Source organism: Chelmon rostratus, chromosome 10 (assembly GCF_017976325.1).
Source record: "Chelmon rostratus isolate fCheRos1 chromosome 10, fCheRos1.pri, whole genome shotgun sequence".
In the NCBI taxonomy this organism is placed as follows: domain Eukaryota; kingdom Metazoa; phylum Chordata; class Actinopteri; order Chaetodontiformes; family Chaetodontidae; genus Chelmon; species Chelmon rostratus.
In genome coordinates, this window is record NC_055667.1 from 7,576,688 (window position 1) to 7,648,776 (window position 72,089).

Consider the following 72,089-nt stretch of genomic DNA (forward strand, 5'->3'; position numbering starts at 1 on the left):
TCTGACACCCAGATAAAGATGTTACTGTGGAGCTTGCCTTTCAGGTCCCGGAGGCCTGTTCACACCAAAAGCTTTAGGTTGCAATGCAACTTAAAGTTGCAATGCAACACACTTCATCAGTCCCTGTGCTTATTCTCAATAACAGAATACCTTCTCCCCGTAGTCTCTCCCAAATGAGAGGAGCCCAGCGGTGAACAGTGTTTGCACTCAGTCATTCGGAAAATACAATTATTCTCCTTCCCCTCGGCTGTGAAATTGCTGTACAACCGCTGTTAAACACGCCGCAGTCATAATCACTGATAAGAGATGCATGGGGCTGGGCCTCCTCTGCCAATACAATATGCAAACGACGCCCTGCCGGTCTACCCATCTTGTTACTAAGCGACATTAGAGTTCGTAAAGATACTGAGGAAAGGCAACAGATGTGACAGCTGTCAGTGAGCTGCCCCTCGTTCCCTCCCTGCTGCTTCCTGCCAGGATTGTGGTCAAGGATCCAGAGAGGGCGTGGTACTCTAAATGAGTGATTAATAATACAGAAGTGTACTAAATACACTGATACGATACACTGTGTATATACACACATACATAAGAGACACTGATATGTAAATACTAGGAACTAAATTTACATGAGATTTTGAAGCTCAATCTCGCTTGGCTTGAAATTGGCACACACTCAAAATATAGTGTGGGAATGTTTTGGGGGGTTTTTTTGGCTCCTCAGCATAAACATAGCACAGGTACAGTGAAGTATGATTCACAGGACGGGGAGAATAATACAGTAGGTTTGTGTATACAGCTCTACCATAATACTCCTCCACACTGACGTGTGAACAGCGTCACAAAGAACAACAGCAGTGGGCTGAGAGCTCCGGGAGCTGCTGAGATCCAGCAGTGGGTGGGTTCAGACAAGTAAAGCAGAAGCAGGTCTGCCTGTCTGTGAGGACTCTGTCTCTCTGCAAAGGAAGCTGCAGATACTGGTTTGCTGTCTCCATCTGTGCCTATGTGCATCAGTGACCGTGTGCAGGCAGACAGTTACGTGCCAGTCTCACTCACTAAACAATGACATTAATCAAACAAACCAAACATGGATTTTATTACCAAATGTTTTATTAGAAAATATTTTACACGTAAATCCTAAACAAACAAACCAGGTAAAGTGGGAGAGACATTAAGTTTGCAGAGAAGTCTGTCCAGAACTATCCCGCAGTGTTCAACCCCACAGTACAGAGACTGAGCAGCAGCTCAGACTACATCCCATGGTGTGTTTCATTCGCGCCACAATACTTCTCTCCAAACTGTGGAAAACTACAGTGAGCGGGTTTACATGTGCAGCAATTATTGCATTTTCACCAGTCCTCTGGTCCATCAAGACTGCGTTAATTACACAAATTAAGATTCGTCAAAAATACAAACTCTGAATGAGTACTTCTAGTAACTTGAGTGTGTTTTTCCTCACATTGGATGTCAACGATGTACGTGAGGTAAAGGTTCAAATGGCCAGTTAACCAGGTTGTTTGAAGAATTTCTTTGAACCGTGAAAATACATGTAATGCACACGTAAACACACCCAATGACGTTAGTTACAGCATGTTAGAGAAAGACACACCACTGCCTTCGAGAGAGAGAGAGATTAGAAGTTGTCTACAAGGTCCATGATCCTCTTCCGCTCAGCCTCCTTGAACTCGTCACTCTTCCCATCTCCGATGCTCTCAGCGTACTCTGCAAAAGACAAAGACAAGTCAGAGGATTAGTTGACTTGACAGCACAGGCGTGGCGACTGTTTGACCGCTGAGGTTACAGAGAACATGTTTTGAGCCAGAGATTCACAAGATCAACCCAAAGCAGTGAATGGACGATAGAAAATAACACACCAGACTTCGACGGCAGAATGGGTTTATAGTTATGTGATGGCCAACAATAAGAAGTGAAAGGTGAGGGCCCTAGTGTGTTAGATTATGGTGAAACAGGGAAGAATCTGAACAACAGCTGAACAAGACCAACACTCCTAAAATACAAATACATTTTACACTGCTATAAAACACAGAAAGGCAGCAAATCCTGACAGATGAGAAGCTTAAACCATCGAATATTTGGCATTTTTGCTTGAAAACTGACTCAAAACATTTCTAATCAAAATAGCTGTCGATTCATTGTCCTGCCAATCACACAATCACTGCTGTCTCATTATGTTTAGTACAAAGACCTACAAACCAAACAGCTTTTCAACACATAGCGTCAAGCGGTATCAGTTTGTAGTTGTTGTATCTGTTGTTTCCGTCTGCAGGCGGTGTATATACAGAACGTGATGGGAGGAGGCCCAGATGAATGTGAAGTTGGTCTGAAGTGTCTCTGAAGAAAACTGAGAAAGAAAAAAGGAGACTACGCAGGAGATGTGAGAAGGTCCGGTAGAAAACAAAGAAAAGAAGAAAGAAAGAGGCAAAAATCTGAAAATCTTGGCCCATTTGCATGCACTTTTGAGACACTCCCTAACTTATCTCTGCTACTGTCATGTCTGTCAGGTGCTTCAATATCTGATCGTGCAGAAAAATAATGCCTGTGGAACATCCGGGTTCAATTTTTTATATGATTTTTACATGAATTTACAGACATCTATCCCTGATGGACATTTAACATCCAGATACCAACATCATAGCAGGGTACAGTTTGTTTGATTCGACTGAATAATGACTGAGAACAAGCTGTGTTACATTTGCGGTAAATCTGGGAGAAAGTATCTGTTCATGTTCATATGAACAAACAAATTTACTATTAAATTACCACTAAGTGCCACACAGTGAACCTGAGTGCAGCTGCCTGATTTATCCGGTTGGTAATCCAGCCTTATTCCTCCGTGAGAACACTGAGCAATGGTCGCTCCTTGCCCCATTTGAAATACTGAATAATTAGAAAGAAGAGGAAGGAGATGCCGTAACGTCAGGGAAGAGAGAACCCTTTCCAGTCCATCTCACTGTACTGTGCTTCTGAATAACAGAGAAGTAAAACTGCTCTTCGTATTTCTGAGGACAAAGCAGAGAGATACCGTGCATTAAAGAGCTACCATTATTCTACAGCCTTTCACTCTAGACAGTGTCCAATCTGTCAATCACTTTGTGACACAAAATCCAATTAGAAGATCTTTCTTTGAAAAGATGCTCACGTATCTTGAGAGGATCCATAACACTGACTGTGCTGAAATCCACCACGTGTCCTCTGCTGTGAACAGTAAGCGGTCCAGGTGTGCTCCTACTACACTGTGTGCTCCTCAGTGTTTGACTGTTCTCTACATTTCTCGCGTCCGCCTCCGACACAAGGCCTTCGAGACCGTCAGACGGTCGATTTGTGAGTCTAATGTGCAGAAAGAGAAAGTTGCAGCTGCCGCAGCCCCGGTGGAGCCTGCGCTTTCGCTCTGTCTCTCAGCCAGCCTCTGAGGCAGGGATTACACATTAAACCCAGGGATGTCGAGACAGAGAGATGAAAAAGACCAGTTTTCTCTGCGAGACAATGCCGACAGGAGAGAATGAAGGGGGTTTTCCTGACAAGAGCCCACAGGGTTTAGAAGGACAAAACGTGGCTGTCAAACACACAAAGGAGATATTGGCTTTTGAGGGGGGAGGAATATTTTTATGTTATTAGATATTACATGAAGGATAGTGACAAATGTAATGGGGCTATGGAGGGATCTCAGAGATGCTGTGGAAGAACATCGCTTGTCTTTATGAGTGCTGGAAGAACACACAAACATACTGTATCATAGAATTATCTATGATACAGTATAACTGGGGACTGGGGACTTATTTTTGTGGTTTTGGCCATCATTTGTCTGACATGATTACATTGTACATATAATTGCTGGGGCACAGAGACTAAAATAAAGTATGGCTGGGCTACAAACGTTCAGATGATTGATCAAACAGGCTGTAACCAAGCCACCAGTTTAACTTTGTTATCCAAACCACTTTGTTTGGAGGTAAAACTGAAAGTGAGGGCAACTGAATTGTCTGCACAGAAAAATGGTGAGTGGGCACAACTATAGCAAGTACAGCCAGCAGAGAGCAGAGGAGCTGAAACTACCATTACAGTTTGCTGGAGGTTTGTTTAAAACATGTCTGATCATCTGACTGCTCTTAACATCATCATCCCATTTACTGATGGCAACAAGAGACTTGTTGAACCAGAATTATCCTCTACAGTAGTGACATCAAGATCAACTTCTGAAGCCAACATTTCTTCCAGCGGTCAACATGACAACAAGCTAACATCTTGTAGAGGTCAATATTGGGAAGTGAAAACATTGATAACATAATGCTGACAGCGGTGGTGAAAAAAGATCCTTTCCTTCAGTAAAAGCACCAACAATGAAAAACAATCCATAACAAATACAAGTAAAATTATTATCACCAAAGTCTGCTTTAAGTATCAAAAGTAAAAGTACTGACTAAAACACTCATATATTAATATACATATATAACATGAAGGCCTAAGAAGCATTTTCCAGGTGTAGCTGTCAGAGTGTAGCTAGCTTGGAGCACTTAAATATAGTTTGGTAGTTCATGTCAATGGTTCTTCGATACAATATTTCCCCCTCTCTCTGACTTTAGTGTAAATTATACACTTGATTAAATATACTTAGTTACTTTCCACCACTGCATAACAGAGAATAAATCAAGGAGGTTTGTATTTCAGACAACAGCAGAGTCAGAAGGGAGAACAGACCAGAACAGTACGTGAACAGTTTCTTGAGACACAAGTTTTCAGACACACAGTCACACACAGTGTGACAGTAGTCCGGCTCTGGAGTCCAGAGGTCACTCCATCATTGGGTATTCTGAGGAGAGTTGGGCTAAGAAAGACAATGAAGCTGGAGGAAAGTTATAACAGTGCAAGGTTGGACCACTGTTTGGAGGGATGCAGGTGTAGGTTTGCAGATATTCAGCTTCCACAGCAGCCATGAATGGCAGCCGTGGGGATCTGACATTGATCCAGAGCAGTGTGTGACGTTACTGGACTAGAAAATGGCAGAATTTTGAGGTTGACTGGGAAAAAGCAGGTATGGGGACATGTAGAGAGCGACTCAACAAAAACATGAAAACCTAAGCCTTTTTCATTGCCAGCCAGCACTGTGTCTGTGTGTCTGTGTGTGTGTGTGTGTGTGTGTGTGTGTGTGTGTGTGTGTGTGTGTGTGTGTGTGTGTGTCTCAATTTCTATAAATGGAGGCGCAGTCAGCCACACACACAGAAAGGTCAGAGATTCTGTGACTCTTCAACTCTCTGCAGAACCTTTTCTTTGACATGCTACTACTTTCTCCTTCTGTCACCACGGCAACGCGGCAGAGGACAATACAGTACTGAGCATTGCCATTACTCAGGTCAGTGACTGGGACTGATCCGCCATGAGTACAAGGAGAATCATTTCCAGGAGCAGTCTCTGCAGCAGCAGCCAAGGATAGGGACACACTGTAGGACTTATAGTGTGATTACAGCTGCAGCTGGGACACTCATTCGCTCATTTAAAACTCTTAAACCGGACTGAAACTGGTCTGATCTAGCAGCACAAAGCACAGCTGGCACAGATGATCCTGTAGTGTATTAATCTATCCCCCCCCCCTAATGTTTAAAAATGAAGCAGAGGTCGTCACTGACGCAAACTAGTTGATTAACAGAAAACAAACCAAAGCCATTTTTATATTTGGTATATTACATTAAATCGTATTATGCATCTCTAGCATGAAGATACACTGAGAGTACAGGAAACTACAGAAGTGAAAGGTCTCACATAAATAACAAGGCCGTACTGATGCAATGCAGTACTTCATTACTATAACAGTATTTTGTCAGACAATCTGTTTTTTTTCCAAAATTGTCAGACAAACACAGTGTATAAACTAGTTCTGCTTGAGCGTGACCCTGAGACAAAAGGAGAAAACTAGCTTGTCACTTGTCGCAGATCCCTAAACCTATTCTTGTGGTGTTTGCCAGAGCTGTGGACTGCAACAAGTCCACCAGAAAGTACATTTTTACATCACCTGAATGTCCTCTAGCCCTACATTTATCCCACACAGCGGTTTCCCAGAGCTCCATTAGCATTATCTAAAAGGCTAGACATAGTGTTGTCATTTACACTCAGTCTGAGTCCTTAATGATTATGTCAAAGTCTAACTACCTGTGACAAAACCTACCTAAAGTTTCTGGAGTGGAAAACCTCACAGCAGGTTTTCACAACATTAGTGAAATCAATGTTCTCCCTTCCAGCATGCTAAGCCTTCCTTCCTGCAGAGCTGCTTCTCATTCAGTGAGCTAGAGCCGTTAAGGTCAAGGCGGCAGAGCAGGCGTCACACTCTGCATGTGCTTAACCTTTTTCTGCAGTTTCACATTGACCGGGCGGGGCACTTGAAATGGGAGAGGGCTCCACTGTGCGGCCTAATGGAAGAGTGAGGCCACACACACACACACACACACACAGCCCATCAAAAACACACATACATAAACACAAACACAAACAACTGACAAATAAAAAAGTCACATGAAGATCATGCAAGGAGAAGTACACACAAAATGCAAATTAGTACATACTGTATGTATATGTTTCATTTGAATATACACATACAAGGGCTCACATGAATACAATATGCAAACTCAACATGTACAGCCCTGCATAGACTTTGTCTCAAAGACATGTTGAAATGTAAAAAACATGCATACGAAAGCAAGCATGGACATGTATGCACACATAAATATGTAGACAGGCTAAAGGCAAGCATTATCTGCACACACAAACAAAAAAAAACATGTTAGTAAGCAAAAAAAAAGTACTGTGGAAACTACCGGGACAAGCAAGGCACACATGTATGCAAATGCAAAGATGAGGGGAACACATTGCCACACACTCACATGCATGCACGCACAGACACAGGCTTGCGCACACACACACACACACACACACACACACACACACACAGCGAGGACTGGAGAATTGCCACGCTTGCTGGCACCGCCGTGTGTGACGGATGGCTCTATCTCCAGTGCTACATGCCACCGAGAGTCAGAGGGTGTATGTACGGAGGCTCGTCCTTGAGCTTTACCCGACAATGATACAGGAAGGATGTCACACCGGAAAGAAAATAACGCACCTGCCAGGTCTTTGAAAACCCAACAGAAAACAAATACAACAGGACAGGAAATCTTTGGGACGGGGGCGAAAATAACTGAGAATGACAGACAAACAGTCTCTGCTCCTCTCACAATGACAATATGATTTAATTATAACACATATTTGCACAACAGGATGCGTTTCTGCATATTGTTTTACCAGCTGTACACAAGCCATTTGAATAAAAAGTAATAAGCACTTGTATATACACTTCTATCTGGTTGTTCCAGATGCTGGATTTTACTTTGTGTTTATTTATTAGTGCCATAACTTTAAAAAGAAGTAGTTTCCCACCTGAATTTTATATCTAATGGCCTACATCAAGCAATATCAAAAAACAGCAAGTAAGAGATTCATTTTAACACCACAGTTTGAAAGTTTATCCAAGCCCTTTTTCATTTGTTCAATAGGAGAAGGAAGAATGACACTATTCATAGTATTTTATTATATTCCAACAAAAGCACTTTGGCAGGCAGACAGCAATGGCTTGCTATCAAACGATAACCATAGCCAAAGAGCAGTGATTATACCAACATTTCCTCCAGAAATGTTGCTTCCGTGCCAGGACGAAAAACACTCGGAAACAGGATTTTAAAAACTGTATCAATAAAATGCTTCTCTAAAAGTAATTGTTGCAGTATTGTTTTACACGTAGAAGCAGCTACTGTAGCAATTATGTGTATTTTGCCCTGCCTAAATAGACATTGTTTTCCTCATTTTTATCCGATTTCACTCACATTGTGAGGGACAATGCTATTCATTCAACTTAAATGGAAAAAGTGCAGTAAAAAATTGTGTTTAAGATGTTTTTGACAGTAACTACATATAAGGTAATTGCTTAAATTTATATTATGTGCCTTCAATAAAAAAAGGCCCTTATTTGAGACAGGCTACTACCCGAGACATTGTGTTATATCTAATTCACCCATTATACAAGTATATATTATTACAGTTTAGTAAGTAATTGTGTTAATTTGTTCACAATTCCTCCATATGTTTCATATTAAAAGCCTCCAGCAGTGTGTGTGGGGGGGGCATAAGCCCTTGTTGTGAAACATCTGTTAAAAAGAGACACTCAGAGCAACGACAGTGCAGAGTTTGTCCTGACTGTGTGGTTGTACTGAATTAATGCTGTCAAAGACATTACACAAATTATTAGGATGAATTTACAGATGGTGTCATTACAGGACATGTACTGGCACCCCCCCATTTTTTTTTACATTGTCTTTAGTTGTTTGTCACTGAAACTGTTAGAACACGCTGGATTTTCTTTGAGAAGAAGAAAAAAGAAGAAAACAAAGTTACTTACCTCTCATGATGTGTCGCACTACTTTGACAGATCCTCCTCTTAGGTTGAGAATTTGATGGACCCTCTGCTGGAGCTAAATGTAGAGGAAAAAAGGATCAGGAACAAACCAAAGTCATACTCAAATTAAAACTCATTTTTGCTAAGAAATAAGTATATATGTATATCCCTGGCGTTTGTTTTGACAGAAGGTCTTGTATCAATGTTCATAGGTGATACAAGCCTGTGATGTCTTTCAGTCAGTAGCACACCACAGACAATGACAGCCTGTCTTTCAGCTCTTCTTGAAACATCCACCTGGAGACCTAAAGCTTAGACACTTTCATGAGTATGTCCAAAAAGTGTTGTTTTTTTCCCCTGTTTGTAAAAAATGGAAAAATCTGCACAACAGATCAAAGATTTCAATTGTTAGTTCACTATAAGGATATTTAAAAGAGCCACTAATTTATGATTCCATGAAGTGACATCAAGGACCTACAGCAGGTACAGGCTGCGGTGTCAGAGACACCAAAAGTAGAACTGCAAGAGTCCAAGTAAACGAGCCACTTGGCTGCAGCGCTCATAAAAGCCGTCTGACTCCTGTCTGCTTTTACAGCTCGTCTGATCAGAAGCCTTAACAATGATTAATCGGAGAGAAAACCCATTTGGCAAGCCAGAGTCAGTGTGTGTGTGTGTGTGTGTGCGTGCGTACCTGTGATATCCCCGAGTTGCTGATCTCCACCATAATGTAGCAGATCAACTGAAGGACGAATAGTCCGGCGTCCAGGCGCCGAAGGTAGAACTCATCCTCCATGCTGTCATCTAGGATCTCCCCCCGACGAACCATCTCCTACACACACACACACAAAAACAAAAGTAAACATAATCAAAAAGAAAAAAGTTCTTTGTGCATTATGAAGTGAATAAATCATAATTGAGTGTTTTTGGGAGGCTTTTTTTTGTTCTCTACCCAACTGAAAAAGATTCAACAAACACAGAAAATCAGAGACTAAGTTTAATTTAGGTGTTGTTTTTCAGCTTTTTCCACAAATCCATTTTCTCCATTGACCAGACAAACAAATCAATTGATTTCACTGCTAAGCTGGGGGAAGAAAAAAGAGTGTGTGTGGGGGGGTGTAGGGTGGGGCGGGGTTGCTGCTCACACACACACACACACACACACACACTTACACACTTGCATAGTTATCCATCTTAACAACCCTGTCAGTATGCCAATAACACTGTGCTGCCAATACGCACACAGCCCACATTAATCATCATTAGAGATTAAGAAGCAGACCTGAGGGAGAGGGGAGTCTGGAGTGTAAGCCACTGGAGTGGCACAGAATTACAGTCAGTGTGTCAAGTGTTTTGCTGTTGTACAGTTTTGCCTCTACGCATGTATAGTGGGAGGATAGTTAAGGCCATACGAGGAAAACAAAGCTTATCACATCGGACTCTACATTCAAATCTTCCTTTTTCTTTTGGATCCTTACAATTTACACTCCATACTATTTTGCTATATTAAAGATGCAGGCTTAAATACATGTAGTATGAGTAGTGCTGTAGCTCTCAGCCATACAGTAGTACATTTTGATTGGTAATTTTGACTACAATCAAATGAAGCAACATGCTGCTATCTAACATTTAGATGCAACTTTTCCTGAAATATCTTCGCTCCCACTTAAAAATCATTTCATACATTTATTTAAAGAATTTCAGAGCACGTTCCATACATAAGCTAACATTTACTAACATAATTCTGCCAGTTTAGTTCATAAAGACTGGACGTGATGACACATTAAACCTAAACACTGCAAATCTACCCTGACCGACATTTTATATAATTGCCTCATGCATGCATCATGTATCTGTTTCAGTCTAAGATAGGACTAAAAAAAAGAGCATAACATGTTATAATATGTGACAGTAAATCAAGAAAAAGGGCAACTTTTCAAAGCGTTGCTAATGAAAACAAATAGCTTTCAGTGTCGAGCTAAAGGGTACCACACATGACATTTACATCCCAATGATTTAATCTGAGAGAAAATTAAAACTTCCAAAAGGCCTTGTCCTTAAAGATCAATTACACTGTAAACCCAATTATAGCTGAAGTTCAGCTCATTACCAGGCCTCAATCAAAGGGCAACTCCTGAAGACTACAGTACAGGACTATTCTGGGAAAACAATCTGAGCTGCAGGTTGTAGAGCTGGGATGCAAAACAACATATCCATTTTTGTTCTGAAAGCAGGATGTCATCCGCTTTTAAAGATTTTATCCTGATATAGGGCAAGCAGCTACAACTTCAGAACAAAGCCCTATAGTACAGTGTCGACTGTAGCTTGTTAAAGATGCAAAACAAAGCAGATAATTAACACAAGAACCTTTAATAAAGCCATTGAATGTAGGGCATTTGTCTCCTCTGTGTCCTCTGGGTAAAACACTGGCCCGGAATTTTGTTTTATTACAAAGCGGAGAGTTATCACATTGTAAAATAGTCCCAAAGCTTGGCCTTGCTGCTGTCAACTAGCGCCCATTAAAGATGCAAAACACTTGAAACAGAGCTATTTGAATGTAAACTGTGCTTCCTCTCTTTCCTGTAGGAGAAAAGATTATCTCAGTTTCCAGGACAACTCTGCTCATTATTCTGAGCCGAGCTGTAGCTTGCGGCAAAGTTACACAAATCTCACGATCCAACTTCAGCAAAGATACAATACACAGGATGTAGGCCTCAATGGCAAACATGTATGACACCATACATGCACATAGCACATGAGGGAGTGAAAAACAGCATGCGAATGCACAATTGTGCAACACATACACTGCGTTTGCATATTCTCCCACTGTTTCACCAGGAAGCTATTTCCCATCATCCCCATTACTGTTCATGGCCACCACTGCAAAGCAGACCTGGAGGCACTTTCTGAGAACTCAATGACTGTATATCCATAAGATCCCTTAACAGCCAATCAGCTGCAGAGTGATCACATGAACCAATGTGACAATAGTTTGGTCTATAATGCATGTACTAGCAAAAATAATAGAAATATACTTATACTTCACTGTAAAACAAACAATAACAAACAAATAACTTAAATAAAAATTAATAAAACAATAAGAAACAGCTTCAACTTGGATTCACCTGGCTAACCTTCAGTAATTCAGGAAAAAAACCTCATGTTCCTGATGTTCCTAAATCTGTCAGTAAATCCTGCTGCTGTTAGCTTAAACCACTGAATTCGAATAGCACACTAATGCAAAATGGTTTTATGTGACAAGATTTGGATGTAAGCACCAAATTGGCATCATTTTTTTCCCACGTGACCCTGCAGTCAGAGGCTCTGTCTACTTTATTTACCGCACAAAGAATCTGCCTTGGAGGAAGATGTGGTTGTCAAAATGACAGAGGAGGAATAGGAGAAAGCTCAGGATGGGGACGCTCCTCTTAAGTATTAACTTGGCACAGACTGATATGGCTTTAAGTGCTTCTTGAGCCCCGCCTCTGAAGGAGACAGGATCTACCCTAACAAAGACCCGTAACATAATATAAAATGCATAATTGAGGGTGTGAGCGTGGCTTGTCAAGAAGGAAAGGCAAAAGAAGTCATATGACATCAGCAATGCGCGATGAAAGAAAACAAAGTTACAGTAACTAACAGAAGCACGCAAAGACCTCAGGGAACAGATTCATAGTTTTCCTTGCTGCTACTATCTGAATGAGCTAGAAGGGCTGAGAGGCACCAGGGCTGACAGCTAGGATGATAACCACTGGTATGTTGGCTGGCCAGGAATCAAGCCGTGTTAGATTGTCCCAAAGTTCATCAAAGTAACTGACAAGTGCTGGGGTGTTAAGAGCTGGTCCGGAAATGCATTCAACTGCAAAAATGCACACCGTAGCTCCGAACCAGAGCATCCTGCATTCAGCTCGATTGTGCTCATGAATCTATCAGCTCCCTGTAGAGGTGTCAAGTCTAAGAAACTGATTCTGGAGGTATTTGTAGCCGCGGCAGTGTTGCGGCTCTATGGATTCTAGTCTTGGCTAATCCACCACTTTGGTCCAGACTGAATCATCTCTGAAACTACTGGATGGAACGCCATGGAATTCCGTACAGACTCTCATCTTCCAAAGGGTGAAGTGATCCTCGGACTTTCCCTCTAGTGCCACCATGAGGTTGACATTTATGGTTTTGAGTGAAATGTCCCTTCAATTGGATGGATTGCCATGAAACGTTTGGGCTCAACATATCATCAATGCTCCTCAGAATAGAAGTGTCTCCTGCATAATTTAACAATACTGCAGCGTTATTTTTATAACCATCAGTTTCATCTATATCAACTTAAGATTCTGAAAATTGCGTGTTTTCTATGAGTTTGGTATGCGTCCACCAAAGCCTTAAAAATGCCCCAACTGTGAGTCACTGAACATTGTCTATGTGGGACATTTATTATTATTCTGTAACCTAACCAACAGATACCCACAATAACTGTATACTCTATAGCAACTAGTGGACTCGTCAAGGAGAAAAAAAAAAGAAAAACATTTTCAAATAAGGTCAAGTCAATTGCTGCACCCTCCAGGGAAGCTTGCTGTAATGGAACAGAGAAAAGATGTTCAACACACATGATGAATCAAGCCGGACTTTTGAATCTGTATGGGGAGAGCGAGGTTCTGAACCATGACAAGTGCATTAAATATTCATTATTGTGAGCAGTGGAAGTGGACATTTGGGATATTAAAACCTGAGCCGTACAGGCAGTGTGGCAGTATTCATTACAGCGGCAGAGTTTTGTCCACTTGTGAGTTTTGACATTGCGGCCAATATCTTTTGTGTGGCAGCTCGGTCCCTCTGGCAAACACCGGACAGAGGAAGTGGAGAAAGAATAACGTGTTGAAAGGAGGGATTGGACAAGTCAATTACTGCAACCCCAGGGGAGCCTGGCAGGCTGGCTACAGTACAGACAAAGTAATAAGCAGTGATTTTCAGTCTCAGTCCCTTTACTGTAACTCAGCCGCATTGTGCGTGTGTGGCTGTGTGATGGGGTGTATGGTTTATGAAAGAATGTGTGTGCAGGGCGAGTGCTGTTGTGCATATTAGAAACCAGGTTTGTGCCTGTGTATGACATGTATATAAGAAATGTGTGTGCGTCTTTGAACAAGAACCTTTATCTGGCTGTGTGCTCATATATATATGTGTGTGTATGGGGTTTCTGTATGACTGTGTATGCGTTTGTGTGTGTGTGTGTGTGTGTGTGTGTGTGTGTGTGTGGCTGGTTGTTATTCCTGGGCCTTCTTTTCCGCTGGGATAGATACAGAATTAAAGTGATTTCTTTGTCAGCACTTTGCAAAAACCCACTGTGAGTGTGTGTGTGTGTGTGTGTGTAGGATGTAATGCTCTTTATGAGGCTTAAGCAAACACCAAAAAGAGAGAGGTTGGATATCCTCATTAAAAAACAGAGATACAGAGGTTGATAATGAGGGAAACTTTGAGGAAGAAACTGGAAGTTTGTGAGAGTGCGAGACAACATGCTGATTTCAAGTTATGATAATCTCCCAGAAAAAGAACAGCCCTGTGCTTTGGGCGCACATCAATTAGAGTTTGTTCACAAGTGGGGCAAAGCAAAACAGCAGTGTTACCAGGAGGGAGGAGGCACTTGCAACCAAGAACACCACGTCATCCAGTCGGTGCTGCACTCCAAACATTAAACTGTTGGGCTGGGGAAAACACATGTCTCTGTTGAATCCCAAGCAGCGTGTCTGCGCTTTATCAGTAATTTATCTTCTGAGATTGCATATTAATCCACCGGGTGGTAGACGGTTCTAGACGGGTCACTGTGAGAAGCTTAGGGAAGCGGCAGTGGGCTGCACTTTACTGGAGGAGGGGAAGTTAACCAGACACTAAGCCAGTCGGTTAGTCTTCATCCTTAAGTTTTTTCTTTCGTCAAGACAAAAAATACTGTTTGAAATGATTTCTGGTAAAGCATAAATCTTACTCTAGGTCAAAGTTAGTTGTCAAACATGCAATGAGCTCACTGTTTCCCCTTGTGGACGTTGAGGGAAAGAACACCCACTGCAGCTCTCGCCAACTTTTGAGGTTTCAGCCGTCTGGCCTCAGTAGCTGAGTGGATAATGCACTGGGAAACTTACTTGGACATTAGACACAAACGAGAGATTTATGTTGATGCAGTATACCTCCGTCCCCGTGAAGGTTCCCATTCATCCAGGTCATGGTGCTTCCAAGCGCTTGCTGAAAGCAACTGGACTTGCTTGAGCTTCTATTAGACGTTTTGCCTCTCATCCAAGAGGCTTCTTTGGTTCTAACTGACTGGTGGGGAGTCATCTAGAACCTCTTCTTCTAGAATATCAAGCAACTCCAGTTGCCTTTGGAAAGCACTTAGAAGTCTATCTTCATATAAATCCTATCTGTGTGAAGGTTATCATGTTCAGTTCTTGTTGACAGGTACCTTCTGGAGGCTGTGGTCTTTAATGGTGCCGCTGAATTGTATAATATTGAGACTAGTTTCTAACATTTAGCAAAAAATATAATCATCATGAAGGCAGGACTTATTGTGAGGCTGTTGTATAAGACTGCATTTGATTGAGGGAAGTAATTGTCATGATCACAGGTTGTCATTGGCCATTTTCACTGTTTGTCAAGCTTCAAGAGTGTTCTGTAATATGAGCTGATCTGAGGGCAGACGCTAGGAGGGGAGAGGAGTTGCACTGCATGGCTCTACAGGGCGAGCATGTATCTGGGTTCCGGTACCTGGATGGGCAAAATGCAAAGATTTGCTGAGCTCCCACGGTCACAAATCAGTTAATAAATCTTTTACAGCTCATCTCTCTCGTTAGCAAAGAGCACAGTACAAAACGTTCGGGTAGCAGTTTTAGTCCTTTCGTTGGTTTAAATGACAAACGTCGGCAGTGGCAGGTCATATCAGCAGCCACTAATTAAAGTTAATTCTGTGAGCAACTTGACAGCAGGCCAAAATGAAACTCCTCTGATGTCAGGCTAAAGTGCTCTTTGTGTCTGTACACAGCCAAGATATTTTGTTCTCAAACAGACCTATTTAACCACGAGTGGACCGGCTGAGTGACGGGTCTTCTCTAGGAAAACAATCTAGCTGATCATGTCGAGTCAGGTTCAGGAGTTGCATTCTCCCAGTTAAACTTTCATTCATATCACATAAATAATTTAAAGTCAGTCAGTCAGTTGAACAGTTCTAAATCAGGATGTCTAGTATTTGGAGAAACTTGCATGTGAAAAAGAAGGTATACCAATACGTGTTTCGACATTTCATATCTTGTGCCACTATTGACATTTACAGTAGAGTACAGTGAGTTCAATTTATCTGGTTTTCAGCCTGTAGTCCTGTCCTCTCCCCCAACAAATTTCAGCTGAATCTCTTGACTTATGGTTATTTATAATTTTAGTTCTTTAAAATTTGAACAAACCAAATGTAAATACATTCAAAAAGGGATATGAATGGATTCAGACTTGATAAGAAGATTCGATACAGAAATCTGATTCAGTAAGCGGATTCAGATTGGATACAATGCAAACTGCAAAGTGTCACATGAATTAGCAGCATCTGCTGTTTGGAAAGGGTTAGTTAGGTCCCATTATATCCTAGATTTTATTATATTTCTTTAGTACAGTATGTTTAATCTAAACAAAGAGATGAATAATTATTTCCCTAAAAATAAGTGTAAGCATTTGTATTGCAAAGAACTGTTTCTTTCAAAACTTACTAGCCACGACAAATGTGTTACAAGCAGAGGACTGAGGCATTTTCAGGCACTTGACAGGTACCAATTTGTGCTGCAATCTATGAATAAAAACCCAGGCAAAATGACTACACTTAAAAGGTAAAATCTCTTAAATTGAAATAAACCAATCCAAACATGAATGTGCTGGCTGCACTGCGTGAGCAATACGCTGTGGAACCAAATTTCTCAGTGCTGCTGTGTGCTCCACTCCCTCATCCTGAATGAATGAATGTATGAATGGATGGTGAATGATGGATGAGACTGCGATGATGAAGGGAAAATAAACAAGCTGTGACACAGACAAAAGTTGACTGAGGAATTGTGTGCGAATCAGGAGACACAGAGAGAACATTTGTTCTTGGAAGGCATTTAAGAAAACAAAATATACCACATCCAGGTGCAAAACCAATTCCAACTTAACACAGACTTTCTTTGAAAATGTCGACTGTCAGCAATGCTAAAGCAGCCCATTTCTGCTGTGCAATCTTGCTGCAGCCCAGTAAAGCAAACTCTCTCTCTCTCTCACACACGCACGCACACACACACACACACACAAAAAAACAGCGTGCAACTGGGTGCTTAGGTGCTAGGAAAGTGCACTCAGGCATTTTACAGTATTGAGGTTGGCTTCAGCCATGTTCTGCTGAGCTCCATCAATCTCCAAGAGCTGCTACCAACAAGCTGAGAGCAGAGGGAAGGTTTGGAAGGGAAAGAGGAACAGAAAGCGAGGTGAAAGCAGTTGCATTAGCGGGAGAAGAAGGAGAGAAGAAAAAGGGGAAGAAAAGGGAGGGGAAGGAGAGAGAAGGGAGAAGGTCTGAAGGGATGATGGAGGGAAGGAGGAGAGAGTGCAAAAGCAAGACAGAAATGGAGGATGAAGGGAGAATGAAAACACAACGAAAGAAGATGCAAAATAGGTGTAATTGAGTGGATTACAAGCAATTAAAGGAGGCAGGGAAGATGCAATAAAAAGCAACAGAGGATATCAAAATTAAGGAGACCACATAAGGAGAGAAAAACGAAAGAGAAAAAGGAGGAGAAGATCGATGGATGTTGGGGAAGCGTAAAAGACAGGAAAAGAGGGATGAAAGAAAAAGATGAGGGGGGTTGAAAATGAGAAATATAGCAGGATGGGAAAAGCGGCTTTCAGAGAGAGGAGCAAATCAGAAGGAAAGAACGGAGAGAGGAGAGATACCAAGGTGGGAGGAAAATAAGCAGCTTATTAAAGGGACCGGGCTGGAGACACAGAGAAAGAGCAGCAGCAGCAGCTTTTTCTTTGCTATCCTCCTGAGAAATCTGTGGGTAATATGTTGCAGAGGAAAAACATTTTGCTTACCGCCCCTTAAAAACAGGCTTAACTTGGGGAAACCAAAACGCACAGTGGAGAGAGATAAAACACCGCTGCTGACGGCAGCCGATTCAACTGAGGAGCTGGACAGAATTGGGTTGCCGTCTTTATCATTATCATAACATGTGACATTTGGTGGAAGCTTTGATTCACACAGACTTACAGCATCATCTAGGTATTTTCAGTATTAACAATTGCACCAGCAGGAATGAACCCGCTGCCTTTTTGCTCAATCCTCTGGGCAAAGAAACCCAGTCAGTAATGTGTTACAGCTGCACCATTTTAGCACAACACAATACATTAAAATAGAACTCACTGCACCACAAAAACTACCCATCCGCAAACAAACAAGAGTGGCTTGAAAACACTTAATGACAGTTACTTTAAAATGAGGTCAATGCAAAAGGGTTGCAGGTTCCCTTTAGGACATTGTTATATAGGTCTTGCATTCACAACTGTGCCTATAACCAGTTGAGCAAAGGAAAAACAGATATTTGCAGCGTCCATCTTGCCTATTTTAACAATTTTCTAAATGTTAGGATTTCTTTTCTCCTGAAACACTTTGGTATAAGTGAAATGGCCATGCAGCCATATTGGGAGATGTGTAAGGCTGTACTTTGAGCTAAATGCTAATGTCAGTATGCGAATATGCAACATCATTAGTTTTTGGGGTATGACCAAATTATTGGACCAATAAAAACGTTGAGCTGATGATGGATCACTTATATTAGTAGAATTTTAACCTCAATCCATTACTAGTAGTTCTGTAGTATTTTAATCTGGTTCAAAGCGAACCAACAAATCTCGCCCCTGCTACTGTAATGCCGCTAGTGTTGCTAAGAATCAAGACTAGTTACTATGAAACAAATTCAGGGGTGCATCCAGCAACTATTTTCATTATCAATTAATCTGCTATTTATTTTCGCCATTAATTCATTGTTTTGTCTATAATTGGGGGCCCTTAGCAGCTCCTTTAGTGACAGACTGCTGCATCCAGTGTGTAAGAAGGAACGCTACCGCAGGTCCTTCACTCCATCAGCTGTCAGATTATTCAACTCCAGCATTACCTAACATAAGACTGTGTTGATGTTGTTTGACAATTACTATTTGTGCAATATTACATTTTCTGTTTACATTTTGTGCAATATTACATATCATTTACTGTTTTTGTATATTTTTATTTTCTGTGCAATAGTAGTAACACTATTATTATTTTTAATCTGAAGGCAGCTTTCCACAGCTATTGGGCAATAATACTTTTTACATACTTTTTATACTTTTTTTTCTGAAAACCTTACTTTACTTTTATATAGTCAAATTTCTTTTTGTTTGTATAATATGTACATATATATAGTCTACTTTTTATTTTGCATATTGTTGTTTTTTTTCCAAATGTTCTCTATCTCTGCTGCTATTTTTCTTCCCGCTGCTACACATGCTGCTGTAATGCCCAAGTTCTATCCTATCCACAATGTCTCCTCTCACTGTTACACACTGTCATCCATCTTTAATTGCCTCAAGGATGTGAAATGCTGGATGGCAAAAAAACTGTCTCCAGTTGAACGATAACACGACAGAAGTGGTTTGGCCCCCTCAACACCACAGGGAGTACAGATAGACACTTGGGGCCATTGACACCAAAACTTGGTATCTCAAGTCCCATGCAAGGAATCTTGGTGTCATCTTTGACACTAAAATTTGATCAACAGATCAACTCTGTATGAAACTTTGCTATAAGACTGTTCATATCACAGCATTAATCTCCTCTGGGCTAGTTTACAGCGACTATCTGTACCTGGACGCTGGCCAGTCCTCGTTGTATCACCTGCAGCTGGAGCTGAATGCTGCAGCGAGACTTCAAACCAATACCAGAAAAATCATCCCTGCACTGGCTACCAATCAAATACAGGATTTACTTTAAGGTTCTTTTATTTGTTTTTAAAGCAAGGCCGGCACCCCTGTACACCTCAGAACTTCTTTGGCCCTACTCCGACTCCAGGCCTCTTAGATTCGCAGAACAACAGTTTTTAGCTGTTCCGATGGATCGATGCTTGTGGGTAAGGGAGATTGTGCCTTTGTGGTGGCAGCGCCAAAGCTTTGGAATAGCCGTAAACTTTCGTTCAGATGTTTCCCTTTCATTGATACTTTTAAGCAAAAACTCAAGATGTACATGTTTTCAGTGGCTTTTGGTTGATCTTAGCTGTTGTCATATTTCAGTAATTCAGTATCTTATTTTTCTAAACTTTTCTTAGAGTGTTTTAATCTAATTTCTGTTTTACATTTGACACTGCCTTGTTGCTACTAGCACAACACAACTGAATCTTTGACTGAAACAGCTGGCGGTCGGGTTGCATTGTCAGTTTCGGTTTTGACAAGTAAAAAAACACAATACCTCTGGTTCTGAAGCGATTTTGATCATGAGTCTAAAAATGCTATAGGAGCACAGTGCTAAATCATAGTACTCTTAAGGTGTTTGCTGTATGCAGTTTTTTTTAATGACAGAAAAGATCAGGCTCTATTTTATTGGCACATAAAGTATATACTTTAAATGTTCATATTCATGTAAATTTTCATAATACCAGAGGTCAGAGGAGGTTTAACATGGTGCTAGTCCTGTGTGCAGAATAGCTGGTGGTAAAAGATTTATAAAATAAAAAGTATTTTGAATAGCAGTTTTTTTTAGTTAAAATGAATAGAATATTGTTGCTGTGCCACAAATGGGTATTTTATCACTTTCTGCCTCATGTGCGCCTGGCTCACTGTATGGCTACGTACTGGGGAAGACTGACTGTGTGGCTTCAAAGATAGTGGCAAACGCAGACAAGGTTTCTTATCACCAGGGTATCACCGAGTCATACTTTCGCCATCCCAGAGGAAGAGGCGAGAGAGCAACGGAAGAAGATGGAGAGAAAAAAGGATAAAAAGAGAAGGAGGAAGAGAAAATGTCAAACTGTCTGGATTTCCTTGGCAATCCCACTGCGAGTCTGTCTGAGAAATTAATCTTCAGGCATCTTTAGATAGGAATCACATGCTTATCTGTCTCCTCCCACACCTCCCTCCCCCTTGTCATGCCTTCTTTTTCTCAAAGTCCTTCTCTTTTCCTTTTAATATTTCTCTGTTTCCCTGTACGTCCCATGTTAAACCATCCACTTCTCTTATTTCAACTGCTCTTCATACTCTGATAGTCACAGTATCTCTGTCGGCCTTTTTTCTTGTCTTTGTCCCTTCATGAAAACAGGATGCTCTTTCTCTCTGCTGAAGCCATTATCCCCTGCCTGGCCACTTATCTTCTATCTGTATCCCTCCATCGGTCTATCTAGCCCACAGCTCAACACACTGACACACACACTGACACACACAAACACAAGCAGACAACTCAATAGGGCCCTCACACACAGCTATCAAGCTCTCCATTCCTCTGTACAGTGTCATATTGTTATCACCGGGAATGTGACTTTTTTTTTTTTTTTTGGGGGGGGGGGGTGTCTCTTTCCACACGGCTTTGGACTTAGACACTGTGTAGAACGGTGCATGTTATCTACCAAAAAGAGATGACATTTTGATCACACATCCCAACCCTTTATAAGAGGGATATCTGAATATCTATAATGAAATTTGATCTTGTCTTATATCTAGCTGGTGATAAAGAAAACCATGAATATGTGATGGGATTGCACTGGAGTCTATGTTTTTTTCTGCCTGTAGACAATTGGAAAGGAAGGTTACTGCTTCTGCAGTATTTGTTCCAGGCTGATGTGAGGTTAAGAACAGTATTTTATAGAGAGATTAGACCCAAGACAAGCTCTTGAAACTTTAAAACTTGTTTTCCTTTTCACCAAAAACTAATTCGTTTCCACACATTTCCGAGTGCCATCTTCTGTTTACAATGGTTTTTATAATAGCGAAGTTTGGAGTCAAGTGCGAGCATTATCACGCCTTTGGTGTGCTGCTGAATTTGTTTAAATGACAGACTGCTTGCAAGACTGCATGACTCAACACCAGACGAACTGACTTGGACACTTTCACCCAGTGATACAGACAACTCATTAAAATGAATAAAGACTATTACGATGTCAACACTGACCAGCGTCTGTCGATCTCAATCTCCTGATGAAGTGGAATGGAATATTACCGTATTAAACATCCTCAGGTTAAGAGGCAAAAAAGTGCACACTTTGTGATAAGCAGCAACCTGCTTGGCAGTAATGAGATCGGCGATGTGGCAAATCTATGCCGACTGAGCTAAATTTGGCATAAGGCTGTGTTCAGAGTGATAATAACACTGCATTGGTAAAGAGCAGTACAGTCTAACTAAACTGATATTGTGAGTGGCTCAACTTCAAACCACTAGTCTGCATCGCTGTCGACTAATTGCTCATCTGTGGTTGTATCACAGTGCAGTAATAAAGCAGCTGCTATGCATCCACAGCAGATATGCAGCTCAGGGCACTGTGGGTAGTTGTTTTGTTGACAAGTCAAACTTGTCACACGCTGAACACTTTAACACTGTGCAGTGTGAGGCACTAATGCAGCAGACATGCAGCAAGAGGAAGAGGCAGAAAGAAACATGGCCGTACATTCCAACAGAAGTTAATGTATCTAGAGAACGAAAGACACGCTGTCCATGCAAGTGAGCAGTCATGTTACTGCAGTCTGCAACAGTGTCTACAGCTACGGCTAGCTGGAGTTTTAGTCCGATCAGATTGTGGCTCATTTGTAAACAGTCTCTCAGAGCTGATCAACAACTCTACTATTTCACCTCTCCCCACGTTGGTACCACCTACATTAGTTAACCTTTTACTGGTTGATCACTGCTATTGGGTGAAAAAAAATCTCCCACAATTAACTGACTAGTCGATCTGGGAGTAGTTGATGAATCCTGAAATGCTGCAGTCGTGACGCCCTAACACCTGGTACTGCGGTAGTTTATTTCTGTAAACAGAAAATATAATGACCAACTTAATTAATAGTACCAGCTGCTTTAGTCATATCTCACTTTACTGGAGCTCCTATGAGACGTTAAAAGTCAGAAGACAGGGAGGAGGGGAGCGGTAAAGTCGAGCAATGACTAACAGTCTCTTGTAATGACGCTCTTCTGTCTTGTGATGTGATGCTGAATTGAGAGCCCTAATAAAATAACTTTACAGTGCGTCTCTTTAATTTACTATTTCGACCCGGCAATGCCCTCTCACTAAATGTGTTGTTACATAAAACAGTGCTTCAGATTTTAACACGTGCTTTTCTCAGACGTTAAATTTCAGACACAATTTCCTCTGCCTCAGCAGTCAGCCAGCAGTGATACATCAGCAATAGACATTATCTATAAATGTCCATTCCCTCCTCCCATATTTTGCATCTATAAATAGAAATGCCCGAAAATAGTCATTGCTAGAGAGCAAACAAAATATTCTGAATGACACGTAAAACCTCAGTGCAGGACAAACACATTTAGTCTGTTTGCACCTAAAAAGCCAACTAAATATCCCCTCAACTGCAAAGGTACAATGTTTAATTCTAGTCCACTTTGACCACTAAAAGCACTTTACAACACATGCCACATTCATCCATTCACACACACATTCACACACTGATGACAAAGCATCAGGAGCGATTTGGGGTTCAGTATCTGTATCTTTTAACAGGTGGGCTGGAGGAGGAGGGGGTCGAACCACCCACTGATTGGTGGCCCACCTGCTCTCCCTCTTGAGCCACAGCCAAGAGCCCCACATGTCATTACACAAAAATAACACAACAATAACAACAAAGGTGCTGGACCAATCCAAAAACAATACCTTAATATAAAAGGTTTGTTCAGATTAGAAGTTGCGGTAATGTTGTCTGGCACCGACATGCAGACAATCATGATTAGAATCGAAACTTAGTGTTGGAGGACTATTAGGAAGGCAGATAACGATGATGAATGACGGTCATCGTGTTAACATGCCCTCTCATTATTAATACTACCTTAAATGGACTTAAAAGTCTGATCTATGGGGCTTGTTGTGGTCAGGTTTGGCTCTTAAACTCACACCACAAATATACTGTAGAACATCTATACTTTTAATAACGTCTTGGACTCAACTAATTGATGACATTTCATTTGTGTTCCACAGAGCAAAGCTGAAAGCTGCAAAGTTTCAGGTGAATACATCCATCAAACAAGCAGCACGATACAAAGTCGGTGTAAAAGAGACGGCACAGAGAGGGGGACGGAGGGGACAGATTGAGAGGGTGGGAGGAAAGGGAGAGATGCTTACATGTTTCTCTCCTTCAATCCTCTTGTCAGCCTGTTGAACAGCCTCCAGGTACTTAAAATGCAACTCCATCAGTCGATCAACCTGCAGAGAGAACGAAATGGAGGCAGAGAGAAAGTGAGAGACGCAGCACACAAGAAAATGGGAGAAATACGAGTGGCAAAGAAGAGAGCACGAAGAAGAGACAGAATAAGTCAGTCAGAAACTGAAGATATTTTATTTACGATCATATGTGATAAAAACAAGCAGCAAATCCTCACATTTCAGAGACTGGAACTGACAAATTCTTGGCATTTTTGCTTGAAAAATGACAGAAACACGTTATCAAGTAAAAATGATGCTAAACATAAGAGAAACTTGGTTTCAAGCAACAATCAAAGTTAAAGTTCAGAAAGATATATCCTAAATGTATTAATCGTTAAGACTTTAATACTGAAAAATTCAAACAAAACCATGACTGTCAACACATTTTGATTCAAATGCTGCACCGAAATGTCAAAAAGAGGAAAGAAGAGGACAAAAACGAACCTTCTCGCAGTCATTCTCTGTGAACTTGTTGAGGAGTCTGCTCCTCTGCTGGGACTTGAGATTTCTTAGCATGGAGCCGATGATGGAGCAGACGTGTTCTAAGAAAAGTAAAGGCAGAAGTAAAGCTAAAGCTTCCTTGTATATATCACCAAGACAATATCTGAAAAGTTTTCCAGTACTTTAGTTTTATTAAATGTTTCTTCAAAGGAGACCTTTACACATGGGTGTTATTTCTTCACGGAAGAACTGAGATAATTGCAAGAGCCTCTCTCCAATAACTCTCTTAGACAAACAAATAAAGTATATAAGACTCCTATTGTACATGATAGCACTTCATCAGAGAGATCATTGTCTTAAATAAGAGGCACAGCAGAAGCTGTAAACACACTTCATTCCCACCCACATCCACAGCCCTCGAAAGAACAAACCCAGTCGCACGTGATAATTTGCAATTAAAGCACACACCCCGCTAAGCGTGGATAATATTACACAGAGAGGCCGGTACAAGAAGAGGAGAAAATGTTAATGAAATTTAGAAATCAATTTTCATTTTAGGGCATGCTGGAACATGCATAACAGTTTTGGCTGTGGCTAAATTACATTTCTCACAGTAATAGAAATGTGTCTGTGGCAGGCCATTTACTAAGAGGGAGGTCTAAAACGTGTTAATTGACTAAATAGGCATCAGAAAGTAGCTAGTCTCATTGAGTGCCCTTGTTAACCCAATTCATGCTATGTACGATGTGTTCTGTTATTCAAAGACTGTACTTACTCACGTGCTGCACCAGTAGGTGACAATCATAGTATAATATTTGACTACGATATTGAAAGAACGACAACTGTACACACAGGGGAGAAGAATATGACATTGTAAAATCTCTGGATATACAGAGTGGGGAAAAAATGTAATTGGACTTTATCAACAAGAGGTCAATATTCTCTCTCAACGAGGCTTTGCAGTTGCTAAGCAACAAGAGCACAGGAATCAATCCCATTCCTGCTTTTAAAAAGGGGTCGTGCTCGCTGTCAGCTCCCTTTCTCCAATCCCCTACGACCCGCAGCGTGCTTACTCACAGGACCTGAAGGCTGAGAAAACTCAAGGCTATAACACCTGCCGACGTCAAATCTTTCAGAATAGGACCAACAGATTGGCGTCAACAAAAGGCAGCAAAATGCACTGAAACACAGCACAAAGCAAAGTGGATTGCGTTTTTATTCTGCAGATTACTGCTGAATCTGTGAGTGTTGATTTGAAACTCCTGAAACTCTTCTGTTACTCTTCTTACAATCAAACTGAATCCCTCAAAGGTTTACATTAAAACTCCATTAATTTACCCATCATAATGACGGATAAGTCCCTGAAAACTCGGTTAAAAATCTTTACTATGTATGTCTGTAACATTAAATCATTGTAATATATAATGAGCAACTGGAATTTTGAAAAAAAACACCCTAACTTACTATTTAGTGGGGGATTAAATGTGTTTTAAGCAGTGAAAATACCTTAAAACTGATCAAATAACAAGAGAGCCATCACTTAAATAATACCTTTAAGGGAACCCAATATTTCATTTAAGGTGAAAATTTGAATATTGCTTTCATGCTCTATGGATGGAAATATCCAACTTTGTCCAGAATGAACTATTGTGTTGTGTATGTGCACTGTACTTAGTTGATTTAAGGACTTTTGAGGGGTCAAATTAAGGGATCTATGGCTAAAATAACAAACTGCTTGATTTGGATTAAGGCATTTGGTGTTTTTAAAAAGGTAAATTAAACATAAAATGAATAAAAAATTTTCATATATGTTAGGGCATGGCTATCAGTTTTACTGACTGACTCAGTTGCTGGCTGGTATGACAGGTATTGCATGTAGTCGCTCTGGTTGTACATCAGGTGTATTTAGACCAAGGTCCCCTTATTTTAATGCAGAGAAGCCTATTCCTGTACACAATGACAGGGAGGCTAACTGCCATTTCCGAAAGGACGCTACTTTATCAACTTGATCCGAGCGGTAATTGATGTCGCCACCTCCACGCCCTGCCGGGGAGGCTATTGATCGCTGGCTGTGGAATGTTCTCTCCAAAGAGTTTAAAAGTAAAAAACGGCCGCTCCGTAGAGATTTGTGAAGGGGTGGAAGCAGGATTACATTGTGGGTACAAGATGGAGGGCAAGAATGAATAAAAGCGGCTAAAGAAAGATGTCCAATCAATACCTCATTTACATGCCTTGCTTTAATGTTGAGAATAAAAGAATACAAGGAAAATTTCTATCATATCTCTTTGACACTTATACTAATTTACTGCAACATCTTTCAAAGGACCATGACAAAAAAGTGATAATCAAATGGATATTAAGGATTTTACAAAATGTGCACAAGCAAGACCAATTTTCATATTACAGTAAGAAATGTCAGACAACCATGTGATCTGTGGTAACTGTCACCAGAGCTGAGCAGGCTACTTTACCGTGGGTACATCTGTCATACATTAATCAATTTAATGTAAAGTTTGGTTCATTCCAGTAGCTCACTATCTAGTCGGGCCTTGTTTTATGATCCGAAAAAAGAGTCAGAGATTGACATGAAGCTAAAGGTTCACTTTCACAAGGAGAGCATTTTATGGTTAATGCATCAGCTACACGATCTTCATGACAGCACATAACCTCCTATTGTGCGTGACACTGCTGCAAGTGACAATCACATGAACACAGACTTTCCTAGGAACCAACATATTAATGATTTAAACAACTACAACCTCTGAGCTGTGGCATTGGTAGGGTCCTCTGTAGAGTTTTTTTAAAAGAAGCAAAAAGCTCTATATTTACTGCACAGATGCTCAGAATCACAACAGTGTGTGAGCAGGAGAGAACTTGCGTTGACTTCAACATCAAATGTCAACTTGCTGTAAACTGAAACCGCTCCAACAGATCTGCATAGCGGCCAGCAACTGTTGTTGGAGCTGGCACCCCAAAAGGAAAATGCATAAAACCCACCCATCACCTGGAACTGCTTCACAGCAGTAAACAAGTTCTCAGTTAACTTTTGCTAGAGGGATATTTGCAGTCAGATAACACTATGCGTGTCCAAATGCCAGCGCTCACTCATCCTCCACTAATCATTCACCGTTTGTCTCATCTTTGCCCCAAGGGATCCACAGCACCAAGTTATCATGCTAATAACCCTAAGTGGCCTGGATTCATTTATTGATTGACAGCTGAAGGAAGTGCAGTGTAGTTCCCAATGACAGAGCAGAACAGATAGGTGGTACTCCACCGGTAGACAGATTGGACCTGGACTAACTGCGCCGTGGGGAGAGCAATCAGCCTCCCTAGACCACAGGCGAGTCTGCCGGAGGTTACAGAGTCTGCATTTGCTGTCTGAAGGAGCAGGAATGAATTGTGGCTCTGGACGTTCAGAGGGTTATGCTTATTAATGTGAAAAAAAGGTTGGCTGTGCTGTGTTGTCAGCTTCGCCACCACTGTAAAAGCGACTACGCAAAAGAGCTACAAGTGAATGAGAGGGAGGGAAACGGCCATGACAGACATGCTAATGTGTGAAAATTGTGTTTTAAATGCTGCTTTCCAAATTCACTTAATACGCTGTATATTGTATTACGCTTCACACACTGTGCCGTGCTGTTGATGCTGTGAACAGGACCTCTGTGTCGAATTCTGAGAGGACTATCTGAAGTAGCACCTTGAGCAGCACTCCAGCTATACAGACTGATAACTTCTCCCCTTTTTTCTCAGAGGAGATCACAGGACATATTGATTTATAGAGCAGATATGTATGCTGTAGCAGAGAAAAAAATGCAACTGAATTTTAATTGGACTACAACTGACTAATTTTTTCTAAATGTTGAGCATATCCTGTCCTCAACGGTATATTATGGACCAAAACCTTTCATATACATCTAAATATACTGCAGCCTATTTCATTAGAGCACGAATTTACAGAGATAGAACTCGATCAATTCCCACCAGAGGAAAGACCAAACGTGAAGATGTTAATTAGCTGCGTCTTTACACAGGGATCTAACAGTAAATCTCTCCCTCTGAAATACACTAATAATAGGATTACACAGCATGACAACACAGATTACAATCAAAATTGTATCATGTATAAATGCTACTGATCTCAATCTGTGCCAAAGGCTCTCGTTGCTGGGAGAAGGGATGATCAAATGAGAGCTCCATTTGATTCTCTGCTTTTGACTGAAAGACGTGATGTAAGTTTCATCATTAAATCCAGATAACCAAGTCTCTCTATTACAGGCACTTGTCTGGCCTCGTATATTCTGCCATGTAGTCATGCTCTCTAAATCCATTTGTTAATATCAGAGGATAGATACTGGTGATAAAGTAATGGGCTGATAAAATTCTGTGTTTTATCTTTGTAATGAAACTGCCGTAATTGGGGGGTGTTTAATAAAGGCATTCTACTTCCATCTTTTCCATCTTTTTCCCCTCACTGCATACTTCCAACAGAACTGCAGAGCCACAAAATGTGGCAATTTTTCGAATGCAGGTCTTTCTGCAGGTGCGCCACACTCATTACCTATTTTTGTGCATTCATTAGAAAATAAGGGTCCCAATAAGGGCCTTTGCCTCTGTTACCTCCCTGTGTGCTATCTCTCCAGCAAACAAACGCCCCCGTGCATGCGAGCACAAAGAAACACTTTTTTCCGAGTTGGAGCTGGTGACGGAGCTATGACTATTGTGCCTCACCGTGTAAATTAGTTGTTTACTTCTGTTGCCTCTCAGACTTGCTCGGATCATTAGCCACCTAAATACAACAACCGGCTGCCACCAATTTCCATCATACAATCTCATTTCACTGGTAATGACGGAGTACATACACCAATAAACTCAGACCCTAAAAACAAGGTGAACGGCAGCGCTGTGACAAGAATATTCATGAGCAGAGAAATGCAATTTGTTGTTTGGATTTTTTTTCTTTTCTCTATCCACTTATAATGTCTCTATTAATTATGCCATGCTGTATGCTAATATGGCGAGCCAATCCCTGGTCATTTGGGCTGTGTCAATTTCAGAAAGGATTTCATGGGGATCAATCTTTGCACTGAGGTTTATGATGGAGAGAGGCACGGAGTGAATGTGAAAGAGAGAGCACTAAGAATAGAAGGACAGAGAGGTCCCTACCTCCTAATTACTTTTGTTTGAGGCGGCTGATAGTTAATTAATGTACAGTCTTATTGTGTTATTCTGGAGAACCACTTGATTCACAGCATTTTCAATTAGTAGTCTTACTGAGAAGGAGGGTTCACTCAATACGCCTTATGACAGGCATCTCATTACACCTATAACTGTTAGACAAATCAATGGAGACATGATGGGGAATCCTATACAGGCTGCAACTCCCATCACAAAGAATAACAATATGAATCAACTATGGAACATTCATTTCAAAATTAAATGCTGCACATTGGCATTTGCATATCTAATTGCTGACTGGTATGGTTGAAAACAGACTAATCTGCCAGATGATGTATGTGTTAGCCTCTCTAGCAACACTGCCATCACTGCAGTCTAGCTGAATGCAATGCCACTTACCATGAAAGCACAGGTGGTTGAATTGATCACATTTAGCAACCCCTCTTTTGTTCATTTCCTCATTTTTTAATGTTAGAGAAAACAGGCTGTGTGTGGGCATATGTGTGTTTGTATGATCATAATTGCCCTGTCTGATAAATGAAGGTATTACATGCAGTAGAATTACTACTTCCATAGGTTCCTGATAAATCAGGCACAATGTTGGCTTGTTCAGCTCATATTAATTCAGCTTTTTGTATTGCATGTACTGTGTGTGGATACCCAACCCGAGCCTGATAGTACCCTTCAGTACACAAGGGTCGGGCCGTTGAGGCACACTACACAGGCAAGGAAAATATGCAGGGAAATCGTGGGTATGGAGGCACTTCAATTACTTAGTAATCAGTGCATATAATAATGAAGCAGTTGGTTATGTAAAATGCATGACATGTGGAGCTCTGATGAGATATGATAGCAAGAAAACTGGGAATTCAGCCTTGCAGCAACAGTTGGACAGCGAGTGCAGGATGCAGGCTGAAGTTAACACACTGAACGCTGAGACTTTAATCTTCTATTCTTCTTAGAGTGAATGATATTCACTCTCAAAACACAAGTTTTAGATGGTTTTGACATTGCCTTGGGGTAAAAAAATAGCATTAACATAATCCTTTCATCTGACCTCCACAGGACGGGATAGGGTACTTCTTACAATTTTCTAGTTTATGATTATTCAAAAAACTTGCAGTGCAATACTTTCTTGCACTGTTATCAGATAAAATACACGATTTGATAAAAACCTTAAATATATGAATTTGCATGATATTTATTATTATTAGAATAATGGTGACTATTATTTCATCCTTGTTTGTTTCGTTTTATATATGTGCCATTTTCCTATGTCTGTCCTTGTATATTTTATTCCTATTTCTGTCATTTTTGTAACTGTAAAATCACTACTGTTTGCAGGAACTGTTGGACTTTGTAGACTAGTTTGAGCGCAACCACCAGGCAACACCAGTAAGACAAAGGAGATGGTGGTTGACTCCAGGAGGAGGCGCTACCACACTCACCAGTGAACATCCAGGGGGAGGACACTGAAACAGTGGACAGTTTCAAGTACCTGGGTGTTCACCTCAACAATAAACTGGACTGGTCCCACAACACCGACGCCCTGTACAAGAGGGGCCAGAGTCGCCTCCACCCTCTGAGGCCACTGAGGTCCTTCGGAGTGTGCAGACCCCTGCTCAGGACTTTTTATGACTCTGTGGTCGCCTCTGCCATCCTCTACGCTGCCGTCTGCTGGGCCCCGGGCAGCACAGAGCGGGACAGGAAGAGACTGAACAAGCTGGTCAGGAGGGCCGGCTCTGTCCTGGGCTGCTCACTGGACTCTGTGGAGGAGGTGGGTGAGAGGAGGCTGTTGGCCAAGCTCACAGCCATCATGGACAACAGCTCTCACCCACTGCACCGGACTGTAGAGGAGCTGAGCAGCTCTTTCAGTGGCCGACTGAGACACCCTCAGTGCAGGAAGGAACGCTACCGAAGGAGCGCTAAATACCGTAGGAGGTATTTACCTCCTTCCTCTTGCACTAGAAGGTATTTTTATACTCTTTGCCATAGCTATGTTGTATATTATTGCTAAGCAAACTCTTTTCAATCTTTTTGCTTGAATTTCATACCTTATTTTTTAAATTTCTGAAATACTTTTTATCTGCATGATTGCACTGTTCTCATTTGCACCTTCCAACACTGTTTGCACCCCCCCCTAAGGATTGGAGGCTTTTGTTGAGTTTACAAAGTTGGCAGTGAAGTGTCCGAAACTGTCTCCACCAGGAGGTTAAGTCTGTCCACTGCACTAAAGCAGCAGCTGTCAAACAAACGGCGCTGCTGAGTTAAAGGGCAGCATCTTACTGTGAATCTCCAGATACGGCTTTGGTTGTGAAATACACACAAATCTGGACCACAGTTGCCAAACCTCAGAGGGAGAAAGAACCTTCAGGCTGGATTTTCACGTCTTTTTTTAAAGTCCATCTTTAAACTGTGTGTCTGCCTTGCCAGAGGCTTCAACACACGAGGGGGAAAGGTTTAACTGTTAGGACGGGTTATCTTCCCCACTCTTCCTCCTGCTGCTCGAGGAGGTCAAAGGTTAATTCATCCAGTCCCTGGGTGAGACAGGACACAATGGAAGACAATTTGTTCTTCTCTGCTGTGCTGGGAAGCTCCAGTGGATGAATCAAACTTAATTAATACAGACAGAGAGAGAGAATAGGGGCTCCACATTTTGGACGTAGGTAATCAAACAACAAGTTTCTACCTCTTTTTCTATCAGTCTTTTCTCCATTTTATTGTTTCGCCCTGTATCAAGTGGACATGGTATCTTTTTTCTCTCTCTGGCCTCTTGTTTGCGCTTCCTATCTCTCACTCAGAGACAAGAAAGGTTCGAGAGCGTAGGCAAGAAAATCAATCAAGACTGGATCGATAGTGTAAACTGACAGGCCGAAGAGGCAGCAAACCGTGATACATGAGCAGATTAGGATTGAGTGCGCCTGCAGGAAACGGGTGTGACGACATGTTGTAGAAAACTAGATGCAGGAGAGGAAAGAAATTATCCCATCATGATTAGTGTAACCAGAGTTAGTAGAGTTAGCTATTTCTAGATTTTTTTTGCTTGAAAATCAAATGTATCGGAATGGAAAAATTAAAAGTATATGAGAATTGAAGATAAATCATAACACTGCCGATCATCATCTACACCATCAACACCTCAGGCACCATGTTTATATTATGAATTTTGAGCAAGACATTACATGGAGCCTTTACATCAATGCCATTTTTTGCTGATCAGGTATGAGTGAAATATCTAAATAATCAGAAGAGCAGAAACATATTGCCTGACTTAGGACAGATTTTTTTCTGAGGAATAGTAAAGTTAATCCAAATCTGTGTAAATACATATATTACATTTGAGTCAATTATTGTTCTTATAAACTGGTGGCCTTCTGGGTTATTGCTGAAAAATCACATTCCATCACAATGACATCAAAATGCACAAAGTTTCACACATGCATATTTTGCCGTGATTCCCCTAGTGCTTGGGTAGGCAATCTGGGTCCAGCACAGACTCCGCCTCGACCAATAAAAAGTACCATATATAGAGAAATAATCACTTAATGTAGATGCACTGAACAGCTATTGCTAATGCCCAGAAATGCATAAAAATGGCATCTAATTTCATGAAAATCTAAATTTTTTTAAGTATTCAGAGTTGGAAAAAAGTTTGGAATGTGGAATTACCATTCTGGAGAATTTTATGGCCTTCACTATCTTGGTATTGTGGAGCCAGAAGTTACCATATTTGGATGAGAGGGTGGAGTTTGGTAGGATATGTATTGCTACGCCTCTATCCAGATTGGATGTGTTTCAGTACCTGAGGACATGCTGTGATTGCGACCTGTCAATCACATGGCAGCCACACCACAAATCACACCCTGCTTTATTGACTATTTTATTCTAAATGGGAACATAATTTACAAAATGAGCATCATGCTGTGTTAAAGACTTTAAACTAGCAGTTGAGACCATAAATTAATTAGGAAACTGTTTACTGATAAATACTAATAAATCAATTGAGAAGTAGGGTCATTTTCCTAGAATTTTACATACAATCGAACTTCTTCTTGCAGCGAGTGGAGTCACCCCCTGTCAGCCATTAAGATGGTCACAACATGGTGGCATGTTTGCAGCTGATTGCAGCCTTTGTGAAGAAATCTGTTCTAATTAGTGACTGACCTTCATGCTCCTTCTCTGAAGCACCAGTTTTCTTCATCTTCTTCGGGGTTTTCATGAAAAGCGGAAAGATGGTTCGCAAGCCCAGGATGTCCACAAACTTATGGCAGTTATCTGCTCCCTCTGGTCCAATCATCCCGTGGTCCAGGACCTTCAGAGCACTGGTCCGAGACATTTTCTTTTCTCTGCAGCAGAGAGAGGAAATGAGGCTGAAGTCACAGATGCTTAATGTTGGTTCAGTACGTAATAAAGAGCTTGCAGACAAGTGGCCAAAAAAGGAATGTGTTTGTAGTGAAGATAGCTGCACTGAGCCTTTTGTTTTGAGTAAACTGGTAATAACACAACGCTGTCTTTACCTATCATTTCAGCTTTGAGTTGTATGTTTCCATTTCTAGCAGTGTCGCTCCTAAGAAGCATTTTTGTTCATGGGACTGACTGAATCAACTAGAGTTTTACCTTCATACAAAAAATAATGTATGTGACAAACATGGAGTTTTACACTTATGCTGCTACAATTAAAACTTCAGCATGGACCGGATACAAGAATGACTCATACAAGCAGAATTGATTGAGATGCCTCACGGTCTCTGTTAAAAGGACCATCCTCTGTGATGACGTTGCAGATTACAACAGATTTGTCCAGTTAAGCGAGAGTTTGGTGAATCTGATTTGGGACACTTGGGCATACAAACCTCACAAAACAAGTCACTTCAAGATAAGAATATGAAAATGTTTTTACATGTGACCCTCTGAAATTCAATTTAAAGCTAAAAATTCAATGAAATTCTCTTAAACAAATAAGTTATACTTTAGATATTCATCTGTTTTCCATAACCAAAGCAGAGCTGAACAATTAATTGAAATATTATTGAAATTTCAATATGGCCAAGTGCAATATCCAAATCGCAGGAGTTGTAATTTTTTGATAAAAGCAAAATGTGTCACAACACTTGGTTGTGACACACTCATTTGGTACAGACCCCAACAAAACCACATCAGCAGCATTTTTAGTTGTTGTTTTTTTTTTTCAGTAAAAAAAATACCATTACTATCAAAATCATAATTTATACTTCAATCGCAACGTCTGTCAAAATAATCCCAATGATTTTTTTTCTTTTGTGCATATCGTTCAGCCCTACATCAAAGCACTGGCACAATAAAGGGGACGAGCTGCCCCCCTGCACACACACGCACACACACACACAGACACCTCTCAGGAAATGTAGCTGTCTGTCACTGTGTCACTTCCTCCATTCCCTCCAATGACGGATGACAGTGTTTATCTCAGAGGACGGACACATATTTCAGGCAGTTGAGTTAGATTCTCCAGACAGACACATTATATATGATGGACGGCTGGAGAGACCAGGTGGAGCGACACACAGTGTACCTTCTGAAGGGAAACTGGGCAACTCAGTCGGCAGACAGCTGCCGTAGCTCGACATCCCAGTGGCGTGAACTCTGCTGTTGTTAACCCAAAATGTTTGGTGGGCACCAGCCTGACAGCAGCAGCGGGGTTATGATTTGACTCAAATTCTAGATGAGACTGAATAACTCAATGCAATTTATGCCGCCAGGGGTCTCTCAATCCAAACAATAACATATATAATAGAGTTTGAGAATGCCATGAAGTAGCGTGGGATCATGGGAGTTGTTGTCTTTTTATGGAAGAATCACCATTTCAGTAAGTAAGTACACATTACACAACTCAACAAAACATATTACATATAGTAAGTCTAGTCATTTACAGGCATTTTTATGCAAATTGTCACAAATTATGCTTTTAAAATTAGAAGAGCAGTACAAAAAGGTTGAAATCATGAGACACTGTTTTAAAAACTACTAGTGTAGTATCTGGTTCTTGGACATGTGTCTGTAAAAACAGCTCCAGCACGTCTCCTCTCAGACAAACATTTCGCTGTGCCAGGAATTCATCAAGACACCAGGTGTGAAATCAGTATGTAGCATGAGGCTGAAAAGACTTGGTAGGAAACCCAATGAAGTTTTTGATGGAAAAACAATACATGTGTCTCAGTGAGTGCAGAGCTTTCTTTGTATTCTGTTGATCTCTCTTAGTTTGTTTTGATTTTTATCTGTTTGTTTTGCAGTTGCATTGCGTCTTGGTAAAAAAGTAAGCCGATCTCCTGAAAACTACAACGAAAGCGATCATGGTAAATCTGATAATGAAAGAAAGGTGAAAATGTCGATTTAGCACTTAGTATTTTACAAAGTTGGTGGATGCACAAGACACAGATTTTTAAAAGGATAGTCAAAATCAAAGCAGCAGAGGCAGAGATATCCTGACTTTTGGTCTCAAATATGGGTCAAACTCCAAAAAAAGGATCCCATATTTCCTATGGTGCAACTCAATAGCATTTTTCTTTTAGACCTTTCCCTCACTAGTAATCCTAATCCTAGTAAGTTTAATTTAAAAAACTGAAGTCTAAAGACCAATCCAAGATAACTCTCAAGAGCCACAGAAGGCTTCACACAACTGTTTTTGCAGGCTGTGAAGTACAGCCCCCAAAAAGTAAACTGACATTAGTTATTATTAGTTTGAAATGCAAACAGGTTTGGGTCGTGTGTGCTGCTGCTACACTGTATCACTGCCTTTTGAAGGGAATTTTAGAAAGATACAGATTTCTGTCTTGATTTATTATTATAATTTGTTTAATATGTAATTTTTCAAATTGTAGTTTGTTTTTCTGTGTTTTTGCATTTAATGTTATTAATTTTGACTGTATTTCAAAACGAATGTTGAACTACAACCTCTCTGTCACAATGCTGATTTGCTGGCAGTCTCCGGTACAATGAAAATTCCCCCTTTTTTTTCAAAAAAATATTCCAAAATCTAAAACAAATTCCGCACAATGTGTGATCTGAAGTGATCTTGTATTTTAAGTTTGTCTAATTTCAAGTACATAATTGGAAAAATGCAGTAGTTATGGTAAAGCAAACATATCCTCACACAACAGATACTTCAGCAACGACTGAAATGCTGCATGGGGACAGCTTGCAATTTTTCCCACAAGATTCTGCTGGCAGTGGAGATTGTTGACAGTAAAGACAACATCAACCATATTGGTCACTTGATATAATAAAACAAAATTAGGAAAGAAAACACAAGGATTTCAGCAGTTAACGATTGCAACAAGATACTTGAAGATACTTGAACTCTTCCACTTGAGGCAGGAGCCCCCCTCCAACCGAGAGGGGGCAAGCCACCTTTTTCCAGTCGAGAACCATGGCCTCGGACTTAGAGGTGCTGATTCTTATACCAGCTGCTTCGCACTCAGCTGCAAACCACCCAAACACATGCTGAAGGTCCTTGTTCGAAGGAGACAACAGGACAACATCATCTGCAAAAAGCAGAGATGAGATCCTGTGGTCCCCAAACCAGACTCCCTCCAGCCCCTGGCTGCACCTCGAAATTCTGCCCATAAAAATAATGAACAGAACCAATGACAAAGGGCAGCCCTGTCGGAATCCAACATACACTGGGAACAGGTCTGACATACTGCCGGCAATGCGAACCAAGCTCCTGCTCCGGAGCAGGGACCGGACAGCTAGTAAAGGGCCCCCGAAGCACCTCCCACCGAATGCCACGAGGGACACGGTCGAATGCCTTCTCCAAGTCCACAAAGCACATGTGGACTGGTTAGGCAAACTCCCACGAACCCTCGAGCACCCTGCGGAGGGTGTAGAGCTGGTCCAGTGTTCCACAACCAGGATGAAAACCGCACTGTTCCTCCTGAATCCGAGGTTCGACTATCGGCCAAATTCTCCTCTCCAGTACCCTGGAATAGACTTTACCAGGGAGGCTAAGGAGTGTGATCCCCCTGTAGTTGGAGCACACCCTCCGGTCCCCCTTCTTAAATAGAGGGACCGCCACCCTGGTCTACCAGTCTAGGGGCATTGTCCCCAACTTCGCGCAATGCTGTAGAGGCGTGTCAGCCAAGACAGCCCTACAACATCCACAGATTTGAGGTACTCAGGGCGGATCTCATCCACCCCTGGTGCCTTGCCACCAAGGAGCTTCCGAACTACCTCAGTGACTTCAGCCTAAATGATGGATGAGCCAACCTCTGGTACCCCAGCCCCTGCTTCCTCTATGGAAGGCATAGCAATGGTATGAGGAGATCCTCAAAGTATTCTTTTCACAGCCCGACAATATCCCCAGTCAAAGTCAACAGCTCCCCACCCCTCCAGGCAGACCCTCACTACATGTTTGGGCCTGCCAAGTCTGTCCGCCAGCGGATCCATCAGTTGACAGCTCAGCCCCTCTCTTCCCCTGAGTGTCCAAGACATACGGCCGAAGGTCAGATGACACGACCGCAAAGTCGATCATTGACCTCCGCCCTAGGGTGTCCTGGTGCCACGTGCACTGATGGACACCCTTATGCTTGAACATGGTGTTATGGACAAACTGTGAGTCGCACAGAAGTCCAATAAAAAAGCACGACTCTGGTTTAGATCAGGAAGGCCGTTCCTCCCAATCACGCCCCTCCAGATAACACTGTCGCTGCCCACATGAGAGTTGAAGTCCCCCACTAGAACGATGGAGTCCCCAGTCGGAGCACTTTCCAGCGCCCCTCCCGCGGACTCCAAAAAGGGCGGGTACTCTACACTGCTGCTCAGCCCATAGGCCGAAACAACAGTGAGGCACCTGTCCCCGACCTGAAGGCGTAGGGCAGCGACCCTCTCGTTCACCGGGGGAAAACTCCAACACATGGTGGCTAAGGTGGGGAGCTATAAGCAAGCCCACACCAGCCTGCCACCTCTCACCGCGGGCAACTCTAGAGTAGAAGAGAGCCCGGTCTCTCTCTCTCTCTCTCTCTCTCGAGGAGTTGGGTTCCAGAACCCTGACTGTGCGTGGAGGCGAGCCCGGCTATCTCTAGCCGGTACCGCTCAACCTCCCACACTAGCTTGGGCTTCTTCCCCCCCAGCAAGGTGATATTCCATGTCCCCATTGCCAGATTCAGAGTCAAGGGATTGGGCAGTTGGGTCCCCCGCCCAAGACTGCCACCCAAATCCCATCACATCGGCCCCTTCTGATCCCTCCTGCGGTTGATGGGCCTGTTGGAGGGCAGGCCCACATCACTCTTTCGGGCTATCCCCATGGGCGAAGGCAGCAGTAATGCGGTCATTGTACTGGTCTGTTGTGGTGAAGAAGGAGCTGGGCGAAAAGACAAAGATCTCGATTTACCTGTCAATCTACATTCCTACCCTCACCTATGGTCATGAACTTTGGGTCATGACCGAAAGAACGATATCTCTGATACAAGGGGCTGAAATGGGATTCCTCCGAAGGGTGGCAGGGCGCTCCCTTAGAGATAGGGTGAGGATCTCTATCACTCAGGAGGAACTCAGAGTAAAGCCGCTGCTCCTCCAGGTCAAGAGGAGCCAGCTGAGGTGGCTCAGGCATCTATATCGGATGCCTCCTGGACGCCTTCCTGGGAGGGTGTTCAGGGCATGCCCCACTGGGAAGAGGCCCCGGGGAAGACCCAGGACACGTTGGAGGGACTGTGTCGCTCAGCTGGCCTGGGAATGCCTCGGGGGCCCACCAGAAGAGCTGGAGGAATTGTCTGGGGAGAGGGAAGTCTGGGCATCCCTGCTTAGACTGCTGCCCCCATGACCGAGCTCCAGATAAAGTGGAAGAAGATGGATGGATGGACGATTGCAACAGCAATACGTTCATTCTCAGGAATTAACAGAAAAGGCTAATGTTTCTGCGTCGTTTCGTATCAAAAAGAGAATGAAAGAACAAAATGTGATACCATACGGGTATATGACTAGTAATGTGTGGTGGTGTCAACAGGTGAAATACACTGAACTCTAAATCAATTATGCCTGAAGGACCTGTGGCAGGCTAGCTGTTTAACACACAAGTATAAATCCACCTGTTCTCACCAACACTCATGTTGTTTGAAACAAAGCTCACGTTCTGTACTCTGTGCACTATGAGCTTGATGCAGAATGGATTCTTACAAATGTACAATTAATTTCTAAAAGTCATATCTTGGTCTGCTCATTATCCCCCTCCTTTTCTAATTCTTCCTCCATTTCCCCCGGTGGATGATTTAACAGAAAAGGGTTTTTGCATTCCAATAATGAGATATCGATCCAAGCATTAAATCTAAACCTCCAGTGATGTGATTATCAGCGCTAGGGGGCCAGAAGCTGTGAAGGTTTCATAAATGTGCGTAATGTGTCTTTATGACTCCTTAAGGTCACCCACTGTTGATTGATTGGGCCGGCGGTCTCAGGCAGCAGAGCCACAGCGCTACACCCTCTTATGTCATGAGTGTTCAAATTTTCACAGTACAGAAAACAGTGGAAGAAAAGGGCTCTGAATAGAGCTGTGAGGGCAAGCTTGTAGATCAAGACATGTCTTGTGCTGGGCTCAACACTGTATATTTTACTTTTAAACTAAATTTTTAATAGCATTGAAGCACTTATTACCCATTTGTTGTAAATTCCACCTCACTGTAGCACTCCAGTATGTTTCAGGAGGTTAATAGTAAACTGGGAACATACTTCATGCAAATGCATTTGTGTCTCTGGAAATAGTGTGAGGAGTTTTGCACTAACAAACTAATTGAGTGACAATCATGTGTAATGCAGTATTGCAGCAAACATTTTCTTGCATCTCTGACTCAGATGAAGTAAATGAGCAGTAACATTTCCAATTTCAGCTTATTTAAGTCTAATCAGTGCTTACGTAGCAAGTGTCTCAATTAAACTGAACTGATGCACCCACTCAAATTACATAACCCACTGCAAAGCTTACATACTTTTGTGGTTTTGTTTAAATCTGAAAGCTGCTTGCAACACAAAGGTTGCTGTTTGGCAGCTGACTCCTACGTGTCTGTTGTCACAGCTTCTCTCAAGATCACAAACAGACTTCTCAAAACAAATGTATGAGGGAGGTTCTCCCCCACAGCTGCCTGCTCCCTCAGGATTTTTATCTGTTTATAACAAAAATAAATTGATAGCTTTTCAAATTTTGATAAAGCAGTCTGCAATGGCTTCTACATTTTGTTCTCCAACAAGCATTGTTGTGTTTATTTTTGCCAAAATAGCCCATTTTGCATCAACACTTGCCGAGTAGAAATCCATTAACTGCAACAATAGCCTGCAATTATTTGTCCACCAAGGATAGTGGTTAAGCAAAAACCGTTAGAATTATTAACAAAGGCGACGACATAATGAGTGATTCCTAAAACCATGTTAGCTGTGCATCAAATATATTCCCCGCTACATATCTGCTATAATGCAAACAAGGAAGTCCTCTCATGTTCATAATAAGTGGATGTTGGTTATTTTAGTATAGAAAAATGTTTCAGCACAAGCTCCATCAACTGATTTCCATTGTGCTCTCAAAATTAATTTTGTGTGTGGTGGTATTTATCACAGTGATAAGTGATGACAGCCTTTCTTAAAATAAAAACACTAACAGGGTTGGCAGCATGAACAGCAATAGCTAGAATGGCTGGACAGTAAAAGAGCACCATCAATACAAGCCAACCAGGAGTTTCTGACCACTAGTTGCGCTATGAAGCGATGTTCTCATTTGCGCTCGTCATAGTGTGACTGACTCGCAGCATGCACACATAGTTTGTTCACATGTAAAATTAGTAATAAAAATATGCTCAGACTAACTGTTTCTGTTGTTGGCTTTTCTTCTGGTGTGCTGCAGCCTCACCTGAGCATAAGATTCATTAGCTGAAGCCCTTCCCCTCTGAGAAAGCGGTCCCGATTGGCTGGCAGCATGAGGCAGGAACACAGAGCATCGAAGAGGTTCTCCATCATCTCCTGCTCCTCCGCCGTGGACGGGTTGTGACGTTTGAACACCTGGGAGGAAAGGTCGGGAGGAGAGATCACTGAGGAAGGGAGCGTTCAGACGGGAAACCATTCATCGAAACACAGCAACAGGCTCTGAAATGGTTTATTAGAGCAGTGTGGGGATGTGGGCCATATGAGCTCCTTTAATGATAAGCAGAACTTAGTCTAGCAAGAAAGAAATATTAGTCAGGTTTGCAGTATAATTAAGAGGACAGAAAGAAACAGGGTGGAAAAATGCCAACAGCTATGAAATGTTGCTCAGAATGGCCTTAAAATTCTGCTGTGGATGGATGTGTAGTTACGGTTAATAGTAAGGCTGAAAATAGGGTTAAAAATTAGCTTAGGGCAAGACTGAGTTTGGTATTCACCTACAGGTTAGAGCACCACCACAGAGTATACACAAATGCTCCTGAGAAATCACCACTGCCAGTCTCAAGAGGATGATGGGTAAATTAGACGAGTGGTGGTAGGGCAAGTAAAAATAGAGAGTAAAGGCAAAAATCTTACAGATAGTTGCTGCAGCAACACGTCAATGCCATCCATCTCTCCCAATAGTTCTCTGGTATCTGTGGGAAAGAGAAATACAGCGAAAGGAAGACTAACAGATAAAAATGGAGTAACAGGACAACAAGGAGATTAAATTGAGATGGTTGCAGAAAACAGACATTAAGGGACAGAAAACAGTCTAAGAAAAAGGTTTAAAGGTAAAATGTGTAAGAATTGGCCACCTGTCAAGGTGTCAAGCCAAACAAATAGGGGATAGCATATCACCAGAGTAGCCGCGGGAGCATGGAAATCCCCAGCATGGAATATTTTCACTTCTAACTCAGGGAACCAAGTTGTTGTAACATGACTGCTGTAACATTGGAAAGACAAGATGTCTTGGTGGGTTTTATTTTGTTTCTGTCAAGTCTGAATTAAATGTATTTTATGATGAGTAACCTTGCAGATTAACCTCGTCTTAACTTGGTATGAAAGGGAAGCTTGAATTTAGAAGGTAAATGGTTGTATTTGTCTGTTTAATAAGGAAAACAGGTGTAATATTTCCTTTCCCCTTATTTTGTTTGTTTATTGGACGGAAAAAGGTAAGAGAGCTTGTGATATATAGCAAGGTCCCAGCTCGCATACATCTCCCAGCTGACCTATACTCAGGTCATCCCCTCTCAAAGTGGTATTTCAAGAAAGGATGGCCTGCAGCTAGCTGGCTAGCATGCTAACTTCAGTCAATATCACTGTAACATAACATTTCACATAACATCACAACTGTTACTTCTTCACATTCTGTCAATAATGTTAGATCACTTAGTTTAGTTATTTATTTTTTTGAATGTTATAAACTAAAATTCTGGCCATATCTTACACCTTGCCCCTTTAAGCAGCTGGGTGAGGGAATGCAAGTGAGTAAAGAGGGGGAGGGGGGGGGGTGATGGAAGTGCCACAAAGGCGCACAATGAGTATAAACACTGACGGTCATGTTCGCTATGAGGGACCTCCAGAGAGACAAAATGAGGAAAAATGAGGGCAAAGAAAAAAATTAATCTACACAAGTTACTTAATTTTTTTTTTTTTAAGGTTACACAATTTTGGTGCATAGTGACCCCAAATGTATGTGAGGGTCAAATGTCTTAACTTAATCATCTCAAAAGCCATAAATCCTGTAAAATGACATCAGAAAGTGGCACAACCCACACCTGTGTGTGTGCTTTGTTCATAACAAACAGCAGAACTTTATTTGAAAAATATGGTGAACCTACAGGGTCTTAATTAGTAGTGACGATATGCTCTTTTCATTCGCAGCAGAAAGTATTTTTTACATATAAACCCTTCAGAGTAGCGTCAAATTTGACAGCGGGAAGCAATAATTACATAAAATTAGCACATCAAGAAATTTCCCAAATTGTGAAAAATAACTCTCTCTTTGTAAATTTTATTTTGGATTTGAAGAGCAGGAGTGAGAGGATTCATGGAGGCAGCGCTAATGAGGAAGCGGAGAGTGAGTGTAAAATGAAACACGACTCCTACTGAATATCAAAATGGCTTGTAAAACTAATGAGAACCTGGGACCTGATAGTCCCGTGGCTTAACAGGGTTTTACTGAGGGAGGGAAAGGGTGGAGAAGACGGCAAATAGATGGGGAGAGAGGAAGAATAGCACTAAAATGGGAAGACTGAAAGGGGAGTAGGAGGAAGAGGAATGGGAAAATGGAAAGGAGACAAATGGAAACATGAGAGGTAACATGAAATCAAAGTAATGGAGGAAAATGAGAAAAGAGGACATGAGTAAATGCGAGACAGTGGCAGGAGTGGTAATAGAAAGAGAAATGGAAAAGACACAAAGAGGAAGGGAAGGGAAAAGGAATGCTGGAAGAGAACAAGAATATGTAGAAAATGTTGGGCAGAAAGCAAGGATGAAAAGACAAAGATCAGAGTGAGAAAACAAACATAATAGATGGAATAAAAAAAGAGCGAAGGAAAGGAACAAGGTGACAGCGGTGCATTTTCCGTCTGGTCGAGAAAGCTGAGAGGTGACTGAAATGTGGAAGATAAATTAACATCATTTGGAGGCCATAAACCAGTTGCTGAGACACACTTACTGTCATTGTTTTGCAGCAAGATAGCCAGGATTTCACTGCAGTACAGCTTGTTAGCGTCAAACGGCATCTTTGCCTGAGAGAGGGGAAACAGAACAAATTCAAATGAGTCATTTGTCTTGTGAAACTCTGTTCTCCAGAGTCCAAAGCATTTGAAAATCACCACGTATTCTGCAACACAACGTGTGCTTTTTTAACTTAAGCAGAGGTTCTGCCTAGTAGAATTAGATTTGGTAGTGGAGTACAGAAACAGCAGCTTTTTGATCATCTGCTGTATATGTCAGGTTCTCTGAACATACATTCATTGCATGCTGAGCCTCGGATCTTTCTTTTACTGATTTTAATAATCTGACTTAATACTACATGCAATTAGTTGTCGAACAGAAGGTTTTGCAGTAAAGGTAAAGAAATAACAACTACTTGTGACTAGCCTGTGGATTATTTTCCTTATTAATGGTTTGGTCTATATGACTTCACATCACAATGTCTAACTATCATAGTCGCTGTCATAAAATGTCTGACCAGCCAAAAACCTAAAAATATAAAAATAAAATATTTGAATTTAGTATAAGATTAAGCAGCAAATTATCATGTCTGAAAAGCTTGAACAAAAGAAGACTTGAATGTTGTACTTAACTAACTTGAAACAATTAGTTGATTACAAATTGTTGCAGATAAATTTTCCATCGATCAACAAATCGCTGCTCATCAGAAATTAACTTTGGCCAACATTCTGCCACTTTCTTACCTTTATTCTCTTGAGCAGCCACTGCATGAGTCCCTGCTGAGCTGCCTCTGTGCACAGGCCTGGTCTGAACTCGGCCATATTTTCTATGATAGCTGAGGAAGACAGTAACAATATCAAAAATCTAAATTTATCCTTCGGGTTAAGCATCCTTAAGCAAGTGACTAAAACCTTGGCACCAGGACAGAAAAAGTTGGATTCATGCATCAACACAAATGAGCAGCACACACTACTGGTTAGGTGTCAGACCAAGACTGTATATTGATCAGAAAGCTGTCACACAAGAGACCCTCAACTCCAGCACTTCTCAAGCGCCGTCCCCTGGATAGAAGGATAAAATCTGGGGACATCTGCATGTTGGAATTTTCAGCATGTCTGACACACTGACTTGTGTGATCCAGTGATCCAGAGAGGAAAGTAAGATGACAGATTGTTGGTATGTCTGCTCCAACACATACTAGCACTTTAGCATAGTCTCTAATCAAACACATTTTGGAGGCGAAGAACTGTGAAATATGACAATTATCTTTTTATAGAGGGTTCGTTTGGGTTCTGTCCCAGCTACTTCTAATATTATCAAAGCTGCCTCTGCCACATGATATCTCCATCACAACAGACTGTCGCAGAGGGGGACCGAGAGAGAGAAAGAGATTGTGGGGTAGTGATAAAAGGAGGGAGCCGAGGAAAACTGAGGAGACTGAGGGGAGGCAAATAAAGGGAGAGGGAAAGCATATGGTAGGCATATGGGTTGGAAGACAAGTCAAAGATGAGGGGTAGAAAGCCGAGGGAACGAGGGACATGAGGAGGGAGGAAAATGCCAGAGCATAACAAACATACAATAAATAAGGAAGAAGACAAATAAAATACAAAAGAGGCAGCTTCTTGAGAGAGGGGCTGCAGATGATAGAGAAATATTGAGAGAAAGAAACAGAGGAGGAGATGGAGAGGAAGGGTGCTGAGGGAGAGAGAGGAAGAGCCTTTATCAGTGATTCAAACAGAGCAGACAGACAGCATCCTGGAGGACAGCAGGCTCAGAGCAGAGAGCATCCAAGGCAGACAAAAGGCTTATTCAAGCTTGGAGAGCTCCCTTGATAACACACACACACACACACACACACACACACACACACACACACACACACACACACACACACACACACACACACACACAAACAAACATGCGCACACACACGCACACACGCACACACGCACACACCTAAACAGCTCTCATGACACCCGCCCTCAATCTGGCAACAAAGAAAAAAAAATCATCTCAGTAGACTTGTTCAACACAAAAAGAGCTGAGAGGCAGAAAAGGCAGATTCATATGAGGCTAAACTCAGAGACCATGACTCGATCTGCTGGCCCATGCCTGTCTCCAAGACCCTGTGTCTACATTTAATGTTGTTAAATCTATGTCGCAAACACTGACTCTGACTCACTTGCATATCGGAGTTCAAGAAAGGGTTCACAACTCATAAAAAAAAAGCCTTGAACTACTGCCTCAAGATGCACGTTACATCCGTGTCTGTCCAGACTCAAACAATATATGTAGTGAACACTTTTGCCGAAATGGAAGTTATCATGGTATTAACATGTATTTACAGAGGAGCACAGAGGACTGATAGAGAGTTCATCACATGGTGCAACGACACCTGATCACCTGAAGCTTAGATTGGAACCCAAGCTTAGTGTCACCAATTGAGTGTGTGACAAAATTTTATCATACTTACCTCATGACGTGTTTTGCGTGGTCACTTTGACCTTTGACTACCATCTAATCAGTTCATCCTCGAGGCCAAGTGAACGTTTGCACCAAATTTGAAGAAAGTGCCTCAAGGCCTCCCTGAGATATCGTGTTCATGAGAATGGGACTAACAGACAACGTGAAAACATAACGCCTCCAGCTATGGCTGTCGTCAGTGCAGAGACATAAAAAACCCTTGAATAGTGTGTTTAAAGTGCTTCCTCTTTGTCAAAACATTTAAATAAAGCATTGACAGCTTCCCTTCACTGACAGTGAAAAAGTCTAGGACACTTGGCAGCAGGGGGACACACTGTTAAAGCTTAAAGAATACAAATAAAGTTAGTCCATGTCCTCTGTGTAATGTCAAAACCCAAGTCCAGGAGGACTCTCTGTCACTGTGCAGCCCAGAGCTCTAACGCTGGCTCATACACACCTTAAAGGCATGCCTCCCCCAGGAAGAGCTTGTCATGTTTCAGTACCAAACAAGAGGAGGGTGATCAATTTTTCTTGCAGTAAATATTCAAAAGCTAAAGAGCTACTATCTTTATCTAAGCCTCGTTTTTATTGTGTGCAGTACAGAACTGTCTCTGCGGCACCTACAGTGTGCTGTTAAATCTGTCCCAGATATTTGTCCCACATGTTTTGAATATAAATGAACACACAAAGCTGTGCAGCCAGTGAAAGCACCTTGCAGTGGAGCTCTCTAGTTCTTGTCCTGCTCATAGGAACGGCTTGTTTTGTTGCTGAGATGTATGGGCAGATTTGTTCACTGACCTCGTGTCTTTCAGCAGCAAGGAAGTGCTCTGACTCTGCTGTTTTGCCTTTTAACTTCCTGTCTGCACTGAAAATGGGGAATGTGTCGGGTTGTGTTGGTTAACATCTGCTGCCTGTGATAAACCTGCGCCTGCAGTTTAGTTCATTTCAGTTCTCCAATATAACGAACAGCATTACGGACTACCAGAGCTGGAAGAAAATGAGACACATGTAACAAAAATCAACTGCTATTTACATAGTGGTGCTAATTAAATCAGTTCTGCCACAGAGCTGTTTTCTAATGTTTACATGTATAACATGTATGTACATATTGTGGCAAGCCTTCGGAACATCAGCTGAGGGGGTCTACCTACACAAAAGGACAGATGGCAATCTATTAAACGACTGAATGCTAAAACAAAAAGGTCAGACCACTCATCACCTGGGACATGCTGTTTGCTGAGGACGCATCAGCGGTGGGCTGCTGACATACAAAACCACCTTGGCTCAACACTGAGAAGCAAGGGGAACGAAGAGGAAGCAACAAAATCCGACCACCACGACATCATCAGCTACACAGGTAACATCTGCGGCCGAGTCTGCCTCATACGGATTGGACTTCACAGCCGCAGACGCAGACACTGCGCTAAAACCGAACTCTAAGGCAAGAGAAATCTATGGTCTTTCGAGACTGCGATGCAAACAGACCGCACATAACAATAAGTTGCATTTCAGTCAATGGTTATAAATCAGCTTCCATGCCAACACAGCAGATTCAGCTAAGTTAGTGATGGTTTGTGAAGAAGGTGAAATTATTCTACATGGGAACAATAAGCTACTGCTGCAAGATAAAGTATGTTAGTTGATACCAATGCTATTGGTAAGCAGTTAACAATGTAGGTAACTTTGCAGCAAAGATCGTGTTTTTAAATTCCGTATCTGTGGATATGTGGTGGCAGCAGGTCATGTTGCTTTGGAAAACGCCAACAACATTAAACTGACTAACTTCAAATTCAACCCTGCAATGAATGAGAAATAGGAGAAATATATGCAGAATGTAAATAAAATGCGACATGATGCTGCATAAAGAAACACTGAGCTGTTTCTTGTAATGTTATCTGGGCTCCCACCATTGAACAGCAGCACAGCAATAGACTTCTATATTTCATTCCTGGCTCCTGCTTTGTTGGGAAGCTCAACTGGTCTAGGATTCAGTTCAAGTCATGATGAATGTTTGAACGCACTATGCCAGGTTTTCAGCTGTTTGATTCAGATTCATTCTGCATACATTGGGCAGGTGACTGTAGCTCTGTAGGGGAAACAAATGAGCTAATATCTATGTAGGTCCAGTAGCTGAAAATACACAGTATACAGCCCATAACACCTTTACCGCATCTCAGTATAGCAGTTTGCTTTAGGATAAACATGACTGAAGCGACACTGTGAGAGGGGTTGGTGTCTCTCCCCTTACCCAGTGTGTTATAGATGCCATCAGCCTCCTCCTTCACCTGTTCATCCAGCCGCTCCATATTCTGCACCAGCAAAGCCACCACCTGACCCTCCAACTGCAGACACAGAAAGGTGAAGTTCAAGTCAGAGTTCTGACACATTTTTACCACAAGGCAAATCCAAGTCTGTCAGGGGTGCAACACTTAATTCGCTGCTACATAGGTGCTATAAAACCTTGTTTTCCTCACACAATTTTAATTTCCTAAAAATATATCTTTTTAGTTTATTAGTCAGTGGGCTAATAAAATTCAACTATAGCGCTACAGACATGAAATACATGTTTCTACAAAATTGTTCCAAAACTGTTTGTGTATTAAAAATAATCCCCAGTTGGGAGTTAATAAAGTCGTATCTTATCTTATAACATCACTCAACTGTTCCCCTTCTCATCATGACTACTGTTTCATATGAAATATGACTGTAGGGGTTGGGTATGTGGTTGCGAACAGGGTTCTGAACAAATCTCATCATCATTTTGAACACTTCAAATAACTCCCAACTTCTTCCACTGTGTTGGAAGTCTGTCAGCTGTATCCTTATCTTGGTAGTTTGCGACATGATGTGATGTTTCAGAAGCAGACTGACAAACTCTTGTCACAAAGAGGGGAAATGTAGAGGCAGGGCTGACAACCTGAATGTTCACTTTCGAGCCTCGGTCTTGGCAGGAGAAACTTGGTTTCTCTCTGAGCCTCTCTGAACATGTCCAAGTGTTATCAGTCAAGTCAAGATCGGAGACTCATAACCAAACAGAGCTCGCGGGGTGCCGCCCGGCTGGATAAAAGTACTATTACAGATGAAAGAAGACAGACAGTCGACACAGATTTATGAGCCACCAGAGACCGCCGTGGATCATTCTGATTCATCTTATCAAGGATACCACCTGGCCTTCTGGCAACAAGGACAGAGGAGCTGGAAGCATTACAGCAAAGAGGAGAGACAAATGGACTCAACCAACCCTTGCTGCCCTGAAACTGTTTCCCTTGGAAGTAGCTGTAAAGAAGACTGAGGTTTATGGGCGCTCCATTGCATGGTAAATGGACTGCATTTATATAATACATTTATCCTGAGAGCGTTGCAAAGCCACCTGAGCTACTGTCTCACGGCCCACTATCATATCACAAGCCAATTCTCTCTCTCAGACACACAGACACACTTCAGTTTTTCTGTCAAGGGTCTTTGACATTTGCCCAATTGTCTCTATTGTCCCTGTCAGATACTAACCAGCCAGCTAGCTGCCTCAGAAAGATATATTTCAGATATCACTGATATCACACGGATGTGCTTTCAAAGTTTTTTACTATGATAAATAAACGAGTGCTATGGTTTGAAACCAACTACCTACACAGCATTACACTGCACCTGTTCTTTTCTACGCTGGCCAGTCCAGGACTTCTCTAAAAGGTGGAAATTTTCTCAGCTTTGAAAACACTCTGCCAGCCCTGAAAAGAAGCCAACCATTGGCTTTTGGTTGAATACTGTGTCCCCATAACACAGAAGTCATTTCAAGTTCATATATATCACTGTAGTGTCTCTTTCACCAAAGTACCGAATTAAAGAGTGAAATCTGTAGACAGCCAGAGACACAAGACAAAGCAGCTCATTCATTCTAGTAAGAAACAACTGCCAATATCCCTGCTGAATGCCACTGGGGTCTATCCTGGCATAAAGCACTTTCAAGTCAACAGATTCTTTGATGGAGTATCACAGTGACGGCCGTGAAGGAGCAGAGTCACACAGCTCTTGCCTCCATTACAAGTATATCAGCACATTATTGTAGTTTGACCTTTGTCTGTGTCGCTCTAAATGTCAGCACACATAATGCGCATCAAAAAATCTTCCCTGGTTCATAGACAGCACGACAGGCTCAGCTACAAAAAAAAGAGGGAGAGAGGCAGAGACAGAGAAAGACGATGTTAAACCGATAGAACCGATGCCAACAGCTAACGGGTGACAAAAAGAAGCTTTAGATAACCGAAAAGGGTGTGAGAGGAGATGCTATAATTACATGGTTGACATTACACTTTGAAATTAATTCTGCTTTTCCCTTGACTAAGTTCTTGTCACTTTGTAAATTAAATCTTAAATGTATTTAATTGCCACGACAACTCACAGTGCCATATAGCAAAAAAGTGCAAAATAGCTAAATTAATAATAATATCACTATGACAGAAAGCACAAAGTAGTTGGACACGTGCGCCCCAAGTTAAATTACAGTGTGTTTCAAAAGTTATTGGACAATTTGTTTTAATAACACCAACAGTAAAAAACAATTTGTACAATGTTTTTTTTTTTCCTTCCTTTTCCAATTCAACATTTAATCATCTGTTCTGCAGAAGGAAAAAATGGTTATATAACATCAATATCATGGCAGCAGCTTGTAGTCCAAACAGAGAATAACTCCAGGTGTCTGCCCGAGACCGGTTTTAGAGCTCAGTGACCCGTTGTCTCTAACTTAAGAGAGAACAGTTCTCTCTTAAGTTAGGGTGCAAACTCCACGTAAACAATACACTGAAACTAGTACGTTGATACTCAAGATGTGTCTGTGTTTGGTTGCATCACAGAGACATAAGGTTCATCTTAACTGTGGCATAAAGTCCAAAACTAACCAAAATATTGTCAGTTAGTTTTGTAAGACATAATGAGAACCTACACTGGCAAACTGCTATAAATTAGTGTTAACTAACTCCATATATTTGCTTGTTAGCACTGGAACGTTCAGTGTCTAATGTCAAATTTGGTCAAATTACCAGCTTTGCTAGCCCTACCCCATAGTCTAACTATGTTGACATTAGTTTTTGTGCTGTTACATGAGTAGTTTGTGTACTATCACAGAGAGCACATTGCTGATGCAAAACAGCCAGGATAATTCGCTCCTCCTCATCCTCAGAGTTGTCCCACTTTTCAAAACGATGAGCCATGCCGACCACTATTTTACTTGTTGTAACTTATGCCCATGTTGGAACTATTTCAGCTGGTGCAACCCAGCTATGTGTAAGTTCTTGACCCTTGACTGAATAAAGTGCTGCTTCATCGATATAATCAATGAGTAATGTAAATCCTGAACTCACCAGAGCATCTATGAGTACCTCAGCACCCTCCTCGCTCTCATGGAGTGTGTCGATATCCGTCAGCTCCTGCAGCAGGTCCACCACTGCTATGGCAACATGTGGTTCAGGCTGAGGACAATAAGCTTGTGGTAAGAGTACTCCACTGATTTAGCATTGCACTCCTATAGCACTCCCAGATTCACAATGGATAGTAAAAAATAAATAAATGAAAATGAATGAATGAATGATGAAAAACAATGCAAATCATTCATAAAACCTGGCGCCTAAATAACCCACAATGCAACTTGACCATCGACAGTTCGGTCAGAGATTCAGGTGCGTTTTGCTCGTAGCAGCTAATGTAGCCTTGAGCCGCTAGCCTCAAGCAAAGATGAGGAGTGGGCTACAGAATTCTGGTCTTTTTAACTTCTCATCTTTTTAATAAGGAGGAATAAGCTATATCAGGCTTTCGTTGCACAAGCGATACTTTGTATTCACTGTTTGTGTATCACCAGACTTGCCCGTTAAAGACCAATGTGAAATATGAAATTCTACATGTAGGATGAATGGATCATTTTGATGTGACACAAAGTGAAAGGATATCAGTGTTTTCATGACTGAGGAGGCCCAGCAGTGAGTGGACTGCATTAAGCTCCACCAGCAGGTGGTAGAGGTCTGGCATAGTGGCGATCACATGCATTTCCTGGATAATGTCGTTCAGATCCAGCTCAGACTCCATGAACCTGGTTTAAGGTGAAAGAACTTTTGGTTAGCATGTTAGCATTTTATGTTAGCATTCATGTCAAAGTGCAGTGGAGGAATTTGGTTACTAGTTATAGAGATATATCATGTCATGAACACAAGTGATGCTGGCTTTTTAATGCATTTCAGTCAGTTATCAAACTATACATCCAAGAGAGCAAAACATGTGAACCGTCAGTAATGGGCTTACTTCTCTGGATTGTCTGGAAACTTAATCCTTAGTTCCTGATTTTTGTATGACCTTTTCTCAAAGGTCAGGATCATTTTCTTCACTGAACTCTCATCCACCGGCTCTGCCTGTTGGATTAGTGCATGAGGGGAGGAGAAGGGAGGAAAAGATTTAAAAAGGAAGATAGAGAGAAAAAAATAAAAGTTTATTGAGGCAACTACTGCAATAACAATGAAGAAACATCAGGGTCACCCTAATTACGTGAGTGGAGCAGAATAGCCAGAAGTTTTCTACAATCAGGTGGAATGTGAGTGTATGTCTCTGGAAAGGGAAAGTGTTTGACCTCCTGCTGGCTTAAAAACAGTACAGTGCTGGACAGATAACGACTGGTTAGAAAATTACAGTAGTCTGGCATTATAGAACAGTGCAGCACTTTGCTCTGAGTAGCTCTTGGCACAGTGAATACTTGAAAAGGCTGCAGTGATGGGATAATAAGAGGATAGTGGATGTATACTTTTCTCAGGCACTATATGTAATATTGAACCACTGGTACTGACAATGGGTTCTTTTTTCCAGGAAACAGTCACACATACACTTTCCTGGTTCAGACTCCTCCAATGGATTTTTTTCTGCATTCATTGTCTTTTCACTGTGTTGTTGTGCTTCAGATATGGACTCACATATGACTTAAATTACATTTATGCTTGACGCAGTGTCCCTGACACAAGGGTGCACACACCAAAAATGGCATCATCACATTTCTGGCTTCAAGTGCAAAGGCAAAGTCACAGTTGTGGCTGGCCATGCACATCTACATTTTTGTGACTAGGCGCCCACTGCGAGTGGGGATTTTCATTTCTAGATGAGGTTTTTGTCACTTTGTTGAATACAAAATTTCAAACAGGCATCTGTAGAACTGACAATAGTCCATTACAATACAACTGAGAACATGACTGCCAAAAATGGTGATAAAAGCAAATAAAGTTAGGATGCTAAGTAATGAATTAAAATTTAAAATTAACATGCCTTAAAAAGACGACCAGTTTGTTTTTAAATGCTTCAAAAACAGGAGGAAATCCTAAAAATCTACATTTGAGTAAATAACATTTTACTGGCAGAATCAAATTGTGTGCTGGATATTCAACCTTTGTTCCATCAGGAACCATTTGTTGTTTGAAAAACTTCTTTCTTTACAGGTATTGCATAACAGCAATTAAGTATTTCATGTACATGAGATCTGAGTATTGAGGAGCTGTAAGCAGGGTGTGCAGACGTGTTTGGTCTACACTGTTTTCTGGTAACACTTCCTGACTTTTTGCATTTTTTGTGCATTAACGCCTCTGTGCACACTCACGTAACCACCTTTGGAGGCCCACTCCATGGTGTCTCATGTGAGCATAAACAACCCTTAATCAATCATGTATTGAATATGGGGCATAATCATATTTGCTTGCTCCACTCAAATGATGCGGCTGATATGTGTAAAAATGGACATAGACTCAAACACTGATCACTTGGAATTTGTGTAATTTTGTATTTTTGTGACAACACCAGTGGTTCTCCTAAACACACCAAACAGCCCCCCTTCATTATATTAATGTACATTTAGGTATGTGTGTGTATACAGTACACATGCTGCATTTTCACTAAACTATGGACTCTGAGAGCTTTGACAAACCTCAGACCTCCAGAGACAACTGAGATAAGAAACACCTTCACCATGCCATCTCTACCATGCAAATAAAACTATTCTACCCCAGCCTTTGCTACTTCAAGAGCACCACACTGAGCTCACATTTGTTCTTATAAGAGGAATGTTTGGTATGGATAAAGGGTGATGAGTCTCTAAGTGCTGAAAATGCAACCCTAAAACTCTCTTATCCCTACATAACAGTGCAGACAAGTAGCCCAGACTAAATGAACGACAAAAGAGCAGTCACAACACCTGCAAGTACATAATAAAACCAATAATAACAGTATAATTACTATTTATGCGAAACAGATTGACAGAGTGTGTGCGTATATATTTTTTGTGAGTTGACAGTGACAGCAACAAGTAATCCCAGTGACAAATTGAGTTATACTTGAGTGGTGAGATACACAGTTTATAGCTATTCAAATAAAGGCTTCAGGTGTTACGGGTTTTAAATAAACAGCACACTTCACAGAAAAACAAATGGAACAATTCTGTAATAATTAAATGAAAAATTTCACCTACCTCAGGTTCCTCTTCATCCTGGTCCATCAGTTTCTCCAGGATCTTGTTCTTGTCCCCAGTCAGCTCCTCAGTCTCCCTCATTTCACCACCTACTTCAATTCCTATTCCTGCTGCTTCTCTGTATCTGGCCAACTCCCTGGAACCCAGCCCTTTCTGCTGCTTCCCTCCTCTGGAGTCCTCGTCTCCTCCCGCTGCTCCTCCATCCTCCTCCCTGGGACGCTTTGCTCCTCTATCGGGCTGCAAAATGAGAGGAGATGGTCAAATGCAATGATGTGCACAGGAATTTGGTCTGTTTGGAAAAGTATATATAGAGGAGTGTTGTGAGGTCTTGAAAAGGGCGTAGAAGGATATTCTGTCTAACATTTCAAGCATAAGAACTGATTACAGACAAGTATCAAAATACATTGTTTTATCTGACATAACATTGTGTAATTTAAGACTAACAATGTCATGTACCAGAGCAGACAAGACATGGGAAACACTGCCACAGAAATCAATAAAGGAACACTGAAGCAGGACATTTTAATGAATCACTGTGATCTGCATCTTTGTTTCACATAAGTACATATTTCACACAGCAGCAGTTTGATCCTTGAGAAAATAACCACTTTGAAGACAAGATGCAAACAAGCTAATGTAACAAGGTGAGATTTTACCGAAATAAAGTGGTATTTAGAGGGTCATTCGTGTGCCGAATTTGCAAATTAATACAAACGATCGGTAAAATGCATTTCGTCATATGGTTTTACATGTGCACGCCTGGTGTAATAACCCAACTGCATTAATTGCGAGAATTTGCATTGACCATGGGCTTAATTTCCTAGACGGGATACGCAATCAAACTGGCTGTCTTTGACAAAACAAAAATAAAACAATGACCCCATCTATCTTAAGTGTAAGTTAGTTTCGTGGGCTCCCTCTTCTTTTACTTCCGACACATAGTTAGCAACTTGTCCAGCTAGCACGCTAACTGCTAACGTCATTTATTGATAAACAAGGACAAGAGCGAGGTTGGTCTCTTGTCATGTAGCGCACCACAATGGTAGTTTAATGCAGTCCACTGGCGGCTAAGTAATTAACGTCAAACGACACAACAAAGCAACTAACGACACTAAACTAAAGCCTGCTTGCTAACGTGCATCACAAACTGCTAGCAATGCTATAGCGCAAGCCAATGAATGAGCTAGCTAGCTGTTAAGTGAGAGTTCTCTAACTTTGATGAGCAAAATAAAATATCTACCTGATAGCTCAGGAGCTCTCCAACATCCATTTCTCCGGGCTACAAACCTACAAGTAAAATGCTTTGTTAAGCCTGAGGAAATAATGAGAGTCTATACCTCTGCAGTTATTTACACGAATAACAACAAGCTTTCTATACACATGCTTGCCGGAAATCGTTTTGTACACTGTCGCAGCAAGATACTGTCGTAAACCTCGATTGTTCACACGATTGCTGCGACAAACAGAAACTTACTTCTGCAAAGCAGGAAAGAAATTGAATTCATTGAATAACGTTTTCACCTGCATGTCTGCAATTTTATAAAATGTCTTTTTTGTTTGAAGCTTAAAGCACAGAAGTGCAAATCTGAATCCTGACATATTGATGAAAAAAATAAAAACGTAAATTCTATGGGGGGTTGAAAGGAACAAAAAATAAGTAATAAGAATGGAGATGATGGAAATGCATGTGAACTGAGGTAAAACTGGATATGAAAAGCAAAACAAACTGTTAAAACATCAAGTGATTTGATTAATTTAAAGCCAGTTTGATTAAAATAGATGACCTTAGCAAACCCTGTTAACGAGATGGAACCATGGGAAAATTCTCCTGTATTGACTGAGCTCTGCAAGACTGTCACTGAGTCTAACTCCTCTAAGTCGTGTGTTTTGCCTATACCTAAATCATTTTTAAAGCGGGTGTTCAAGTCATGTCCTGAACATTATAAATACATCTCTGCAAACATGACATCTTCCCAGATGTGTTTAAAACAGCTGTTGTAAAACCATTACTAAAGAAAGCCAACCTAGATGGTAATACACTCACCAACTATAGGCTGATATCCAACCTTCTATTCAACAGTAAGATACTGAAAAGATAGCTTAAATGCAAATTAACTTAAGTGACTTGCTCAAGGGCACATCAGCCGGCTAATGGAGGGGGAGGGAATACTCCACCACACCCAAATTTTTCTGCTGGTCCGGTCGTCCGATCACAAGCCGCTTCTCCAACCTCTAGGCCACGGCTGCCCCCCCAAAAAAGAGAGCTCAAAACGTATCTCGTCATTTTAGCCTTTGACTAGCTATCCTGACACAGGCCTGAAACGTTTGCCTTACCCTTATGCGAGTGATCAGCAAACACAAAGAGCAGGATACGAGCAGGCACACATATATGTGTGTGTGTGTGGCGCACGTATTTATATATGCATAAGTATATAGTAAAGACTAGACTAGGAAACTGAATAAATGAACAATATAATATAATTACAGTTTTGTAATAAATATTAATGTTGAGAAGTGTAGAATGTTCCATTTCTCTTGATGCTTTGGTTATTTTTGAGGCCACTGTTTGTTGGGATGTCATATTGAGCTGCATTGCACAGTACACTACAGGTGTTTTATGTTGTTGTGTCGTCAACGCTTACAGTTCTATGCCACCATGTCTCAAAAATGATGCTGTTACACTGGCTCCATACATTGACCTACTGTGCAGGCGTATCTATATTTTTCATAATGAATTCAGTTGTAATACACCCGTACAGAAATATGTTTTTCCTGCAACAAAATCCTTTCAGCTTATTTGTCAATCCTGAGATAAACCCCCCCTAATGATGCAAGTGAAATTAAACATGACTGTTTCCTCATCAGACCTTGTACATGGAATCCTGGTCTTAAGGGCTCAATTTTGCTGTGTTCATACCAGGAGAGCTTTCCATGCCAAGCTGGCTTATTGTTCCAGACAGGCAGAAAATCACCTTTTCAATGAGCATCATAGAGAAATGTATGAGTGGTGCATGGTGCAGAAACCTCCATTGCCAGTCCAGTCTCCGGTTAGTGATGTGTGACAGTAGAGCAATAGAAACAACATTTGAAAGGAAGGCCACTGCCAAGCAGTCAAGCTTGACGTCCCAGCAAACACGAGGGAAAACACTTGATCAAAGGAAAGAAAGAGAAACAGGGTGCAAGAGAATAAAAGGGCCAAGAGGGCTGAAAAGAGAAATGTATAAAGAAATCGCAAGGCTACAGACAGGGAGGCAGCTTCAGGTGAATACAAAGCCATGATCAGGAAAACTAGAGAGAGCTCTTTTTTTATGAGGCTGACAACTGAATTTGGGCTAAAAATAATATGCTGAAGTAATTCTACAGACATCCTTCATTTTATGAATCTCATACATAGTATACAAATGATCTGTATTTAATGAGGTAAATTTTATCAGATCAGACCAATGTTTTCAAAATGATACGTTTCTGATAAAAAATTCTCTTGATGGTGAGTTATCACAAGGTTGTATGTATTAATCACAGTCTTAGTGTACAAAAAAACCCAGAATGCATTGATTTGCAAATCCTTCTCGACCTATATTCAACTGAATACAGTGCAAACACAAGATATTTAATGCTCAAACTGATACATTTTATTGTTTTTTTCATTCTGAAATTCTGCTTTTTATTCGATCCTAATAAAGCAGAAAAATACAGTATTTTTCACTGTAAATTAGGTCTTAGCTTTGTTAATATAAGTGGAATATCAGTAAGCCCTTCTCACAGAGAACAGTCTGACATGTCACAGTATGAAAAGCACAGGTGTAAATAAAATGAATGACTGAAATCCATTTAGCTGCTTCAGTCTCAGGTCTGAATCTGCTGCCTGGCCTGGCCGTTGCTGCTCACTGCTGTGGGTGTGGATGTGGGCTTTGTGTTGCTGGGCCAGCTGCTGAACCAGAGTCTGTGGTTGTGCATGCGGCTCAAATGTTCCTCAGCTCAGGGTGTGTGTGTGTACTCTGCTACCAGTGCAGCAAGTCATTGCCATCACTAACCGTATCATGTCTCATTCACACGTAAGAGGCATGTGAAGACTCCAGTCATACACAATGAGTGCAGAGGCAGAGTTGGAAGGCGGGTAAAGACAGTTTTCTGCTATGCTAAGCCAAGCAGCTGCTGGCTTGTCAACTAATTGGCAGCAGTAAAGTGAATCCATTTCCCGAAATGTAAGAAAAAGTATTCTATTATGATCCCAAATTTGAGATCCTTTACGTGTCAGACAGACAGATGTTAAAGAATCTATAACCGGGGACACACAAAAAGTATATTTTCATATAAACATGTCAAACACAGCAAACCAGCAGCCTAAAAATCAGCTAACTCTGCTGCAGCTGCCTTGAAGACTCCATTATTACAAATCCTTTTTTGTTCTACACAATGATTAACACATGCCACAGTCCCTGAAGGAGCCAAACGCTTTTCATACACAACTGTCTGCTTAATGACATCGCCTCATCATTTCCCTGCAGTATTGTTCTGGGGTGATGCTGTACGATCGTTTCCACAGAATCATACCCCGTTTCCTTTGAAACAGAACAATACAATTTCACACAAGCTGTGAGGGCTGATTGCATTAAATCACATGAGGTCAGTGTGATTGTATCACGCTGCTGATGCCAACATAAGTGTGCTCAAAATTCAGAGTGGCAATGCTATTATTAAAGGAGTGAGAGAGAGATGATGAGGGCCGATTGCCCTTATCATTTTCCCTTGCTAAGTCAAGTGGTGCAATCAAATGATTTTCTCTCCACTTAGATATGATTTGAGCCCTTCAAAGCCACCTCCCCCACCAATGCACAAAGCAAGATAAAGTACTTATCTAGATTTCCACAATTGTTTGAGACGCAACAAGTTGTCTGGGTTCTGATGTATAATGGTATTTTACGGATGGAAGCAATAAGGCTTGCTATCAACTCTGTATCACCCCCCTCGCTAGGCAACCGTTTGATTTGGAAAAAAGTCTAAAGTGACAAAAAAACATGATTCATTCGACAGTGAAAAGACCATTTGGAATCAAAAATGGCACTTGACTCCTCTTGTTGGTGAGAGTGGAAAGACTCCTGCACTGACATAGTTTGTATTGACTTCCTGCATCAGAGTAAATCATGTTTTTTGTTACTTTACAGCCACGTGATATCATTTTTCCACCCAGGTTATGGGTTGCTAAGAAGATTTTCCCGCCATCCAGTGAGTTTTTCTGCCAGTTTAGACATTGGACAGACAGATGGATGGATGGATGGATGAATAGATGGAAGTCTGTTGAGGCAAAGTTACAAACAAACTGGTATTTCTTGACTGTGCAGTGTTCCTTACTGTGGGGGGCACTCAGCACTGAGATGCACAGAAAAGCTAGAAAACACAAACCAGCAAGCCTCTATTTTTAGCCTCACCACCCACTTCTATGAACAAAAAATAACTTTTTATTAGAATGTTTTGCTGGAAAGTTTACAAAGTTTTTAGCATCCAATGGCAACATTTTTAAAATGTGATTGTACAGTATCTGAGTACGGCAGCTGCAGTATGATTGAGGTTATGGCAAGACTGTGGCTACAGCAAATAAAACAGTGGAGGCTGTTTTTATTGGTCTTGTTTTGTCCAGACCCCAGGCAGACCAGCATCCCCTTTGTGGAAGTTGATGGGAATCTGAAAAAAGAAGAGAATAAAACCATAAGGAACAAGTTAGGTAATCGGGATGCTGGGCTGTTCACTTAGGAGGACACAACAATTCAGGTGTAATCTGAGCTCGCAGAAATCTTACTGGATAGTTATGTAGTTTGGTATCTTAGGACTTGAGAAGGATTTGTGCCAAGCACAGTATCCTAGTATTTTTCAAACTGAACAGACAGTGTTTTGTTTTTCCAATAGACGGCATACTGAAACAGAAGAGGAGTGATTTTATGCATGCCATCCGATGCAGTGGGGAGTGTGTAAATGTGTATATTGGAGAAACCCCTGCCCCTTCACAACTGCACATCAGAGGATGAGACTCAGCAGTGTAAACACATTAACCAGCCAGAAAACACAGTTTTGATGACCAAAATGTACATATTACAGTGGAAGTGGAACTGATAAAGCCCTCCCTGAACAGAGGAGGGGGTTGAGACACCACTTGTTTTCTGTTTACTGCCGCAGTTACACTGGCCTCTGGGACGGGACTGCTGTAAGTGCAGCAGGTCCACCCACTGTTAAAAGAATAACTCGCTCATTTCACAGTGGGTGGACCAGCTGTCAAAGGTCAGAACGTTAGTCCCAAGATTTTCATTCATTTTTTCTTTTCTTGTGGAGCTCGAGAAAACAAGATTTAATGAAGTCTGCCGATGCACACTCTGAGGTGTCTGCTGTGCCAGTCGTACTCAACAAGTACTCATTTAAATGTTTTTGAATTAAGTGATTAATTGAATCAACATTTAAATAATGAAGAAAATTCACACTTTATTTGTAAATAAATTTTACCTTTCTTTAAGCAATGAGTGAAATAATATTAGCATATACAATGAGTCATGTGTTTACTGATCATCCTGATCAACCTCAGTATCATAGTAAGTTTGTCTTCTGCTTTTCTATTTTCTGTTTTTTGGTGGTGAATCCATTTTTTATTGGCCCTACTTCTCCACTGCAGTAACAAAGGCTTTCATTATCCACCTGTGGTCTGTGGATTCTCACTTGGGTGGAACATTTGCAGCCTGGCTAGGTTTAGAGGCTAGCCATTTATTTATGTCATGCTCGGGCGGTGGTGGGTGGTGATTGTCATTTGCGTCTGCTGTATTTGCTTTGCCGTGAAACTTGAACTCATTCTCTGTGTGTGTGGTAAAATCAGATAACAACTCAAGCACTTCCAAGTTGATAATTTAATTGGTTGAGCCATTCCGGGGTCACTGCCTTTATGACGTCAAAGCGACGTTATATTTTCAGCTAATGTACATCATCAGCTAGCTGCTGCATCTTAGAAAGAAAGTTTTTCAATGACCTCCCTGCTGTTGAAAAGCAGGAGAAGTTAAGTTTACTCAGGCTTAATATATAAGGACCTGAATGACTGTTTAGCAATGCATCTCAGAGCTGAAACACTCTTCATGTAACTTACAACAACTGATTATGCACTCATCTGCATAGGTTGCATAAGGAAAAGTCACATTTTTGCATTGTGCTAACACAATGCAGGAGACAGAAACTGAAGGATAGGTGGATGTGTGGTAACATGGTGCTTTCCTGATAAGAAAGAAAAAGAACAAATTCAAACCTATTTTCTATAAATGCTTTCAAGGAAACCAGCAAGTGTCTGACAGCTTTCCTCTCCATTGTCTGGTACAGAAACCTGGCAGACAGAGGCTGGAAACAGAGAGAGAGAGAGAGATGGCAAGAGGCAGGACAAACACTAGACTCAAGAGATAAATGTATGTAGGAACGGTGTAGGAGGGGAGAGAAGGAGGGAAAGAGAACAAGAGATAGAGGAGGTGGAGAGTGGCAGGCAGAGATAGAGAGAGGAGGGGAAAGCAAATTAATTTTATCTCCATTATGAATATGATGGCTGTGGTGTGCTGTGGTGGTGGCCTGTGCCTTCGGGTAACAGTGGACCAGGGGCAGCTAATAGGGTTTGCACTGCCATATAAAACACACACACACACACATGCACGCACACACTCTTCTTGGTGGGTGAATAAAGCCTATGAAACAAGATGTGATACCAAGGCTCTTCAATGAAACTGATACTGACAGAAGTGTTTTCGGTGGATTAGCAGCTCCTTAAAGGCTTGAAAATTAATAAAATGAAGTAATCTGTTCACCCCTGTGTATAGGAAATGGAAACCTAATTCAAAGTCACAGAGCAACTGAAAGCAGGGAGCTTCTATTTCAGCTGCATCTTTAGAAATTTTATGGTCTTTCTTGAAGAGCTTGGAATTCACTGCAAACAGCAGACTGACACACTGATACACCTTCATCTAGACAAAGAAAAACTGGAGTTTGTTCCCTCTAATCTGAATCATGGGTGTAAGGATGGAGGGTGTTGTAGGCCTCTGGTGTGCAGCTGTTGTAAAGCTCTTTGAGGCCACTTTGTGATTTTGGGCCCTTAAAAAATTAGCAAACATGTATAACCATTGAACTTTCAGTTAACTGCCAGTGTTTTCTATAATGTGTAGCCCCTTCAATAAGGAATATACGTGATCGCAGTGGGCAGAGTTGCACTATGCAAGCTAAAAGCCGTGCACATTTTAACATGTCCACAGTCATGTTAGCAGCTAAATGATACTGTATGTTGTACAGTACTTAAGACACGGTGGTGCTTATATGGCTCACAATGACAATGCTAACAAGCTGATTTTTAACAGGTAGTGTGTTCACGATCTTCGGTTACCGTGGTTCATACCTACATTTACCAATTACAGATAATCATAAAGTCCCATAAGGAGGAATTGAGTGTCATTAGATTTAGGTGTGTATTAAAAAATTTTCCTGATGATGGTGCTGAATAAAAAATCAAAGCAGCTATAATCAGAATTTTAAAAGTGAAAACAGTGTGACAATATGAAACAGAGAACCAAAAGGCAGCCCTGATTGGCTTTACGGAGCTTTTATGGTGAGTTTCAGCTCATTGTTTTGCTTGAAAAGGCTCTAAAAACCCACTGCCCACAACCTACTCAGCACTGAACTACAGACAGACACAGTTAGCGACTACGTGGTGAACATACTGGAACATTTAGCAGCTAAAGAGCCAGATATTTTTCTTATCAGGTGGCCAAAAACATGTCATGACTCCAAATGGACCTTAGGAATGAACCCTATGCTAAAAACCTTCGGACGATTCTTGATTCTGCATTTAAATTTGACAAACAGATTAAGTCCATGTTGAGAGGCAGCTTTTTCCAGCTGTGAGCAAAAAGTAAAACCCATCTTGTTATTCCAAGATTCTGAAAATGCAGTCCATGTGTTCGAACCTCTTGCCATCAGTACTGTAACTCCTTGTTTATGGGAGTTTCACTCTCATGTCTCATGTTTTTAACTGGTTCCTGCAAGTGAGAGCATATTTCCATCATACCCCATTGGATCCCTGTTAGTTTTCGTCCATTTTAAATTTTCATACATTTGATGTACAGTTCATCACTTCATGGATTGGCCCCTCTTACCTATCTGACCTTGTAGTCCCTTTTACCCCAAGAACACTCAGGTCCTCTGACCGTCAGTTCTAGTCATCCTCCGGGCTCAGTGGAAGCTCAGGGGTGACACAAATGTCAAGGTTGTGTTCACATCTTGTTTCTGCTGCCCCCAACTTGCTAGAAGGTTTAAGGGATCGACAAAGTGATTACAGTTCATCACGTGGGGGGCATGAATACTTGAATACTAATACGTAATATATGAATACTGCATCTCACAGTTAGGAGTTTTCAGTCCGAGCTAAATCAGCGGACCGACCCATCAATCAAGCAACTTTCCCTTCTGTGTGGAGTTTGCATGTTCTCCCTGTGTGTGCAATGGTTTCCTCCATGACAAGACAGTCTGTTCCCCACCTCATGGCCAAAGTGAGTTCAGATGAGCCTGCACCACCCTGTGCAGGATAAGATGGTAGAGATAATGGATGAAGAAATGGAAATAGTCGCAGACTGCACTGCACAGCATGAGTACATGTTCATACTGTGCAGACTAGAGACCAACCTTTAAGAGATAATCTCAAGTCACAAGTGATGCATGCTGCATGATGATAATGATGATGATGATGATACTTTATTGTCAGATCAAGTCTGAAATATTTCTTGCATCATTAGGAACATCACAAAAACTAAAATTAATACAAGAAACAAAGATGTACATTTAACACAGTACAATCACAGAGGACAATATTCAAGGCATTTCAATGAACATTTGATCATGGATTAAGATCCATATTTAATTCAAAAATCAAGTCAATCATTATCATTTTTAATGAATTATTCACAATACTGATGAAATCCCTTTGGACGAATCCCTTCATCGCTTCTTCTTAGTGCTTAAACACAGGATCTAATCCCTGAAGCTTTGCTTGTCTTGAATGACATTTGCCCACACAAACAAATGAATGTTGACATGCATGTGCAATTGTCTGGGTGGACACGTGAAGTTGTTCCCATTCATATTCTCTGTATCTCTGCCTCACTCACATTATTCTACACACATAATCAAATTTCCACAATACAGAAACCTGATAGTGGGATTAGCTGTTCAGAAAATATTGCAACAGATGTTCATGCCCACATAAAATCTACGCTGCAGGTTCGAAGATTAATTTCTACCAATTAGAGAGAGACTTTCTATCTTTGAGGGTGTGTGGAGAGACAATTTTCTATCAGGCTCACTCCAGGGACAATTCACACAAGTCCTTTTGTAAATGTGCTCAAATCAGTTGGGAAATTGCCAGAGCCAATGAAGGTTAGACACAAGTTGTTCAAAAGTATCAGAGCTCAAATTCAGAGTCAAGAACTGCAGTGACCAATTTAGGCTGAGAATTACCGACACATTCTGACTCACAGCATGTGCGCAAACCGATTTCATCATTTGGGAGGACGCTGCATGCATCCTCGGTGGCTTGCGCTAACCTTAAAGGAATACATAGCTGGATAATTTGGTAAATATTCTTATCGCCTTTCTTGCAGAGAGTTAGATGAGGAGACTGATGCCACTCTCATGCCCGCACACACGATATGAAGCTTGAGGCAGGAAGTGATTATCTTATCTTAGCATTAATACTTGGAGCAGTGGCAAACTGCCAGCCTAGCGCTGCCTACCAGCCCTTCAAATGTTTACTAGCAATATGCTGTGTTCATGTATGGATTAAACGGATGAGAAATAAAATGTTAATTAGTAAAACACGAAGGTGCTGATAGGCAGATTATTTTGAACTCTGGACAGAGCCTGGTTAGTCTATAGTCCAGTCTATATGCTAAACTAAATGAATCCCTGCTGTCTTGATATTTTCACATTCAAAGTTTTTTGTCTGCAAATAGGAGGTGACACCGAACAAGAAAACCCTGTGTTTTTCCCCCCTTTCCTCTCTATGTATTACATGTTAATAGAAGTGTGGGTTGGGAGAATGGAAACAGGTGTGAGAGGTCGCCATGGACACTGAGCTAACAGCTGGGAAGTTGACGGTAAGAAGTGAGCTTCCAATAGAGTGAGAAAAACACCATGTTTGGGTACTTCCACCTGGAGGGCGCAACCACAACAGGGATTAGAATTTATCTGAGACACACTGAAGTGCCTTGCTCCAGGAATCTTCAGTGGCAGATGTGGAGCGCTCACCCTCTGCAAGAGGTTTGAACCATCAGTAGCATGTGGCACGTTAAGATATTCAGCATTTGGGTCACAAGCCCTGCTACTTATCAGCTTTGCTACTATCAGGATATGACTCCACCAGCATGCGTAAATGTATTTCTCTGAGCAAGGTGTGTGTGTGTGTGTGTGTGTGTGTGTGCATGTGCCGGATGTCACTTTCTCTCCCCATGAACCCTGAGGTGGCTTAAGTAGTTCATGTAAAGCAACTCCAATCGACACAAAGCCTAATTAAAAACAGAAATAAAACAAATCAAACTGCCAACAGGTGGCTCAGATTGTACAAGACATCTAAAAAATTGAATATTTGTGGGTGAACAACAAGCAAGATGAGATGTTTACTGTCACTTCTGAAGGACATAAAGGACGCAATCTGCATTTAGGCGAGGGAAAGAGAAATCCAATTTCACTGTGTATACCGTGGTCGCATTTTAATGTCAAGCGTAAATGTACTCCAGCTGAATCATATCCAGAAGCAAACTGGGTGTGAGATGAATGTTAAAGGGGCTATAAGTAAAACTGTTACTGCCTCCTAGCACAAAATGACCGCAATATATCTGCAGGGCCTTGACAAAGGCCTCTGCTGTAATTAGCAAGCTTATTTGTCTCTTTTGTGACAATCCGACTTTATGGTTTTGTGACAGCTACAGGCCACCGCAGCTCCAGGCAACAGGAGATGGGGTCAGAAACTTGCGCTACAGTTCAAGTGATCACTTCTGGACAGTTTCCTCTACTTTTGTAGCGGACAAGATCATTTAAGGTCAGAGTTTATGTAATAGCCCCTCAGTCCAGGTGTGAGGAGAGTGTGTGTCCGTCTGTATGTCAGTCCGTCAGTCCGTCTCTCTGTCCGTGTAATCCCTACCCACAGTCCTCTGCAGTGGCGAGCCACAGGCGGTTGGCCTCCCTCTGTATGAGTCTGATCCCCACCGCCTGTGAAGTCAAATGTTGACAGAGAATCACGAACCACATCAGAATACTAAAGAGGCCAGAGAGTGCCTTTATGTGGAGGAGAGAGGGAGATAAAGAGAGCAGGAGGGAGAGGAGAGAGGGTGTGTGTGTGTGTGTGAGTGAGTGTGAGTGTCCTCATATTCCTGCACTCTAAAAATTACAAGCTTAGCAAGGGCTTGTATTTTGTAGCAAGAATTACTTCTCACTTCAGGGTATTTTTGTGCAGCCACACTGCTGCTCATGCTCTTCAATTCCACTAACTTCACTTCAAATGACCTCTCTCAGGGAATAATCAGAAAGACTCTAAACAAAAAAAAAAAAAAACTCAGAGACAGCACATGTCCTGAACCAAACCAGATTACGCTGGGCGTAAGCAGAGTAGCTTGACTGAAACTGTCTTAAAAGGAGGCTGATAAACTTTGATGGCACATAAAATCTCTTGCCAACCTTGTCACTTTTTTGCAGTGTGTGTCTATCATTCTTTTGTGGCCGGCAGTGTGAGCACGTGCTCGCGTGAAGAAGGAGAATAGGGGAGTAAAGGAGACGGAGATAGAGATGAAAGGCCAGCGCTGACCGTCGCGGCTGGCCTGCACGGCTCTGTGGTTTCTGAAGGGTGTCTTGGCCTCTCATGCAAATGAGACCGAATCTTATCCTCTCTGCACGACACCCAAGTCCAAATAACGAATACTTGGCCATAGTGGTCGGGTGCACTTGATTTGCTCTGTCAGGACCATTGAAACCTCTAGAACAAAAAGCACTAAGCCGCAGTCTCAATGAGAGTCAGGCTTAATGAAGTGTGTGTAACCTCGACTGAAGAGATGTAATCTTTGTGCATAAAGATTCAGCTTACAGTATATCAACAGTATTTTTCCAGTAGTGTCTCAGAGTTTCATTTTCCAGTCTGGTGTAAATTCAATGGACCGCTAAGTGAAAGCTGCAGAATGATCATGTGAATAACTAACAGCACAGCAGTGGACTAACTGTACATAAGTCTTTTTATCGTTTCATCTGCAAATGCTAATGTTGAAGAGCTAATTATGCACATGTGCACGTCTGCTCTGCTGAAATTGATATTTTCATACGTATGGCTCATATTGTTGTTTTTAACAAAATAAAGAGGATTCGTTGTTGTCGATTTCGAATATTTAAAATGGTGAAAATTAGGTTTAAAAAATACAGTTGTCAACACTTTGCAGTTCAATAATGTGGTTGCAGTTTGCTTCATTTACTTAGAGAGAATCCGGCATACAGTATAATCAGGAGCTCATTTACATTCTCTTCACGTTTTGCTCTTCACACTGTATTAAAGGAATTTGAGCTGTGCTTGTCACAATAGTGTATCAGAAACTGCAGTGATCATCATGTTTCTGCAGCAGGAAACACAACACAGTTTTGCCTGGAGACATTAAATCTGAGGGAACCTCATTTGCACCTTCAAAAATCAAAGGAAAAATGCTGAACCTTATTCGTATTCTTGTTCCAAAATTGATCTTAATCGAAACCTGTATACCCACAGACTTCATGGGGCCGGAGCAGAAAGTGTTAAAGTTGATTTTAGCGCTACAGGCCCCCCCACCCCCCGGTCCTCACCTCTCGTCTCTGGCTCCCTGTTCATTTTAGAATGCAATCTAATTTTTGCCGATTGCTTCCAAGGCTGTTAATGGCCAGGCCTCATCTTATATACTGGCAGCTCGTAGGTCTCTTAGATCTGACAGCAAATCACTGTCTCTGTTTCTAAGTCCAGGCTGAAGACGTGTTTTTATTCACTGGCCTTTGTGGCCCATGAATCGTTCACTGTTGTCATGTCTCTAAACCTGAAGGCCTATTTTGTTCCTGGTTGTTTATTGTTGTTGCTGTGTTCCTGTTTGTGTCTTTTACTTTCTATTTGAATGTTCTCTTGTACAGCACTATGGTGAGCTTCAGCTGTTTTTAAATGTGCTCTAGAAATGAACTGTACTTACTTACTTACCTGAGGACACCTGCTATACAGAGAGTGATATCCAGCATTGGTCTGAATGGACTTCCAGAAATAAAGAACAAAAAGCAGCTGTAACGTACATCTAATAGACAGAGCCAGGGTTACAGACTAGACCAGAGTTTGTCTTTTCCTTGAGCTTCACTTTAAAGCAGCGTCAGTTGTTTTTTGGCACATTATGGCACTAACAGTAAACACAATGTCTGTCATATTATAATCTACAAAATTGTAACGGTGAATGTGTGAGCATGCTGACAATCGGCTGTCTGCTGCAGCTGGAAGCAAGGTTTTTGAGCGCTGGTGAGAGTGAACTTAAAAAGTAAAGATGTGGGCCAGAAAAACCAAAACAATGAGCTGAAAGATGCTAAACTGCTTCATAGAACTGAGGGCAACTGCAGAGTCAGGGGATAATTGTGACGATGTATGCTGAGAGGGACCCAGGAGCGGAAACGGAGAGGGTTAAACAAAGGTTTATTTACAACACAGGAAAAACAGTCACTCGAAGCATGCAGTCCAAAAACGTAAACTCAAAAAGGTCCAAAGAGTGCTGGGCTGTGTGGGCACGGGAGGGACTGAAACAAAAGAGAGGAGACAAATAATTACTCCAAGAGAAACTTTCAAATGACACGATCAAATAGTTTTACCACGAGGTAGATAAGAAGCCAACTGGTACCACGGTACGAAGGAGTATGTACTCTGGCGTCGAGGAGCGTCTCAGCAGAGTATACATAGGTGTCTTTGAGTCAGGAAGTGAATCCAGGTGCGCCCAATCACTCCTCGACGCAGCGGGGGGAAGGGAGCCTCAGGAAACAGAAATCAAGTTAGCGCACACACACAACAAAACAGGAAGTGGACCTCCATAACAAATGCACCGGAAACACCAACCGCCACAATAATAACACACAAAGCCATTTGATATCAAAATATTATAGTATATATTTCTATATATTGCTGTTGTTTGTCGTCACTGAAGCACAAGAATCAGTTTTTGGTAGTAGCTAATTTGTCAAAGCCTCATAAGTATCTCTTGCAATTTAGCCTGAGAGGAAAACATCTCCACAAATACTAATTATAATTGCGATTATGGTGTCTATCTGCTGGCGAACTGACTTGTTGTCCTCCATGCTTTTCTTGTTTTTCTTCTGGACAAAGAGGTTCAGAAATCAGAAGACATCACAGCAGTAAAAAAAGAAATCATTGAAAACATATATCTCAATCATGATATTTTAATCTACAGTGTGGACACAGTACCAATCTTTCACACTTAGTCTGTTGAAGACACTCTTTATTCTTTTATTCTTGCTGTTTAATCTCTTTCCCCATCTTTTCCATTATTATCTTACATCGCATGGCCTCTTTGTTGAGCTTTCTATATGCCACCGTCTTCCTGCTGCAGTCATCCCTTATCTTCGTGGCAATCATTTAACCTTAACCTTATCTTGAGATCACATTGATTTTCTTGCTGGTGTTATTGCTATTAAAACACCTACGTGAGGAGACTAAGTCAATGTCAGTGTCAGTTTCGGCGTGAGGGGATGTTGTGTGCTTCCCCTCGCGGGCGCCTCCTTTCCCGTGACATTATCCAAATTCAGGAGTTTGTTTACCAACAGAAAAAGCGTGGGTTTGAAAATGACTGAGTCACTGCTCTGCCCTGCTGATGAAGTGAGCAGATTGGAAACGGGAAGGTTAATGAGATTTTCACAAAGTGTCCGTCTAGCGGTTTGAACTCAGATTAAATTGACACACTCTGATTAAAATTAATTGACCTGTGAAATGAGTGTGTCCCTCAACAGTTAAGGATTGATGGATATCGCAGAGGGGTCGAGAGGGAGGAAGACAGTGATGGGGGAAAAAAAGGAAAAATAACTTAGTTTGGAAGTGAAGGAAAGATATGGTAAGAGACAGCTCATACTCCTTACTAACGATTAAAGAGGAGGGTACTCTGACATACAGTGCTGTGTATGATTTACTACGATTCTTGTCACTTTATCTTTGAGCTATTTTTGTCGACACAGAGCTTTTATTAACCTGCTCTAGACAAAATTTTAAGTAACACGACTCCTCTGGGCACCATGGATATCTGTACCAAATTTCATGGTTATCCATCCAATAGCTGTCAAGACAAAGTCCAAAATCAAGTCCAAAATGTCAAGCTCATGATGGCACTGCAGGAAAAGTCAGGGGGTCGCCGATGTCAATGTGTTTCATTCTCTGGGACCGAAGTGGTGGACAGCCCCACTCACTGACATTGCCCTCCTTGCAGCTTTGTTAAAGTACACCGACCCCCAGTGTAAATAACAACACACAGGACTGCTTCATCCCATTCACATCGGTGTCATATTTGCAATGGTACCAAGTGAAATTTGGAAATTTTCATCACACTGGGAGCTGAATAAAGTGTAGGAGTGAGTAAGGACACAAGTCGGATGTGTCTTATATTTTAGTTTCTTGGTAGCCTACTTTTTGTGTTTAATTGTCTTGAAAGAAAAATAACAAGAGCTGCAAATAATAGAAAGAAAGAAGTCAGTGTCAGGCTTTAACATGCCTGGTTGCTGAAATGGCAACAAAAGCTACTGCAAAGGATGCTGTGTCCCACATACGCTGCCTGCGATAGATCCTCGAAGATAAAAGTTGTGGCTGCGCCGCATTCAGGCCCATTGAGGCAAAATGGTCTGTGTGCCTCTTCCATGAAAGATTCCTCCATGTTTGTTGAATGTTAGTGTGAAGCGGTGACTCTGGAAAGAAGCATCTGGTCTTTGATTGTGGGGGAAGGACACAAACACT

At 41.5% G+C, this 72,089-nt stretch overlaps 1 protein-coding gene across 1 annotated transcript; it reads right to left on the reverse strand.

Moving 5' to 3' along the window:
• Window positions 1–1,094: 1,094 nt before the first annotated feature.
• On the reverse strand, window positions 1,095–56,432 carry ctnnbl1 (catenin, beta like 1). The gene is made up of 16 exons (XM_041946085.1): window positions 56,289–56,432; window positions 55,049–55,285; window positions 52,852–52,958; window positions 52,503–52,642; window positions 51,921–52,018; window positions 48,815–48,908; window positions 44,847–44,938; window positions 44,102–44,174; window positions 42,016–42,074; window positions 41,369–41,517; window positions 33,667–33,848; window positions 24,328–24,425; window positions 23,803–23,883; window positions 9,144–9,281; window positions 8,456–8,528; window positions 1,095–1,719 (listed from the first exon to the last, which is right to left on the reverse strand). Exons 1-16 carry the CDS (start codon window positions 56,316–56,318, stop codon window positions 1,631–1,633), a joined length of 1,740 nt encoding a protein of 579 aa, XP_041802019.1. The 5' UTR covers window positions 56,319–56,432; the 3' UTR covers window positions 1,095–1,630.
• Between the last annotated feature and the right edge of the window lie 15,657 nt (window positions 56,433–72,089).

Coding starts and splice junctions, on each gene's coding strand:
- ctnnbl1 (XM_041946085.1), bottom strand. CDS start 56,318: ATGGATGTTGGAGAGCTCCTGAGCTATCAG. Junction 42,075..44,101: donor CTTGCTGCAAAACAATGACA/GTAAGTGTGTCT, acceptor TCTTTCCCACAG/ATACCAGAGAACTATTGGGA. Junction 23,884..24,327: donor CAGAGAATGACTGCGAGAAG/GTTCGTTTTTGT, acceptor TTCTCTCTGCAG/GTTGATCGACTGATGGAGTT.